Source organism: Octopus bimaculoides, chromosome 14, assembly GCF_046866305.1.
Source record: "Octopus bimaculoides isolate indiv1 chromosome 14, ASM4686630v1, whole genome shotgun sequence".
Classification (NCBI taxonomy): domain Eukaryota; kingdom Metazoa; phylum Mollusca; class Cephalopoda; order Octopoda; family Octopodidae; genus Octopus; species Octopus bimaculoides.
Genome location: NC_142941.1, coordinates 32331232 through 32391749, shown reverse-complemented (window position 1 = coordinate 32391749; position 60518 = coordinate 32331232). Strand labels below are relative to the sequence as shown.

At 36.1% G+C, this 60518-nt stretch overlaps 2 protein-coding genes across 4 annotated transcripts; both read left to right on the top strand.

The window, feature by feature from the left end:
- Positions 1 to 20606: 20606 nt before the first annotated feature.
- On the top strand, positions 20607 to 39988 carry LOC106874051 (uncharacterized). 3 transcript variants are annotated; one of them, XM_089362674.1, is made up of 3 exons: positions 20932 to 21072; positions 26410 to 26615; positions 38903 to 38940. In XM_089362674.1, the coding sequence occupies exons 2-3, from the start codon at positions 26453 to 26455 to the stop codon at positions 38929 to 38931; spliced, it is 192 nt and encodes a 63-aa protein (XP_089218800.1). In that variant the 5' UTR covers positions 20932 to 21072; positions 26410 to 26452; the 3' UTR covers positions 38932 to 38940. The 3 variants fall into 3 exon arrangements, 2 of the variants coding, with proteins under 2 accessions (XP_014777101.1, XP_089218800.1); XR_016244278.1 differs by lacking the exon at positions 26410 to 26615 and adding an exon at positions 38307 to 38412 and having other exon boundaries at positions 20937 to 21072; XM_014921615.3 differs by lacking the exon at positions 26410 to 26615 and having other exon boundaries at positions 20607 to 21072; positions 38903 to 39988.
- Positions 39989 to 49492: 9504 nt separating this feature from the next.
- On the top strand, positions 49493 to 58117 carry LOC106874059 (uncharacterized). Its single transcript, XM_014921636.3, has 2 exons — positions 49493 to 49627; positions 56334 to 58117. The coding sequence occupies exon 2, from the start codon at positions 56697 to 56699 to the stop codon at positions 57639 to 57641; it is 945 nt and encodes a 314-aa protein (XP_014777122.1). The 5' UTR covers positions 49493 to 49627; positions 56334 to 56696; the 3' UTR covers positions 57642 to 58117.
- The last annotated feature ends 2401 nt before the right edge of the window (positions 58118 to 60518 follow it).

Here is a 60518-nt window from a genome sequence, read left to right as displayed (position 1 = left end):
TATATATATATATATATATATATATATATATATATATATATATATATATATATATATATATATATATATATATATATATATATATATATATATATATATATATATATATATATATATATATATATATATATATATATATATAATATATATATATATATATATATATATATATATATATATATATATATATATATATATATATATATATATATATATATATATATATATATATATATATATATATATATATATATATATATATATATATATATATATATATATATATATATATATATATAATATATATATATATATATATATATATATATGCGAGTAAAAATAAATACAAAAAAGGTGGATTTTTTTGTATGATTGTGTATAGAGGAATATATTATTTTGCTTAAAAGAGTTCTAACACTGTCTGTTTTTTATGTTTTATTTATATTCCTGCAGAACTAATGTGGGGTATAGAATATGGAATATACAATATATAATATGATATACAATATACAATATAAAATAAAATAAAATAAAAATGGATGGCACCATGAAAGAAAGTATTGAATGTAGATGAAATATTGAGCGTTCAATATAAAGGATCAAATATATAAATATATAAATATAAATATATATATATAAAGGCGACTCGAGTTTCAGGGCTATTTCCCTTCGTCATGGCCGGTATGACAGACTTATATATATATATATATATAAACACACACATAGATAGATAGATAATATATATATATATATATATATATATTTTATCTATCTATCTATCTATATATATACAATATATATATATATATATACATATATATATATATGTAAAAGATATATATATATATATATATATATATATGTAAAAGATATATATATACACATATATAAAAGGTATATATATATATACATATATAAAAGATGTATATATACATACATATATAAAAGATATTTATATATATACATATATGAAAGATATATATATATATATATATATATATATATATATTTTTTTTTTTTTTATAGTTCCAGCTTAGAGCTGTGGCCATGCTGATGCACCACATATATAAAAGATATTTATATTAGGGCATTACTACAGAATAATGCCACACACTAGACTTCCCAAATAAACACATTTTAGTACCGAATGCGAGGAAAACAACCAACAGAAGAAACCAACTTTCTTTTGAATAACTCAACTATATATCGACCGATTTCACGATTACTAGAATGAAATCTAGTTTCCGTTCATCAGCATAGTATAGTACAAAAAATATATATAAATAAACAAAATCCTCACCTCACCAAAACGAACACTCTACGTATCTGACAAAGCAAAGGAAATGAAGTTTATCTGTATATATCTTCATAAAGAAGCGGGAAACTTTCTGGGTTGTTCTAGGTACACGTGTGCAAATCGGAATAAAAGTCAGCATTGAATATATTCCGTGTATATATTTGATTAATAAATTCAAAAAAGGATAAAGATCTTTTACAAGAATTTTATCAGGAAGCCAGTGTATAAAAAAATTCATAAGGGAAATTTCTATTCCCGAGAATATAATTATTCGTTTATATTTATATAAGGGCATTACTACAGAATAATGCCACACACTCACATTCGGTACTATATAAAAGATATATATATATATATATAAAAGATATATATATACAAATATAAAAGATATATATATATATATATATATATATATATATATATATATATACATATATAAAAGATATATATACATATATATATATATGTGTGTGTGTGTATATATATATATATATATATATATATATAAAGCTTGCCTCTTCGAACATATTGGTGTGGTATTCAAAACAGCAAAAGCAAAAAGCAACACAAAACATGCTACTGTGTTCTCTTTTTTAAATGTAGTTTCATTAATAGGGCCTAAACATGTTATTATTGAAACTCTGAAGATGCTCCAGTATGTTCCATGAATTACTCAGAACTTTAGACATCATCCATCACTAATAACCTTGTTTGTTATTTGTTTTTTTTTCTGCTCTCATTGTTTTTGTTTAAATATTTTATTTTAAAATTCACATTTGTTATTTGTAAGCCAAAATGACGCACACTTATAAGTCCAAAACTTCATGCCTATGTTAAGAGTCATGAATTTATTGTTAATAGTTATCCAGAAAAAGGTCTTGGAGATAACAGTGCCAAAGATTTGTTATTTTTAAATTTACTTTTAGTCTTTTAAGAAAGAGTTGTTCTATGTTTTGACCACTACTGGACAATGTCCCTTGAAAATTTGTTTGCCTTTGTACAACACAACCTGCATCTGCCTCCCTACATCTTAAAATATTGTTTTCTCCATTCATTATCTTAATAGCTTTTAATTTCTATTATTTATCCATCGTGTATTTTCACCCAAAGTATGCTCTGTAATTGACTACACAACAGTGCTCACTTTAAAATAATGCACCAATCATGTACACATTCTGCATAGCATCCACACAAAAAATAGAACCACTATTCACTTGATTGGCAAACTGTTTTTGTTTCTCCATTACCCACTCACCACCCCATGTCTCTTCTACAGCAATCACTATTTGAAGTTATTGGGCCTATAACAATTCTACATAAACCTACTTGTGTCCTCAATATCTTTTCCTTTTTGTAGTCTAACTCAATACCTAGACATCATACTAAACATTTTTCCCAGCCTTCTTCCAAATGAAGTCCATCAAAAACATACTTTTTGCTGATGTTTTCCCCAATTGTAAATATTGGTATTTTCGTCCTGGCTTTCCAACACAGCCAATTTTACACATTCAAATGGAGGTAATTTATGTAACTATGTAATCACACACACACACACACACACACACGCACATGGGAAATCTAGCTTGTTAGGTTAAGGCTTCTAGTTTAGATTGGTGAAGTTATGAGGTTGCTTTGGAGCAGGGATTAGCATGGTTATACAATTTACAGCTGACACACAGTGCAAATCCCATAGACTTTCTTACAGTTTTTTCCATCTACTTCCATATATATATATATATATATATATATATATATATATATATACATATATATATATATACATATATATATATATATATATATATATATATATATATATATATATATATATATATATATATATATATATATATATATATATATATATATATATATATATATATATACATATATATATATATATATGTATGTATATCATACTACATTCTCTGGATACGGTTGAACTTCTAATTGATGCAGTGCTGTGATGGAAGTTATATTACTTCATATTGTTGATAGTATACAGTTTCCCCTCTGGTCTTTCAGATAATGTGTTGAGCTTGTCTCACCCTTTTCTTTGCAAATGTATTTAATTTGTTTTAATCTTCACATCAAAAGCTATGCTGATGCACCCCCTTCAGGGAAGCTATTAGGATTTCTTTGACATGGTATCTTCTATTGTATTGAAATGACTCTTCTGTAATATGTATACATTACATATTAGTTCTATATGTTGTGTATTTATATACAGAATTAGCCAACCTGCTACAGTGATAGTAGTGAAAATGTATTTTAATTTAGACTAATGTTCTATAAGTTTCCAATCTGACAAGACTGCAAGCTTCTCTGCAACACATCTCACAGCTTCATGGTTGCTCTTCTAACATTGAACTATGACTGTTTTTTTTCTGTTATGTCAAAATTCAGGTTAGATATTTATTGGTATTATTTTTAATTATTCCCAAGACACTTAATATTATTTTAGGAATTGTTTAATTTTAGTCTCCATGTTCTGGTTATCTCTGTTTCAAGATCTTTGATGAAAAATCACTTTCAATCTAGACTATTTATGGCACCAATATCTGGCTAATTAGCCTTGATTTCTGTGTCCACACACACACACATATATATAAAGCTTGCCTCTTCGAGCATATTGGTGTGGTATTCAAAACAGCAAAAGCAAAAAGCAACACAAAACATGCTACTGTGTTCTCTTTTTTTAATGCAGTTTCATTAATAGGGCCTAAACATTTTATTATTGAAACTCTGAAGATGCTCCAGTATGTTCCACGAATTACTGGTACATCTCAGAGTAAAGTTGCTTTGTTGTTATCTGAGACCTTTTCTGATGTGTTTTATTATTATTGTTGTTGTTGTTATTTATCATCCTCATCATGTGATAATAATTAATATTAAAAGCTATCAGGAAAGCAGTACATGTGATACTTAGGTACACTTTACTATGTTTTGAATTAAAATCTTGCCAAGGTCAACTTTGCCATTCATTCCTCCCACAAGGTTAATAAAATAAGTACCTGTCTTATATGGGAGTTGATAAAATTAATTTCATCCTTCTTTTAGAGCTGACTGAAGTGGAAAAGAAAAAGACTTTATAAATGTCAGAAATAGAAATCAAGTTTGTTAAGAAAAAAAGTTTTTGTTATTGCTATTAATATTGTTGTTCAACCCCAGGTCAAGCCCTGATTATGGAAACCTATGATCTAAAGCATTTTGGCTATGATCATCTCACCTCCTATTTTTCTGTCATGGTCCATTTAAGATTACATTATGAAATAATCCTTTGTTTTCTCAGACGATAGAATAGAATGTGATATGAAGGAGATTTGTTCACTATTTCTGGCAGGTTGTGCAAAAGTTTAGAGGGCCCCTTGGTTATTGTTGCTGTTGTAATGATTAATGGCTAATTTACTTTTGTATTCTCGATAAATTAATTCCCAGTTGAAGCTGTTTCACTTTATTTGAATATCTTTAACTCTCTAGCATTTAAACCAGCCATATTCAGCCTAAATATTCCACTGTTTTATGTTCAAGCTAGCCAGATCTGGCCTCTCACTTCTACCCTACAATGTCATATCTGTGGATATTAAAATCTTAGAGCTACAAGATAATGCATGATTAATTTTTAAAATGTGAATAAATAAGCATTACTGTAGATACAGTGAAAAAAACTGGCACTCTGTTGGCTACGGCGATGAGAGTTCCAGTTTATCTGATCAATGGAACAGCCTGCTTGTGTAATTAACGTGCAAGTGGTTGAGTACTCCACAGATATGTGTACCCTTAATGTAGTTCTTAGTGAGATTCAGCATGACACAGAATGTGACAAGACTGGCCCTTTGAATTACAGGTGCTGTTCATTTTTGCCAGCTGAGTGGATTGGAGCAATATGAAATAAAGTGTCTTTCTCAAGGACACAATGCACTGCCAGTTTTCAGACTCATTGACCTTACGATTGTGAGCTTTTTATCCTAACCACTAAACCACACACCTTCACAGAGTAATCTGAATGTTAAAGGATTAATAGCTTTGCAATGTAAAGAATCCACTTCTTCACCCACTCAGCAGTGTCTGTAAGTTGTTCTGCGTTGTGTGTAAGTCAGTTTGCGAGTATAAATACACAAACATCCAGATACAAGGTGATATCAAAAAGCTCCTGAACTTGTTATGTTTAATAAAAAAAAACAACAACAATTTATTTACCTAAGTTTAAACATTATCTCCTTTGAAATACTCACCTTACACAGCAATACATTGGTCTCAGCATTTCTGCAACTTTTGAAAATCGGTCTGGAAGTCATTTTCCATAAGCGGACCTTCTGCAATTTGTTCTTGATCTCAAGAACGGTGCTAAACAGTGACCTTTGAGCTGCATTTTCATCTTGGAGAAGATATGAAAGTCACCAGGTGCTAAATCTGGTGAATAGGGCAGGTGCGTTAGTACTACCATGTCATTCTTAGCAAGAAACTCACAAATGAGTAGAACTCAGTTACAGCGTGCATTGTCATCATGTAGAATCATAGTCTGGCCCTGGGGAGGAATTCTCAATGCACAATAGTGTGGATTTTAAAATAAATGATAAGTATGCTCTTCATTGACCTGCAGCTCTGTCATGCCTTTTGCGGTTGTGGAAATGAAGGGCTCTTCTGTTGTGACAACTGCTGCTTTGTCTCAGGGTCGTACCTGTAGACCCAACTCTAATCATTGGTGATGTTAACTTTGCGTTAAACTTGGGAGGTTTGATGCAAAATTTCATGCTGACCCTTTGTTCCAACTTCCTGCCCATGACGAAATCTCAGACTACAGCATACACGTGATCACAAAAACACAAACTTCACAACTTGCGAAGTAAACACAGCAATGTCACTCAGCACACAGCTTCATGAAGGTCACTGCTAGCTTTCATTGCACATGTAACCGTGTGCTGCCATCTGTTGGCACACTACAGAACTAGTCCAGGACCTTTTTGATACCACCTTGTAAAATCACAAATAAACACCTGTGAAGTATGAATTTTCTTTTCATAGTAATACTTATAGAATGTTCTATAATTGAATATCAATAAGAACAACTGTTTCTATGCAGTTGTAGCTGTTTGGTTAAAGGTTTCTCTGCCAGGCAGTAAAAATAGCCGAAATGTTCACAGAGTTCCTGTCCTAGCTTGGTGGTGTTATAGGTAGTGACACTAATGGTGTTGTTGTGTAACCCCAAGTTAACCATCACTAAACAGAGCTATGATTTGTTTAGTGACTGCTGCAATTTTCTATTCCTTTAAATGTCCCTGGCTGCAATTGTGATTGTTATCATGCAAGGATTAAGTGGCTAATCTATTGGAGTCTTAACTCCTGGGCAATGAGTTCACTTGTCAGAATTTGACTTTTGTTTGTCTTGCAAAACTGGGGAAAAACGAAATTAAAAAAAGGCCTAATGATTAAGTAAAAAATTATTATTGTTACAAATAAGATGGGTGAGTTAGAAAAAATAATAAAGCATGACATTATAGCTAGTTTGGTATATTGCTGTGCTGTTTTCAACTTTATCTTCCAGCCCCAAATGCTTCATCCCAAAACTTCTTTAGTCTGTCTACTAGCTGCAGCAGCAGGGAACTCTTCAATCCCCAACTCACCACACTTTATTATTCTGTATGATTCACCCATTCATATATATATATATATATATATATATATAATTTACACAATGGAAAAGGTATATATGTGTATGCATATATATATATATATATATATATATATATATATATATATATATATATATATATATATGTGTGTGTGTGTGTGTGTGTGTGCCATTGTAGTAATCGCTTTCAAACACTTTGATATCTATTTTCACCATGGCATATTTGGGTGGCAGAATTAAACCATAACCTGGCTTAACACCACCCTAGGCACTTTAGTTGCCGTTAATGGAGTCCACTTTGTTGCAAGCATTCAGTTCAAATGTCTGGTTTAAGAATAACTTCCTCTTTCTATCCCCCTCCCTCCCTCCCACCAATCTTGGAGACCCTGTCATGCCCACCACCTTCTTACCTGACTAAAGTATAAAAATTGAAATTCCCAATCACTGTCTTCCATTCTATTTACAATATCTTTTCACTCCACTCACACTCTCTTTCACTCCACTTAATACTGTCTTTCATTCTACTCAACAATATCTTTTCACTCCACTCACAGTGTCTTTCACTCTACTTAATGCCATCTTTCATTCCACTCAGCGATGTCTTGTCACTCCACTTGCACTGTCTTTCATTTCAATCAGTTTGTTCTTCACTTCACTCAACACTGTCTTTCTCTCCGCTTACACAGTCTTTCACTTTACTCACAGTCTTTCACTCCATTCAGACTGGCTGACTTCACTCAATTTGTCTTTCACCTCTCACTCTTTTATTTTGCTCCACTTATACTGATTTTCACATTATTACTGAACATCCAATGTGCCATACTTAATTTGTTCCTGTCCAGTTGCTGCAGACCATCTCCATTTAATACATACATTTCACAACCATACAGCATCACATTTCTGATATACACAGAGTTTAAGCACATGGTTTGTGTTTCATGCATTGAGAGAAATTCCTATATGTCAATAGTGGTCACAAGTGGTGTCCCCTAGTGGACAGTTAATACTAGGGAGATAATCATTTCATCATAATATATGGCGGGGATTAAAAATTTAAATTTGAAATTAATAAAGAAGGGGAAAATGCATAGGGTACACAAATCTAATTTTTTAATAATTAATACTGGTAGCAATTTCCACAACATTTTTAGTCACATCTGAAATTTTAGCCACTTTGCTACCACTTCAGCAATCCTTGTCTCCTCAGTTAACAAGATTTAATTGCTATTTCTAGCAAGCAATCTGAATAGTCAATTGTCTGTCATGTGTTATGCTGTTAACAGACCCCAATGCAAACATTAAGTTCCTGCCTACTCTCTTCCTGCATTTTCAATATGACCATTTATCCTGATACAAATATCTTAGTAGTTGCTACAATTAAATAGCCTTGGCTATCTTTACTTCAACTTAAACCCCTCTCTCATGTTTTAAACTTCTTTTGACAGTTTCCTTATAGATTCTGCAGTAAGAACCAAGTCATTGGTATCATATATACTACATAATAGTTATTTGTTTCTTAACGATGTCCAATTGACTTCAGTTTTATTTCAGTATTCTTTCATATCTGCTTATGTCATATGGATACTTCCTTTGTAGAAACATCCTTTAGCTCAGAAACCTTACATACACACACACACACACACACACACACATATAATTCTGCTTAGACATAGCAGTACTAGTAACCAGTTGTTAGAACTCAATATACTTGTGCTTTTGAGTAAAGCATTATGTGAATACGATAGCATAATATTAATTAATGAAGGACAAGAGAACAGGAGACATGTAATCACCTTCATTAATAACAACCCTTTCTGTTATAAGAAACAGTGCACTCAAAGCTGAGTACTTGTGCAGCAATCTATTAGTTTCCTCAGAACCACACTTTGCACTCAGTGCACTGCTTCTTATAGCAGAACAACTGTGAGCTAATGCAAGTGATTACATGACTCCTATTCTTTGTCATTCATTCATTAATTGATACTATATATATATATACACACACACACACACACATATATATATATATATATATATATATATATATATATACACACACACATACAGTGTTGAGTCAAAAGTTTTGCAGTATTTTGGTAACATATTTGCTGTATTCATCCACTTATAACAAAAGCAGTCTAACATTCAAAGTAGAGGCCATTGTGTTGTGCCATTGTGTTCTGCCATTTCTTTGATCCCATGACAATACCAATCCTTGTCCTTATGGGCAAAGAACTCCTTCCACCTCCTCTTGCTTGATGAAACATCATGAGTGCAGGAAGTGAACCCTGGATTAGAACACATAATAATGCGAGGGAGCTTGCTTCAGACTATATACTGTGTGTGGAACAGTTTAATTTCCTGAAGTTTATTCTGGATTGTTCAAGCAGAATGAGGTTTTGTATTGCCTTGCTGTAGAAGTGCTTACTTTCTGTTAACAATGTCAGGTATTTTTTGCTACACAAGGACATACATCCACTGCAGTTGTTTAGAGTACAAGTTGACATCGATGGTTCAACCATTTGAAACAAACTCTTAGTAAATTATTCTTTCATAATTCCACCAGACAAACAGTATCACCTTGTGTTTGAAATGTCCATGTTTGACAGCAGGTTCTGAAAGCTGACCCTTGCTTAGCCACTGCTTATGCATGTTAGGATTGTGAAAAATAGCTACCTTGGACTATTACTTGTTCTGATCCATGACTCATTTCCTGCACCTGCAATGTTTCATGAACCAAGAGGAGGTGGAAGCTTCAGTGAAGGAGTTCTTCAGCTTGAAGGACAAAATCTGGTATCAGCATGGAATCAAAGAACCAGCAGAAAGGTGGTTTCAAAAGGTGCAACACGATGGTCTCGACTTTGAATGCTGGGCTGCTTTTGTTGTAACTTGACAAATAAAGCAAATAACTTACCAAATTATTGCAAAATTTTTGACTCAATATACATATACATATATATGAAATTAAATTTGTTAGTTAAATTAGGTTTTGATGGCATGCACATATATGACGTTTACATTCAAACAAAGCAAAATGTGTTGATAGAGTGCAAGAATATATGAGGGCAATGTTATAATCATCTTCTGTTATATGTATTCTTTATATCAACATATTTTTCTTTGTTTAAACATAAAACACACACACATATATACATACATGCATACACACATGCATATTAGACAACTAATGGTAGTACTAATAGCCTGCTTTCTTAGTTTCAAATAATCCAAGATAGTTTAAAGACATTCTGACAGCTTTGACATGGAAATACCCAGTGCTTCAATGGCTTTTATAGCAAGAGGTCCATTTGATCAAGATCTACATACAGGTGTTATATGAAAAAGTCTAATGTGGGTGCTCAGTATCCTATATGTTTCAGATATTTGGTGGGGGTCTTGAGTGATATTGGTTCCATGGATCTAAAGTAATGAAATGGGTCTCTTACTGTTGGTATCACATATTTTAACAGTAAACAGTCCTATGTGTCTCCTCACTAATCTCCCCAATAAATTTATATGCTACATGTTAACTCCCACACATATGTATTCCCATACTGCAAGTTAGGTTTTTGAGCGCAACATGTTGCAGATCTTCCCCGTTTTTTTATTATCCCAACACAAGTCAAATATGCATGGGTTTCTATATGGTCTACTGATGGGTATGGGACATTTTGGCACAGCTGTTTTGGCACCACTTATTTGGCATTGTTGATTGGATGCTGACTTATTTAACATCAGACATTTTTCTTGTTCTCTTCCTCCCAACCTCTCTTTCTGTTTATGTGTGTGAACATATTGCTCTCTCTGTGTGTGAGGAGAGGGAAAGTGTTTATGTCAACCATGTTCAATTAATAAATTATAACATCAGTCTCTTTCTCTCCTTCTCATTACCTGTATGCGTATATTTCTGAACATATATATGTGTGTGTGTGTGTGTGTGTGTGTGTGTGTATGTGTGTGTTTGACTCCAGCACCAAAAAGTTGTATCGCCAAATACAGATTGAATGACCAGTCAGCTTGGCCAAATTGTCTAAGTCCATCTATTGACAATATGAATGAAGAAAATAAGCTACAAAATTTATAGGTCCCCATTCCTATGTATCAACTGTAACATATGAGATATACATGACATACACTTCACAGAATATCTCTAACACTCATAGTTAGTTATCAAATATTTCAGTACCAATACATATTGATTATATACTCATCCCATATAAATCAACAAATGCAACAATAATGTTGTATCAACACACAAGGTCAAACACTACATATTTTAACTTATGCACAGCAAATCTTAACTCTTAAGCTCCCCCACACAAACACACACACTCTCTCTCCCTCTCTCTCATATATATATATATATATATATATATATATATAAACTTGTACTAGGAAAAGATTGACTGTTAACCCTTCCCTTATAAAAGTTAATAAATATGTGTATATCCTCCAGGAAAAACTATTGAGTATTCCTTCCAGTTTAATATTGTTGTCATATATAACTTGACATATAAATAAGCTTTAACTTTATATATATATATATATATATATATATATATATATATATATATATAAACTTGTACTAGGAAAAGATTGACTGTTAACCCTTCCCTTATAAAAGTTAATAAATATGTGTATATCCTCCAGGAAAAACTATTGAGTATTCCTTCCAGTTTAATATTGTTGTCATATATAACTTGACATATAAATAAGCTTTAACTTATATATATATATATATATATATATATATATATATAGAGAGAGAGAGAGAGAGAGAGAGAGAGAGATATACATACATACATACATACAAGCATTACACATTTTATATATATATATATATATATATATATATATATATTGATGAAGATAAACAAATAAAACTGCTTGTGTTTTATCTTATCCAAGCAGCTTTATTTGTTTATTTGCATCCATTATTTCCATATGTGCTCACCTGAATTCCTATTGTAGCCACTCTTTACCCTGTGGACATGGTCCTCAGTAAAGATTTCAGAGTGTAAGTTGAAATCATTTAAGTGCTATGAAGTGTTTTCTGTATTGAGCATCATTGGATCTCATCTGTTGATGATATATATTTATATATATATATATATATATATATATATATATATACACACACATGCACACATACACACACTGCATATATATATATATATATTTGTACATGAACAATATTAAAACAGTCTATATTGTCCCCACATGTTTAATGGGAGCCAAAACACCAGAGGATGATATGGAGGTTCTAAGATGTTTCACCACCAATGTCTATGGGCCCAATATTGGAGCTCTACATGTCTTTGACTTGAAAGCAACACTACGATGTTGCATCTAAGTATTACATGTCTCACCAAAATCATCCAAATACCCCCACATATTGGTTACAATTATTTTCTTATCAACATCTCAAAAAATACTTTTAAACAACAGCAAATACCAAAGAAGCACATGTGGTTTTATAGCCATTCTCTAGTGCCAAATGTCTGAAGAAGCACAAAAACGGATAAAAACAATTTCCATTAAGAACCTTCAAACCTGCCTTGTTTTATTCCCAATAGATTCTGTCTTATACGAAATGAAAATCTTTTAAAAAAATATAACTGTCTTATTGTTATTTCATTATTGTGTGTTCTTAGTTTTCTTATTGTTGTTATATTTATTCTTGCAAAAACAAAATAAAACAAAACTCTTTTTTAGTCTGTTACACCCCACAGCTACATTTGGTGCTTCATAAAGGCTACTATATGTAATTATTCTAATTGTAACTGTTTGTCTAATTTATATTAACCCTTTCAAACTCCACAGCAACTGGTTGTCATGATTAATGGTTACAACAGGTAATAAACTGTCCTAAAACTGTAAATCTAGCTGTCGGAGACATACTGGGTTAACCCTTTCACAGTTCACATTTGTCAGCAGTTTTATTTAGTGCTTACTGCAAATAGCAAGTTTACAGTAAAAGCTGTTATATGTTTTCCTAAATGTAAATCACATTAGTAAACCCAACTCATTTGTAATTTTCAGCTACATAAACTTGATTCAGTGCCCGATTCACTACCACCACCTGGATCTTTGGCTGCCTTCAACAGACTTTGCTTTACTGCAAGAGTTCAAACTAGGGCTCGGGTTTCTTTCTCCCCACACTTCTTTCAGAAGTCAGGTGGATGGGTGGGGTGAGGCTCACTAACTAACCCACACAGTACTATTATATCTAGAAATAGCAGCCAAACTTCCCTCAAATCACATTGTACAATTTTAAGCCCTTGATACCAACCCACCTGAGATCACTCATGTTATACTGTACAAACTTCCTGTTTCAAAGTGATCTAAATTAAAATTTCATGTTGATTAATGTTCTAAACACCAGCTTAAAAATAATGACAAAGTTAATTTACTAATTTCTTCATTGTTTTCAAATCAATAGAAACAAATGTGTATTTCAACAGAACTACAATCATTAAAAGATTTAACAAAGTAGAATACATTGGATAAGGTAGTTTTCAATACACTATGCCTTGAAAATGAAACAGGATGGTCACTAATGGAACTCCTTTGATTATAGGCCAGCTTGGTTAGGACAACTCTAACCACAAACATGATTGCATCTTATGAAGTTGGTTTATAATATTTATATCCCACTGCACAGCATCATCATAAATCTCAGATCTTGGCTTCCTTGTAAGGGATATTTGGTTGGTAGAAACTGTATGGAAGTCAGTCTGACAACTCTGTATCTATAATTTAGAGACACTACAGATTTGTCACTCCACACTGTTTTCAGTTTTGGAAAGATACAAAGTGCCTGAGAAATACTCAACTATTAACACTGTAATACAATGAGGAGGTATTTCAGCCAACTGAATAACAGGAATACTTATTATTAAAACCGGATCTAGTTCAAAACGGGGGCACCAGTTTTCATTTATGTTTTATGTAGTGTTTTTGGTACCGAAAGACTTTCAAACTTCGTATACTTATCTATTTTGTGTTATAGAACAGAAAAAAATTTTTGTATTCGAAGTTATTTCATGTAAAAAATTGTCTTATTTCGATAATTTCAACCAATCACTGACAAGTATTCAGCTGTTTACAGTTACTCCTTTGGCTGTTTAAGTGGTGTAAAGCGTATTTAATCTCCATTACTTCTGACATTTTGCAGAGAGGCAACACACGTGTGTTCGTTTTCCTTCGTTTTATTTTTAATATAATTTCGTTAACATCTGCCTGAACTGTATGTGTACAACATTTGCCCTAACCCTAACCCTTCCCTCAAAAACCAGGCCTTGTGCCTATAATAGAAAGGTTTATTAGCTACTGCCAATATGCTTCAACCATTTTTTGACAAGGAAATAATAATTTTATCACCACCAGAATCGTTTGTTTACGTAGTCAGCACTTACTGTATTCGGCTGAATGGACGTCAGTCATTGGTTGAAATTACAGAAATACGACAACTTTAACATGAAATAAGTTGCAATATAATAATTTTTCATAAGAAGACTAAGAGAAAAAGATGTTTTATATGACACATTCTACCAGTGTCCCAAGTTTCAAAGTGTTTCGTTAAGAAAATACTGGCGCCCCCGTTTTGAACTAGATCCTTAAAACCTAGTGGCTGTGTGGTAAGAAGTTCACTTCCCAAACACATGGTTCTAGGTTTAGTCTCCCACTGCATGGCACCTTGGGCAAGGCTAACCAAAGCCTTTGAGCGGTCTTGGTAGATGGAAACTGAATAAAGTCATTGATTATATGTGTGTGTGTTGTGTTTGTCCCTTACAACCACTTGACAACCAATATGGTTTGTGTATGTTTGCATAACTTTGTGTTCAGCAATAAGTATCAGATTTAAAAATAAGTACTGGAGTTGATGTGTTCAACAAAATCCTTCAAGGTGGTGCCCCAGCATGGCCACAGTCTAATGACTGAAACAAGTAAGAGATAAAAGATAATGATCCATCAATGTGTTAGTCCCTTTAGGATTCATAGTTGCTCGTAACACCTATAAGTCATGTTTTGTGTAAGATAACCCTATAATGCCCACTTTAATCTTTTCAATCATTGGACTGCAGCCATGTTGGGGTAGCACCTGGAAGGGTTTAGTCAAGCAAATCAACATTAGTACTTATTTTATTGGTCTCTTTTTCTGAACCACTATGTCACAATAATGTAAACAAATGAGCACCAGTTGTCAAGTAGTGGAGGGGGGATACAAGAATGAATAGAAACACACACACACACAGGATGGACCTCCACACAATTTCCATTGAACCAAATTCACTTACAAGGCATTGGTTGACCCAGGGCTATACTAGAAGATACTGGCCCATGGTGTTGCACTTTGGGACTGAACTTGAAATCACCTGATTGCAAAGTAAGCTTCTTAACCATATAGTTATGCCTGCACCTATAATGTGGAATTACTCTTGATATTTCAGATATTATATTCTTATAAGAAGAAAATTAGAAAATTGAAGGCTTGCATCATGATCTCTGCAGATTCTTTATTTCAACATTGCTATATGCAAGTAAATATAATATTTGGAAATTTTTGCAAAATTATAGAGAGAGAGAGAGAGAGAGAGAGAGAAATATTTGTATCTAATGAACAAACAGATAAGCAAGAGGGTGACAAGTCAAAGAAATTATGTCCAGCAACTTAAAATAAAGAACTCAAAAATAAGCCTGAATAAATATTTAATCCATAATAATTAGTTAATAACCATTCAAGAGTTCCCAAAATGTCATAGGCAAAACAAAATATATGTTGTTGGACTAGCAATTATTGATTAAATGTTTATACACACACACACACACACATATAATCATCATCATCATCTTTAATGTCTATGTTCCAATGAGTCCAAGGATTGTATTGTACTCCAGTGCCTGTTTTGGCATTGTTTCTATGGCTGGATGTCCTTCCTAATGCCAACCACTTTACAGCATGTACTAAGTGCTTTTTTTCATTTCACTGGCACTATGAGGTTAATAAGCCAGTTACTTCAGTATTTGTCCTGGAATAACATCTCTTATAGACTTACTGTGCTAAAAACAATAAATATAAGAGGTTAGATGACAATTCATCCTAACAGTGCCTAGTAAGAACACCAAATACCTTTGAGCCTTTTTCAATGGTACATACTTGCAGCCAGTCATGTACTTGGATGAGAATTCATGATTTTTGATATAAGAAACGGTGAATAAAACATTTACTGATGTTGCAAACAGCCACCCAGCTGATTAAAAATCCAATATATGCAACTGAAGCAGTATTTAATTAAAATAGCCATCTATGTATCATACTTAGTCTCTACACACTGTTGATAAGTCACTTACTTCATTATTTTCCTGAGATAACATCTTTTATGTACATAGTGTGTTTAAAATACAATAAATATCAGAGGGAGATGAAAATTCATCACAGAAGCATCTAGTGAGGATGCCAGATACATTTTGGCCTTCTTGGGCTTTTTCAATGGCATGTACAAAGGATTTTTATATATTTTATATATATACAGGGTGCGGTGAATAAATTGTCATCTAATTTACGCAAAAATGAAAATAACACTGACATCTCATTTTAACAGATATATTTACTAAAATTACATAAAAATTTCTTGAAATAACAGAGTAGATTTATTCAATAAAATTTCCATTGGCTTCAACTACAGCTTCAGATGACTTTGGAATCTCCTGCAACATTTCTGGACGGTCTTGTTGTTTAAGTTGGTGAATGCTGCCATAATCCTTGTCTTCAGTTCTCTCACTCAACTGCGCCCCACACATAATAATCAAGGGAGTTGCAGTCTGGGGAGTTAGGTGGCCAGATGTTAGGGGTAATGTGGTCACAGAAATTGTCTGACAGCCATCACTGGGTTCTCCTGCTTGTGCGGCATGGTGCAGAGTCCTGTTGCCAGATATAGGGTCTTCCAGCAGCCACCTTCTTGATCCAGCATAGCACTACTTCCTCCGGGCATTGATGTAAGCCTCCATGTTGAGTCTGAGGCCATGTGGGAAGATGAATGGAGGAATAATGTTGTCACCACTAGTGATCACTCCAAACACCATGATGTTGACTGGATGTTTGATTTTTATCACTCTTGGCACATGACAAACCACGTAAGCCAACAGTTGTTCTATGTGTTCACCATCTGATCCTGGCAGAAATTTTTCTCGCCTGAGAAAAACCACATGTTCAGTTGGAGGAGATGCTTGAGTTTGTTCAAAAACTTTGTAGTGCGGTCTTTCCTCTTGTACTTCATGACTTGAGATAAAAATTGGCCGTTTCTCATCTTGTATGAGGAATACCAAATGTCTTCATGCACTACCTGCCTGATAAGAAACTCAGACACTCCCCATGTCCCTGGCGATGGACCTGATTGACTTGGAGGGATCGTTGTCAATCATGGCCTGGCTCTCACTAACAAATTCAGGAGTTCTTTTCTTATCAGAATGATCAGAGTGAGTTCTGCGAGCTGTCATACCTTTGTAATCGCCATTAGACTCATCCAATTCTTTCTGAATCCTCTGCACCATCCTCAGGTTGACACCCAAACACTCAGAAATATTTGTGTTGGAGCTTCCATTGTGAATGCCAAGCAGTACAGCATGTTGTTTCCAAATTTCTGGCAGAGTAAATTGCATCACGGTGCTGTTTTTATCACAAATGGTGCCTAACTGACCATACTATACTGTGTAGTTGACATAATCAAAAACAAACAATGCACATGTGCAAAATTAAAAATATAAAATAACGACGATTTACCCATTGCACCCTGTGTGTGTGTATATATATATATATATATATATATATATATATATATATATATATATATATATATACACACACACAAGCAGGAGATATATAAAATCCTGTGTACATAAATTTGAAACCAATATTAATGGACATGTTGAACAATACTATGTAACAATCATATTAAGGGTACATATGTCTATGGAAGGTAATTCATTTAAAGTTGACCAATTTGGTTGATGCAATCAAAAAAAAAAAACAAAAACAGATCTTAAAAAATTTATGGACGTGATGAATATTGTGGCATATGATATCTACATTTGGATCTGAGTCTTTAAGGCTGGCTAGATAAGCCAAGCCAATTGACAGAATTCTTAAAGCATTGGATAGATTGTTTAGCAGTAATCATTCCAGCTCTCTTTGCTTTGAGTTCAAATCTTATGATGTCAACTTTGCCTTTCATTCTTTTGGGGATGATAAATAAAATACCAGTCCAGTCCTGTCTGTTCCAGTTCCATGGGGTCCATTCTTCTGTTTGTCTAATTTCTGTCTGTTTATCTTTCTCTCTTCTGGAAGAAATTGGCAGTGGTCAAGCCTGAAGAGAGATTGGCTTCACTAGGTCTGTAAATACTCAAAATGCACTGCATGTTACACAGCATTCCTGTAACACCACCAAGGAGTTAAGAGCATAAGGTAAGGAAAGATTAACTGTCATAAAACAAAGGTAAAAGCAAAAATTTGAATTTGGTTTGTCACCAGTTTGATCTGATCATGTAACTTTGCAGATCTAAAGATGGTTTGATGTTTCACCATAGATATAAGAATTTGGGAATTGATTGGATGGCTGGACCCACATGTGACATTATCAAGTGAATCCATTATCGTAATCATCAGTCATCATCATCATACTTATCATCCACATCACCGTTATGTATATTAGAGCAGGGGTTTTCAAACTTTTTGACTTGCGGACCCCATTATATTTCAGGTTTTACCTTAGGGACCCCTTTATAAACGCTTATGAAATTTATACTAAATATTTACTTAAAATAACATATTTTTACATTTATTTATCTAACAGTATTTAACAAATAGGTTTATTGTCAATTAAAAAATTTCGATTAAAAAACATATATAAAATCAAATTGCCCATAAAAAGTATTTGCTGTCCACGGACCCCCTGTCTTGTCCTTGCGGACCCCCTGTGGTCCAGGGACCACAGTTTGAAAACCCCTGTATTAGAGGATCAAACAAGTCACAAATGTCAAAGTGCTGAGTGCTTGATATAATGACTTTAGAGCGGATATATCTTTTATGATTAAAAAAAACATTATCAATCCATTGTTACTGCAAGTTTCAAAATGCTCAAATAGGTTGAATATCTATGTTCAGACATAGGTTGAAATCTTAAAGCATGTACAGCTTCAACTAAACGATGTCTTACACCACACCATTTAGTTACACATAAATCTTTCCTGACATAGATGTTGGGTTTGCTCGATCATTCTGAAACTTATAGTTATAATAGACTGACAAGGTTTTACAACTAATGCACAACATTCATACAAATATCTATATACAAATGCATATACACTCTCACAAAATTTACACAAATGCCAGTACTATAATAAAAATCCTAGTGCAATTTTAATTTGAATAGCTTAAAATTTCATAAAGACATAATAGCTATACATACATAGATACATACATTCGTACATAAAGGCACGTTTGGGAGAACAAAGAGAAACAGTAAGAACTACGTGTTATAAAATGCTATGTATAAAACTCCTGTTGAGTAACTTTCTACTGACTAAAAAATTTTTTTAAAAGCATATATATATATATATATATTTCCATTCTTCCCGAGTGTCAAATTAATACACCTGCTTGTTGTTCCCTCACTGGTCTTCGTTTTTTGTTTTCTGTAAATTTGATATATATATATATATATATATATATATATATATATATATATATATATATATATATATATATGTATATATATATATATATATATATATATATATATATATATGTATATATATATATATATATATATATATATATATATGTATATATATATATATATATGTATATATATATACATATATATATATATATGTATATGTATATATATATGTATATATATATACATATATATATATATATGTATATGTATATATATATGTATATATATATGTATATATATATGTATATATATATACATATATATATATATATATATATATATATACATATATATATATATATATATATATATATATATATATATATATATATATATACATATATATACATATATATATATATATATATATACATATATATATATATATATATATATATATATATATATATATATATATATATATATATACATATATATATATATATATATATATACATATATATATATATATATATATATATATATATATATATATATATATATATATACATCGGAATAAGCACATAAATGTGAAACAAGGTGGAAAAAAGAGTACTCAAAAACCAGAGGTTTTATTAAACGTAGCAGAAATATCACAAAAACTGTTATTCAGAGTTTCACGTTCCCATTCGTCGGACAGTTTTGCTATTTTGGGAGACTTCCGGCCCATCCCCACCCCCCTCCATTTTTTTTTTTTTTTTTTGCAAAAACCCCCGTTTTCGGATACGGAGATTCAGGAAATTGTCAAAATCAGCATTTTGAAATTTCCTTCCCCACTCCCACCAATTTCTTCCTTTTTGACTTTTTTCAGAATTTTTAATTTTTTAAATATGCAGAAAAATACGGAGATCATGATTAAGATTACAATCTCCGTATTTTTCCGTATATTTTGAAAAAAAAAATTTCTGAAAAAAGTAGCCATAGACTGCGAGGGGAGGGGGAGAGGTAATTCTTTTTTTAATTGAAATTTCACAAAAACTTTTGGCAATTTTTTTCAGAATCATAATCTCCGTATTCTTCCGCAATTTTTTTTTTTATAATTTCTGAAAAGAAGTTTTAAAAATGAAGAAACTGGGGGAGGGGGGATTTCAAAATGCCGTAGAAAAAAAAATATATATATAATCATTTTTATTATACGCACACACATCCAAACCTACAAATTCCAAATTGAAAAAAATGTGCCAACAAAAAAATGGAGTTAAAACGCCCGATTTAATTTAATATGATTTCATTTGAAACCCAAACTTCGTTAAAAGCCCCGTCAACTATTTGTTACACTTCTGGTGTTCCATTGTCCTTAACTGTAAAGTTTTCAACCAGCGACGCCGTTGCTTTTTCTTCTTCTTCGGAGTTTGTAAGACTATTTAGCGTTGAATTTGGAAGCTGATCAGTTCTCCTCTCAGGTAAGTTTTGTAGAAATCGTCATTTCATCAATTTATTTCGCCCTAGTAGGCTTATTACATCTTTACGTCCAGACTCTTGTAATTTAGTCTTCAGTGCTTAGAATAACAAAAAAAAAAGGGTCCTAATCCTTAAAGTGATGTAGGGTAATAGCGATGGTTCAATTGAAAACAATGATTGAACTTACCACTTTCCGACAGATGTGTATTTGTGTGTGAATAAATTGTAGATATTGGTTAAATTTGGGCAAAACCGTTTTGCTAAAATCAATTTGGCTCTCAATTGGAAATACATCACATTAAGTTGTAAATTAAGGCATCACAAAATCGATGCAATAAGAATTGTTATATATCGAACTCTCACTTCTTGTGGCCAATGGGGAAGTTAACCTGAGTGTCTTGCATAAAACTGTCGCATATCGTTTACGCTAGGCTTTGGTCTCATAACGTATTATGATACATTTATCAAGGTCAGAAGTTGGATCAATTGTTTTTAACACCACTAATCTTCGTCGGTCAATGCCAGCCATAAATGCATGAGATACAATAAGGGTTTGAAGTTTCGGTTGAGGCCACTGAATTCAGTTGAGTGACATTTTTAATGTGACAATATCCCATTTGCTTCCAATGAAATATAGCATTTATCAAGTACACTAGAGACGAAAAACCCGAGTGGATGTGATAGGGCACCACTGTCTCCGAGTGTGTGGATTCGTATCTGTTGCAAGTGTTTCGTTGTTTCTGGAATGGACGTTTTAACATTACAACCTTCCCAAGGCGGCGAGCTGGTAGAATCGTTAGCACACAGGACAAAATGCTTAGTGGCTTTCTTGCAGCTTTACATTCAAATTCTGCTTTTCATCTCTACAGGAATAATAAAATAAACATCAACTGAGAAATGGGGTTGATGGAATTGACCGGACCGAAAAAGAATTATTAGAAACTTGCTGTCAAGAATATGTAATAGACTCAGGTATAAGTTACCCGGTTCAAATTTGAATTTAATAGATCCAGGGAGGTTTGTAAAATCACTGTATAGATGGCAGAATAAACACAGAAAATCCAGACATTTAGCTGGTCTCGTTTGCTGCGTTCTGAATTCAAATTCTATCGTAATTTTTTTTCTTTTTGTGAGGTTAAATTTTGCCAAGTCATTCATTCTTCTGAGATCTGTACAGTAATAAACCTATTTAGGCGATCTTGTAGTTTATACATCACTTCACTTTTTGGAGTGAAATAAAATAAATTCTCTATCAGGCCGTAAACTTTCATTGTTTCATTTTTCTTCATACGGACTGTTGTCACCCAATAAATTAAGGTTCGTGTGTATTGGTAACGTCTTTTTTTCTTATCTGTTTTTTTTTATATAAGGAACTTGATCATTAAATAAAATAATCTTGCTGATATTAATTCTTCACATTTTGTGAGGTATTTGGTAGTTTATTATTAATTTATCCTCAATGTTATTTCCTCTTAATTATTTTTCTTTTCTGTATTGTAATTTGCTCTTGCCGTTGCTGTTCGTTTGTTACTGTTGTTTAAGGTTGAACAGAAAATTCGGCGATGAAACAACTTCAATATATTCCATGTAATCCAACGTTTAATTCAGATCTAATCTAAATTCAAAACAAGTTAAAGAGGTAAATTTTGATCCTTTCACCTGCACGATTTTCACTAAGAAAAAAAAAAAGAAAACTCAGGTTTTTTGCGTGGAATCAAAGTACCCCGACCTCTTAATACGCTGCAAACTTCTTATTTTTGTTCGGGGAAAAAATAGGTGTGGGGAGGACTCCCCCCCCCCCCACATCACGGAATCATTGAAAGTTTTTTTTTTCGTTGAATGAATTCTGGTGACCTCCTAATATGCTACAAAACAATTTTTTAGGTCCTGAAAACGGGGTGGGGTGAGGTGGAAGCCTCGGAAATTTCAACCCCCATTGATCTTTTCACCCGTACGATTTTCCCTAAGAAAAAAAAAAAACTCGGATTTTTTTCATGGAATCAAATACCATGACCTAATATGCTGCAAACCCCATATTTTTGTTCCGAAAGTGTAGTGGGTGCTTTTCAAGTGTGACTGGCACTAGCATCGATCACGCTCAGATGGTACTTTTTACGTACTGCCGGTTGGCGTTAGGAAGGGCATCCAGCTGTAGAAACCCTGCCAGAACAAACTGCAGTCTCTTTGCAGCTTCCTGGCTTGCCAGTCCTCAGTCAAACCGTCCAACCCATGCCAGCATGAAAAGCAGACGTTAAACGATGATATTGTATAATAGCATATATAATTATGATAGGTTGTTACTCATTCACCCACTCACTCTCTCTTTCTTTCACTAACTCACTCACTCACACTCTCTCTCCCCACACAAAAATGAAACGCATTTCAGTGCCAAAAATTGCAAAAGGAAAATCTATTTGAGATTATTATATATATTATATCCAGTGATTTTAAGAGGTATGAAAAAGATATTTTTGTTTTAATATTATACTTTTACTTGTTTCATACACATACACAAACTAACGCGTTTTTTTTTTTAGATTAATTATTTATCATTCTTTATCTCTCCACTAAATTCAGTACCACTCTAACTTCTATAACCTCTGCATTTTCACTTATTCATTTCAAACTTCTTTGAATTTTCAATCTAATGTAATCCACACTCTGTCGAAAACGTATTTCTGCAAAATGTTGTCTAAAATTATGGGTAAAGAAAGAAATAGCAAAAAATATTTGAAAATGGAGGGGGGGGGGGTGAAATTTCCGAGGGTTCCACCCCACCCCACCCCTTTTTGGGCCCCAAAATAGGGTTTTGTAGCATATTAGGAGGTCACCGGACTACAGTCAATGACAAAAAAAATTCCCAATGATTCTGGGATGGGGCGGGGGGGGGGGTCCGGTTTCCCCCACTTTTTTTCTGAACAAAAATAAGGAGTTTGCAGCATATTAGGAGGTCAGGGGACTTGATTCCACACAAAAAATCCGAGTTTTTTTTTTTTTTTTTCTTAGTGAAAATCGTGCAGGTGAAAGGATCAAATAATACTGGTAAAGAATACGCACACCACCCGTTTTCAATTAAGGTTAGGTTAGGTTTAGGGTTACGGTTATGCCAAAAACAGGTAATGTGCACATTCTTTACCTCTGCCAACATTGTGATTCATCACCATTCTATATTGTAAATCCATGGTAGTGCTCTAGTTATACTGATTTTTACACAGGGTAATATACAAGACAAAGCATAAGTAATGGTCATTACATATTTTTCTTTATTGTAGTAAATGTGGGGATGAGATGAACCGGAAGGAAAGGGCTGTGACGTCAACGGTCAAGGGGCTTGACTGGAACAGGAAGGGCGAGAGGAAATGAGGGAAGGAAGATCAGGGTCATCCTCATGCCTTGGGTGCTCATGATGAACGAATGTGAGGTGAGTGAGCTGATAGGGACGGGTAATGGTAGCTGCTGTTGTTAGGTGCGCAGGCTGGGTGCAAGTTTTAGATTGACAACAGCTGGATGGCAGAACAATGAGGAGGTAGGCGAATTATTTCTTATTTCCCCACATTACAGTTCCTTCACACTATTTCGGCAGTTGTGTAAAAATATATTTCTCCATTGTTGTTATCCCCTTCCACGTGAATGCAGCGATGCCGTTAGACCTTTCTATGACAAAGATGTAGTGGCCTGGATCTGTAAGATCAAAGCAGTGACCAGGCTACAAGGCATCAGCAATGTAGCAGGTCTCATGCAGGTCCCTGTACCTGGAGAGAAGCATGCTGGTTCTGTACTTCAAGATGGGCGAAGAAGACCAACTAAGCACAACTAAGATTGAGCAGCGCTTAAAGGAAGCTTATATAGAAGGGATATGCCGTGTTTGCTAAGCTGGGAACAGTCAGGTGGACGGGAACAAGTTGATGAGTATGCTGTAGAGGTTGGAGCTTTACTGGAGAGGGTCTAGAGAAGGTGGTACAACTGGCCTTTGTAAATAGCTTTCCTGACAATATATCAGTGTGACTGCAATAACTGCCAGGTAACAAGAAAATGGTGATGAGCAAGCTCATCATTCAAGCCTGCATGTCGACACAAAACACCAGGTGAAAGGCAGTGGCAATGACAGCTGCAGAAGCCCATGGTGTGGTACAGCAACTGGTAAGGAATGGGGAGAAAGTTGCCGTGGAGCAACAGCGACCATTCATGGGCCAGTGCTTTAAGTGCTAGGGGCCACACATGGTGAAGAACTGCGCAGAGATGAAACCTGGACCTGTTTGTTACTGGTGCAGACAGACTGGGCATATCACTATCCAGGGAAAGGCCACAGGAAAGTTGCTGCCTCTCAAACTTCCTCCATGAGTGAGTAGTGGTGCTCATGCAGTTGCTGCCTGTAGTGGAAGTCTTGGTTGGGGGAGAGGCATCCAAAGCCCTCGCAGATACAGACTGTATGACGTCTCGTGACCCCCAAGGGTGACAACAGAAATGGAAGAGGGACAAGTAGTGTTCGGGTAGTTGATAGCAGCGAGATTGGATGTAAGGGTAGCAGTGACATGGAGATAGTGGTGTGAGGCATGACACTGAGGCTGTGGGCGATTGTGATTGACCATGGGGTAGACAGAATTAACATGGTGATGGGAATGGATGCAATCAACCGCCTTGGTGGTATTAGTGTTGGTGAAGATGTGGTTTTGTTTGGTGGTGCAGGGGTGTTATGTGCTGTGAGTCTGCAACATGAGAGGGAGCAGAGCTCTGCAAGGAACTACTGCTTTCACTGTTAAGGACAAAGATTTTTGGGTGGTGTTTGATGGTCAGCAGTGGATGGTAGAGCAGCACTGAAAAGGGGAGCTTCAGATGTTGAAGAATGGGCTGAGTGCTACCAGTATACCTTGAAGGGACATGCCAGGAGTAAGTTTGAAGGAGAAGTAGAGAGGTGGATTAAGAAGGGTGTCCTCCCGTGGAAGGAGGGGGGGTGAGTGGAGTGCTACCAAAAATGGCAATGGTGCAGCCAACAAAGGGCAAAGTCAGGCCGGTACTAGACTTTCGGGAGATGAATGGCCATATATCGTGCAAAACAGGTGGTGAGGCAACTGACATCTGCAGTTAGTTGCTGTGCAAGTGGAGACAGATGACAAGGGCAGCAACAATTATCAACTTGAAGAAGTCAGCATATTTGCAGCTCCATATGAGCAAGAAACAGTGGCAGTATCAACTGGTGTGATACAGGAGCCAGACATACTGTGTGTGTTTTTTTTTGTGTTTAATTAAATTTTGTTAACGTATGTAGTATTTAATTCCATTTGTTTATCTATGTATTGTATTATACTTTGTTCATATTATTATTGGTTTATGGGTAACAGTCGTAGCAACAACAGCCGTAGCAACAAAAACAACTGCAACCCCATGAACACCAACAGCAAAAACAACAACAGCAAAAACGAACACATGAGGACAAGCAATAGAAACAAAAACAATAACAGAGAAAAAATCGAATACAACAACAACAATAACAGGGAGAACGGACACACAGACACAGATAACCATAGGCACAAGAACACAGACAAAGGTAAGGCCATGGGGGTCAAGAGGGAGAATAAAGTTGAATGCAACAGAATTCTTGGACAGGGAGTCAGTAGACCTAAAACAGAAAACACTAGATGGGGTGGTAACAACAGCGATGGTGGTGGTGGTGGTGGTGGTGGTAGTGACAGTAACAATAGTAGTGGTAGGAATAATAGAATGAATGGGAGTAGCAATAACGGCAGTAATAGTAGTAGTAGTTACGAAGAAGACAACCCCAGAGGGGCCAACAACAGGAATACTAACCTCCTTGACACTCAATTCTTCAACATACATGACAAAACATATGATATGAGCCGGGTATACCCAACAACATTACCCTTTAACAAAAGAGTCTGCATCCCTAGACATACTCACGACCACATGGAAGCACAGTTCACTAATAGCTAGGACAAAACTTAGACAGATTTTAGAAGTATACACTAAGAGACAGAGACAGAATAAGACAGAGGCCCAACAACTTGGGAATATACCCGCAAGTGGCCTACACAAGCTCATGCAGCGCACGAAAAATGGAGAAGTGGTATGCCTTCCCACAGATAAGTCCGGCAGAATGTCAATAGACAGCCTGCCGAACTATATCCAGGCAATGCAACCTCACATCGCCAATACGAAGGTAACAACCTTACAGGCGCATGAGGAAAGGGAAAAGGTCCTCAATGCCCACATGATGATGTGGACAATTGTTCTTAGACCCCAGAAGCGCACAGCCAACAACTTCCAAGCCTGGAACAATGATATCCCGACGCTGTATGGGCTCCGTAAGGACCACAAAGTAACAACTAGTACTGTAGTGGGACCACCAACAAGACCAGTCTGTGGAGCGAATGTCGCTAGTAACTACAGGATTTCCTACTTCCTCTCAATGATCATACGCCCCATAATCCAGATGTCACCTGATGTCTGTGACAGCACGGAAGATCTCCTCAGCAGGATCAACGACTGCAACAACACTTGCAACCTGACAGGGTGTATAGTGGGTAGCATGGATGTGGTATCACTATACCCATCTATCGACGTGGATTTTGCAGTGGAAAAGTGCGTGGAGATGATCAACGAGAGCGAAGTAGAGTTCCAAAAAGTCAACACAGAAGACCTGGGCCTCCTACTTAGATTGACATATGACGATATATATCTAGATAGATACGACCTTAGAGATTTCTGCCCTAGTAGACGTCTAAGAGGTAGACCACCCACAATTACCTCTATGGCTAGGAAGACCCCTATAGAGAGATGGAGTGGATGGACCAGAGCCATACGGACCCCCACTAACATCCACCAGGTAAAGAAAATGATCGCACATGCACTAGGAGCTAGTATAAAGGTCACCCTAAAAGGCCACACCTTTAAATTTAACAACAAATTATACGCCCAGGACGAGGGGGCAGCCATCGGTGTTAGTATCGCCGGTGATGTGGCCAATCTCTTCATGGTATGGTGGGACAGAAGGCTTAAGGAACGCCTGACACAGAACTCCATACTCGTGAATGTGTACTCTCAATATGTCGATGATATCAACTTAGTGGTAAAGACACCCCCACAAGAGAGTACCCCTGAAATAGAAATAGAAACTAAGACTATGGAGAGCATCCAGCAAATAGCTAACTCCATCCACCAGAGTAGTAAAGTTACGATAGACTACCCTACTAAACACCCTAACCATAGATTACCTGTATTAGATACTGAACTCTGGCTAGAAACTAAGAACAATAAAACCAGAATCCTCCATTCACACTATACAAAACCTATGGCCTCCAAATACCTGATCCACCGGAACTCGGCTATTGCGGACAATGCCAAATTCAACATATTGATGGCAGACCTCGTCAGAGTAATGCGAAATGTCTCCTGCATGTGCGACCCTACAGAATTAAAGAGACATATACAACATTTCGTCCACCGCATGCAGTTCTCAGGTTACAGCCATAAAGAAAGGATCAGGGTATACAAAGGAGCTATGAAGAAGTTTGAAACAATCAAACGCAACGATAGGAATGGGATTTGCCCACTCTATAGGAGCAAATCATGGAACACCATAGAAAGGACTAAGAAGAAAATAGGGAAGGCAAGCTCATGGTACGATAGCCACAAGTACCAGAGCGTCATGTTCGTCGACACCACCCCTAGAGGCGAACTGGCGTACCGCTTTAGAAGGGCCCTAGACAAACTTAAGCTAAGAATTAAGGTTGTTGAAAGGCCAGGCAACCCTATTAAATCCCTTATCAGTAGAACCCCCTGCATTGATAGGAACTGTATCGTATGTAGATTTAGCCCACAAACGAACTGCAAAACCAGAAATGTGGTCTATAGTATAAGATGTACAGAGGGACGATGCAGAAATAAGACAATGACATATGTAGGCGAAACAGCAAGGAGCATAGGGGAGCGGGCAAACGAACATTGGAGGGAACTTAAGGAAGGGAAGAACTCATCAGTTCTGTACCAGCACGCTGAGCAAGTACATAGAGGCTCAATCAACAACATAGAAATTAAAATCTTATCTACACATAGCAGTGATGCAGCACTTAGACAAATTACTGAAGCTACACACATAATAGAAGAGAAACCTAGCCTGAATAGGAAACTAGAATGAAACACTAACACACACCACTAACAAACCACAAACCACAGCATGTGACAACATGTTACCCATAAACCAATAATAATATGAACAAAGTATAATACAATACATAGATAAACAAATGGAATTAAATACTACATATGTTAACAAAATTTAATTAAACAAAAACACACACACACACACACACACACACACACACACACATGAACAAATAAACAAATAAAAACAAATACAAACGAACACGTATTAACAGAGTATATAGGTGATACAGACACTCCCCATACACACATGCACTTACAAAAGACACAGACACATTGAAAGACACGCATGCGTAGACACATACAATAGGAATACAAAATACAAAATGGCTGATATTTAGCAAGGTGAGACACACATAAGAAGGAAGGAAACAAAGGACCACTGATGAGGTCACAGAAGTGTGACGAAAGAACTCTGGCCGAAATAAGATTAAGATTAATGTAATATAAAGCTGAAGCAAATTAACACCAAATATACAGTGCGTGTGTTTTTATTGGCTAAACTGGCAATATGACCATCCCCAAGTACAACAACATATATATATATATATATATATATATATATCAGTGGCGAAGGGTGACTAGGAAATTAAGGTATGCTGTCCACCCCACCTCGCCCACTGAGGTTGGTGGAGGGATTTCTGTGTATTTCGCCATCCCCCATTTTCCATGAAAAATGTAGTGTTATACATGCTTTGAGATATGGGCAATCTGAAAATGAAAATAGTCCCCCCCCCCTACGATGCACCGTTTTGAAGTAGTTAGTATGACACAAGAAACTTACATATAACTTTGGAAATCACCTTCCAACGCTTTCATCCAGTAGGGGCTATTCAAACAGTCGACTTTGAGAAAAAAGTCAATTCTTTTTTAAGTTTGGAAGAAAATTTGACATTCATGAACTCTTGACACTGATTAAGAGAGTACCAAATTAAGTGAATGTGTATAACAATGTACAACTTCTGTCAGTGCTGCAGCTTTTCTCTCTTTACTGACGTCGACTGATCCCCTAAACCTTTCTTGAAGCCTTTCCTTCTCATCAGAAAATTGCAAAACATGTGACAGTTCAAGATTTCATTCAAAGTCTGTAGTCTCACCAAATATAACAGCAATAAATGCTGGGTTTTTTTTTTCCGATCAGTGGCTTAATTACACCTTCACTTGTAACAGCTATACAATTAAATGATTTCATTTTGAATATTACTCAAAAGTGATATTTGTTTTCAATATCACTTCTTATACTGACAAACTAACAAACATGAGAAACAGAAAAATTTGTTCAGAATGGGTCATCTCGTCATTCACTCAGACTATTCATAATACTTTCAATCAAAATAACAATGACATTCCTTGCTACCCACTTCAATTTTCAATTTCAGCTTAAGCTTTGGTTTCTCTTTTCCAAGATTGATAATATTCTTCTTATCTATTTCAAAGTTGTGGAAAGTTAGAGAGAAAACTGAACTAATTGACCCTTTTGTTATCCTGGGGGTGATTGAAAGCATGAGAAATTCTATTGGGTTATAATCTTTTTAAATGAATCAATGCTTTATGCTAATAGATAATTTAGGTGTTAGTTTGCATTTTTATGTAACCTTTCTTAAATAATTTTATATATTCAAAAATTAAACAGTTCTATATTTAAGAAATGAGGAATTATGTACATTATTTATATTTGATGGATATTTGTCCTCATCTTGTTTGTTGTTAACACAACGATTCTGCTGATACACCCTCCAGCCTTCATCAGGTGTCTTGGGGAAATTTCGAACCTGAGTTCTCATTTCTAAGGTATTTTTCGATGTTTTTATTATTATTATTATTATTATTATTATTATTATTATTATTATTATTCAGGTCACTGCCTGGAATCGAACTCGGAATCATGGGGTTAGTAGCCTGTGTTCTTAACATTACACCATATGCCCTGGGCATAGGGCGTAGTGGTTAAGAGCGCGGGCTACTAACCCCAAGATTCCGAGTTCGATTCCAGGCAGTGACCTGAATAATAATAATAATAATAATAATAATATTGAAAAATACCTTAGGAATGAGAACCCATGTTTGAAATTTCCCCAAGACACCTGATGAAGGCTGGAGGGTATTTCAGCCGAAACGTTGTGTTAACAACAAACAAGATGAGGACAAATATCTGTCAAATGTAAATAATGTCAAAAATTAAATTTTAAAACTTTGACATGAATGAATGGATGAAAACTTAACTTTTTAATCACACACACGCACACAAATCCCCTCTTTTTGATGCTTCCTTCTCGGAAATAATAGAATACAAAGAAAATAACATCACTGCTCTAACTATGACTGAGAGTAAGCCAGTAAAGAATTTGCTTCCCTTTCCTTTTCTTTCTGTTGACAACTTAACACAGCTGAAACGCAAGCAGGTGGTTTTGCTGCTTACTTTTCAGCCATGTTTAAGTTGTCAACAGAAAAGGAAAGGGAAACAAATTTTTACCTGCTTGCTTTATCTGCTTTCTCTTTCTTGTTCACTCACTCATTTCTTCTTTTGTCCCTCTTTTTGACTACAATGAATCTAAAGAAAATTATCAACAATCAATTATATATTGCACAAAAATTATTTATGGTGGGGGAAATAGTAAGGCATGCAGAGCATGTGTTACATACATACACCCTTTGCCCCTGATATATATATGTGTGTATGTGTAATGTTGAAAGAAACAGGCTAAACAATGCAAAATGAACTGTAAGATGAGGTAACAAAAATTAAAAGTAAGTTACCTAGTAACCTTTGTATTGTTTTTTTTTATTGTTGCTGTTGTTCATTTATCTTTTAGAAGGATAGGTTGTATTCCATCTAATGTGACTCTATGCAGAAGGCTGTAATCTCAATTGACAGGAAACTCCGGTATAAAGAATATATAAAACAAGGCTGTAACTTTAAATACCTTTAATATGGCCACATGTATATATACAAGTGGAATGATAAATGGAAATGGTTTGACGCATGGAGGCCTTAGTCTTCTCCTGTGCATTAGCTCCTGTTTGCTATCTGGCATGTGTTGTTAGAGAACCAGTTAGGTTATGTCTTCACAGTCTTGTGTCTCGATGCAGAAAGTGGTAGTGGTAAGAGCTCATGCCAGAATCTCACACTCTAACGTCATCTAGTGCCAGTTTGTTTAAACCCACTGTCAAGGGGGGTAATTGCGCCTACAGAGCCCCCACCCCACCCCTTCGACCAGAAGCGGTCAGTTAAGAGTAGTTTAGGCAGAGTAAGTGTGCACCAAGAGGGCACAGAAGAATGAACCATGGCAAAACAGTTGTATGAACAATTGAAATTAAAAAAAAAAATACAATGCAAGTATGTACAAGGAAAACATTCAGCAAAGAAGGTGTCCAATCAAATAAAACAATGCATATATGTACAATGATACAGAAAGAGAGAAAATATGAATGCGGTGTCTATAACAACATAAGTTTATTTTCTGGAACAGTCACTGGCGAGGCAAAGTTAAGAAATGCAAATAGTCTGAGACAATTTCTTCAGCCAATGTACCGATCTGCCAGAACATGTCCTGTAAGGTGAAGAATACGTTTGTATAGTTGGTGTTTTGGTGAGTGGAGGTGGTGCTTGTGGGGGTGGGGTGGCAGTGTTTGTGGAATGATGGGTGTGTCAGCAAGTGGCATGAATGTTTACAGAAAAGGCTTTTATCTATTCTGTCAATAAAGGCAGTCTCTTTTGATGTGCTTCTAAGAGCATGATATGGTCCAGTGTAGGAAGGTGTGAGCGGTCCCTTGACAGCATCTTTTACAAACATGTGAGTCCAGGTAGAAATATCCAGAGGTACTGTAGAAGAAATAGACTGGTCATGAGGGAGCATCAGTGGCAGGTTAGCATTTGTCCAGGAAGTGCTAAGGTGGTGCCATACAGGAGCTCAGTGGAGGAGTAGCCTAAATCCTCCTTGACAGCTGAGTGGCACCCTAGCAGAACAATGGGGAACAACTTGGACCAACGATGAGGAGCCATGCAAATAGCGGCTTTGAGCTGTCAGTGGAATCTTTCCACCATATCGTTCATGGTGGGATGTAAACTGGTGGTGTGGATGTGCTGAACTCCAAGCAATCTTGAAAGCTCACCGAACAGACAAGCTTCAATTTGGTGTCCACAGTCAGTAGTATTTCTAGAGTGTACTCCAAAACAAGATATCCACCCAGAGATGAGTGCTCTGGCGACTGTCTCCACAGAAATGTCTACGAGAGGGATGGCATCTGGCCATCTGGAGAAACGGTCGATGCAGGTCAAGTAAATTCACAACGGACTGGCCAAGGACCAACCAGATCGATGTATATGTGATGGAACCTGATGTCTGGTGGCTGGAAGTATCCAAGAGGTGCTCTCACGTGACGATGCAACTTGGAACGCTGACATGGTAGACAGACACACGGCCAAGCAGTAATAGACTGATGCATATTCAGCCAGAAAAAGCGGGCCGAGATAAGCTTTACTGTGATTGCAATGCTAAGGTGTGACAGTGAATGCAGTGTTTCAAAAACAGCACAACAGTAATTTTCAGGAACGAAACATCACAGAGAATAGTTCCTTCAGAAAAAGGCAGAAGCAGGTGTTGAAATTTGCAGCAGGAAAACTGTGGTGAAGAGACATCTCGAAAGTCCAAGGAGGGTTGGTCAGTAGCTATAGCAACCAAATCAATCAAAGCAGGAAACGACAATGCACCAATGAGCAGGCAAGATAAGGCATCAGCGGGGATGTTGTCAGTGCCAGTGATATGGTGAATGTCACTAGTGAACTGTGATGTGTAGTCCAAATGCCTTGTTTCTCTGGGTGAGTACCGGTCCATTTTGGCAAACGTTAGCTGTTTGTGGTCGGTGAAAATTGCGAAATCTCTACCTTTGAGAAGATAAGAGAAATGCTTCACCGCCAGGTAAATTGCTAAGAGTTCTTTACCAAACACACTGTATCTTAATTCGGCATTTTTCAGCTGGCGAGAGAAGAAGGCTAATGGCTGGCATTGGCTGTTGACAGATTGCTCTAAAACTCTAGCAATAGCTGATGATGACGCGTCAACAGAAAGTGATAATTTTGCATCTGCAACAGGATGAGTAAGGAAGAATGCTTGAGCAAGATCAGATTTTGACAGATTCAAAAGCTTGGATGGATGTAGTAGACAGCGTTATCTGGGAGTCTTTTTTGCGCTGATCTTTCAAGAGCTCGGTCAAGGGAAGCAACTTCTCCGCATAGTTAGGAATGAAGTAATGATAATAATTAATTAAAGCAATAAAACTTCTGGGCTGTTTTAAGGAAACAGGAGACAAGCATTTGATGACTCCCACTTTAGAGGGAAGTGGACAAATACTGTCAGTGTCAATGAGATGCCCCAAGAATTCCAAACTAGTAGAACCGAATACACACTTAGCCAGGTTGATCTTCATGTCATAGGAACATAGGTGCTTGAACAGTTGGGTTAAGTGTTAGAGTACCACTGACAATTAAAAGGTCATCGACATACGTGAAGACAAAATCTAACCCACAAACGACCTCATTGATGAACCTTTGGAATGGGTGGGCCACATTACAAAGTCCAAACGGCATAGACAAGAACTCAAATGCTCCAAAAGCCATGGTGACAACTGTCGTCAGGGTTGACAGGGATTTGATGGTATATGCATACCCAGTCAATTTTTGAAAAAATCTTACAGCCGTGCAGGGCAGATGAAAAATCCAGCACATTTGGAAGGAGATAGCGATCTGCAACAGTGACTGTGTTAAGGTGTCTAAAATTTCCAACCGGTCAGAAATCAGCGTCATTCTTCTAGGTCATGTGTAAAGGTGCTGCCCACGTGCTTGTGGAGGGACGAATGAGGCCCAGCTGAAGCATGTGCTGGAATTCAGGCCGGGTGATCCAGAGTTTCTTTGGAGACAAACGGTGTGGTCAGGAAAACACTGGAGGTTCCTTGGTTGTGATGAAATGTCTCATGGAATGGTCTGGATTTGACGGATGAAATGACAAATCAGTCAACTCTGGAAACTAAGCGAGTAACTGTTGGTAGGAGTCACCCAAAGCAGCCACAAAGAAAGAAAGGCTCACAACAGGGACAGAAGAATCCTTTTCCAGAGATGGCGAGTGAAGTTGTATCATCAATGAGTCAGCGTCTTCTAAGAAATTTGCACCAAGAATGGGATAGGGCTGGTCCACGATGACAAAGATCCACTTGAAATCCCTAGAGTGATAAATCCATTGTAAGAGAGATTTGTCCATATGTTTTGATGGCAGAGTGATTCACAGCATAGAGAGAGATATCAGAAAGACCAGGATTGGTGGAGGTAAACCTTTGAGGCCAGATACTTAAGCTGGCACCTGTATCCACCATAAAGGACTTTGAAGAATTGGTATCTCTGATAAAAAAATGCACGTTAAGGTGAATTGATGGGGGAGATGACTGACGTGCCCAGCGTCTCCCTGGTGAGTTTCCCTGTGAAGAGTAAGAGCAGGACTGTGTACATTTCCCGGCCTGATCCTTGAATTTCCTGTGGTACCAGCAGATTGATGGAGCAGGAAGTGCACATGTGTGCGAGGAGTGGCGCCTGGTCCTCCCTGCAGAATAATCGCTTGAAGATGAATGGTTCCTGCACATGCATGATACCTGACGGGTCAGTTCTCCAATGGCCCTTGAGATTTCGGAGGATTATGTGTTGTCCGAAGCAGAAATAGTAGAATCTTGAGAGAAGGACAAAGAAGTGACAGTGTTATCGGCGAATGATCGTATGCCAGAAAATTCCATAATTCTGTCTGCAGAGGCGGTGAATTGTTCAAGGACTGTATGTTCCATCATAGGAGCTAAAATCGACTGGACATTAGAAGGTATCCTTGAGAAAAATAACTGTTTGACAAATGCCTGTCCCTCATATGAGCTATCGGACAACTCTCAGATTCATTGCAAAAACTGGGTAGGAGTTTGGTTTCCGAGATGCTCATCCTGCAAGAGTGTGCAAAATTTACTTTCAACCAAAAGAGAGTTATGCTGGAGAACCTCAGCTTTGAAAGTTTTTGCATGTCATATCCGATGGCATTTCTGTTATCATATCTTGAACTGAAAATGCAAGGGGAGAAGGAATGCCTGTCAGAGCAATGTGGAATTTGCTCTGGGCTGACTGAATATTAGAAGAAATGAAGAATGACTCCGGTTGTGAAAAGCACATCTTAGCATCTCTGTGATATTGAGGCAAAGGAAAATGTCTCATCTTGGACAATAATAGGAACGGAAAGCCACGAAGAACAAGCTAGTTGAAAGAAACACTCTAGTTGAAAGAAGACATGATGAGCAGTGAACTAGGAAATTTTTTTTAGTAGCAGAGGATGAAAATAAGAGAAGTCCTTGCTAACGGATAAAGAACAAAACATGGCCAACATGTGGATAATCCAGGTGGTTGAGAGAAAGAAACTCATACCTGGCATGTAGGAAAAGTTTGTTGTCCATGTGAATTCTGGAGAAAAATTCCGGATAATTTTTTTCTCTTTTTTTTTACAAGCAAGAAGAATATTCCCCTAGGTCGCTGTGTCTACAAAGGACCAAGTTGTAAATTCAGTTACAACTTGAGGGAAAATGATTTGTAGTTTCCTGCTTGAAAATGGTGCCAAAATTTTCTGGTGAAGAAGACAATATGGCGGCAAGAGGCATCAGTGGTGTGTTCCTATATGATGAATGGCAGTCTGGTTGCGTAAACAAAGTCGCAAAGGAGAAAGAGGAATACGTATTCACTGGTCAGAATTTGTCCAGGGTTCACCATTTTAGAAGGAATTCTGGTGTGTGCTGCATGGTGTCACTATTTTAGTTAGTTTAGTGGTCTGGAACATCGGGGGTCACCATTTTAGAGGATAGGTTGTATTTCATCTAATGTGATTCTACTCAGAAGGCCGTAATCTCATTTGATAAGAAACCCAGTATAAAGAATATATAAAACAAGGCTATGATTTTAAATACATATATATACAAGCGGGATGATAAATAAAAATGATCTGATGCGTGGAGGCTATAGTCTTTTCCTGTGCATTTGCTCCTGTCTGCTATCTGGCATGTGTTGTCAGAGAACCAGTTAGGTTATGTCTTCACAGTCTTGTATCTCGATGCAGAAAGTGGTAGTGGTAAGGGCTCATGCCAGAATCTCACACTCTAACACCATCTAGTGCCAGTTTGCTTAAACCCGCTGCGCCTACAATCTGTCCAATATTTTGGGACCTAGAAGTCCCTTCATCAGGGTTTAAGAAACTTTATTTGGATAATGTTCCAATTTCCTCTCTTTTGCTTTCAAGCATTTTTGATGGTTATTTCAGTTTCCACATGAATGACATAATATTTCGTGAAATTAATTTTCTTTTTTGTATGAGATGTTTAGTTTGTGTGCCTGTGGGTGTATCTTTTATGTCAAGTACCATGTGCTAAGTTCTGATCTATTATTTATTTGTGGGGTGAGTCTATGTATGAGCAAGGCTTCCTTAATTGCCCACATTTCTATCACTGGCTTTAATGGTAATGGTAATATGTTGGTTGATGTTTCTACATTTGTCAATGTGTTTTTTGAATGAGGATGTGCATGTGTTGAGATGTTCTTTAATGCAGGTGTAGAGTGTTCTAGTCATGCTGCCAATGTAGAACTCCTTACATTTGTTGCATTCAATCCGGTATGCCACATGTGTCTGCTGGCACATACCATTATCACAGATAGGGCAGTTAGTCAGCGAGCATTGATTGTTGTTGTTTCTGGATTGCTTTTTAGACAGGCATTCATGTACAGAAGGGCTGGAGTGTGCTAACTATATGTCCAGTTCTTTGCTGATTGCTGTGATTATGCTTTCACTGAAATGTGGTAATTTCATGAAGCAGGTGTTAGAGGAGGTCTTATGCTTCTGTTGCCTTCAGTTCTTAAGTCGATTCATTGTGGATGTTGGGTATCTGTTCATCTTCAGTACATCTATGAAGTGTGCAGTGTGAGTGATCTGGTCCTCTGTCTTGCTACATTTATTCTGGATACATGTAAGTTCATTTCTTATATAACCAATTTTAGCACCAAGGGGAAGGGCTGATCTATAATGCAGTCTCTACTGGCAGCTTTCTTGGACTGATAAAAGAACAACAGCAACAACAATAAAAAAAACAACAAAGATTACCAGGTAACTTACTTTTAATTTTTGTTACCTCATCTTACAGTCTATTTTGCATTGTTTAGCCTTCTATCTCTTTCAATGTTACACATATATATACAATGCTTCAATCAAACTAACATTTTATTATATATCTGTGTGTGTGTGTGTAATATATGAGGGTGCTGAAAAGTTCCTGGCTTCGGGTAAAAGAAAATACAATAGGATCAGTTAATTGTGATTTTATTCAATATATTCCCCCTCTCAGATTCACACACTTATTGCAGTGGTCCATCAGTTTTTCTAATCTTTGTAAAAGATCTTGGAAAGTTGGGTCTTCAGCTGGACCTTTCACGATAGCTCTTAAAGCCAAGAACATTTGAGCTCTCTCTCTCTCTCTCTCCCCCCTCTCTCTCTCTCCCCTCTCTCTCTCTATACATGCACATATATATCACACATACACCTGTGTGCATGTTATGTAATGTATGTATATTACACAGAGAATTTTTTTCTATTTCAGGATTTCAAAATAAGAAAAGACAGCAATAACAACACCAAATCTATGCAACAATTAATTAAAGCCATTTATCAATCACTTCTCTGGAAGTTTTTGAAGTAACCTTTTGAAAATACAGATGATCTTAAGTAAACCCTATTGACAAAAAAATATTGTCATCAATTGTTATTGAGGTCTGTTATACAGTTTATTTACATATTCTCTTTACGTGATACACTCACAGAATTAGAATAATCTTGGACATATTGACTACATTGAAGTCTGTTATTTCTACCAGTGAATACCTGTACACAATAGGATTTAGCTATGATCTCCACTGATAAACTGTTTCAGTGTGAGAAATGTCCGAAAACTTACTGTTATATTTCAGGGCTGAGAAACCATCTGAAATTACAACACAAAAAGAAACCCATAAAATGTGATGTTTGTCACAAATGTTCCTGTAAAAATCCCAGCCTGAGAGAACAATGCACCAAGACTCAAACGAAAAGAAAGCAATTTCGTTGCAATATATGTGGCAAATTTCTCAGGGAACATTCAAAACTGAGGCGTCACATGAAAAAGCGCACAAGGGGAAAACAGTTTCGTTGCGATGTATGCAAATTACCTATTAGCATCAGGACCAATCTGAAAACAAATCTCAGAACATATCCTGGGAAGAAATTATTCCAATGTGAAATATGTCAGAAGAAATTCTCAAAAAAATCCACACTCAATCAACATATCGCGATGCATGAAGAGAAATCATTTCAGTGTGAAATATGTCCAAAATCCTTCAGTGAAGCATCAGACCTGGCCACACATGTAAAGTTACATGCCGAAGAGAAACCGTATCAGTGCAAAGTCTGCAATAAACAGTTCGTAAAGAGAGCCTGCTTAAACTCTCACTCTCAAACTCACAGTGAAAATAAAAAATTTCAATGTACAAAATGTCCAAAATATTACATTTATCATTATTCACTGAAAAGACATCTTGTTAAGCATGAAAAGGAAGATGAAGGCCAGAAAGAAACACAAACAGAATAAAACAGAAAATAAAGATGTAACCAAAGAAAAACAATTAAATCAATAAAAATATATTTTCAGTTATTTATTTCATTCAAATTTTTATTATGGAAAATATTACTTTCTTCTTTACATTTAGTTATAAATGACCTTTACCAATGCACAAATTGACTACATCCTCACAAGACACAGGGATAGATATATATTTGTAAATGCAAAATCAACTCAACGTAAACTAGTCATTGGTGACTGTTCAAGCTTAGGACCAGAAAGATCCAGAGACACAAGCCAGTATAGAAAAGGAGGTTGTGGGAACTCAAGGATCCTTCAGACAGGTAGAAATTTAGAAATGTTCTCAATGAGGCCTATGATGAGAAGGAGAGAGAGATAGAGACATATGTTGTTGGCACTCTGTCGCTTACGACGTCAAGGGTTCCAGTTGATCCGATCAACGGAACAGCCTGCTCGTGAAATTAACGTGCAAGTGGCTGAGCACTCTACAGACACGTGTACCCTTAACGTAGTTCTCGGGGATATTCAGCGTGACACAGTGTGACAAGGCTGACCCTTTGAATTACAGGCACAACAGAAACAGGAAGTAAGAGTGAGAGAAAGTTGTGGTGAAAGAGTACAGCAGGGTTCACCACCATCCCCTGCAGGAGCCTCGTGGAGCTTTAGGTGTTTTCGCTCAATAAACATTCACAACGCTCGGTCTGAGAATCGAAACCGCGATCCTAAGACCACGAGTCTGCTGCCCTAACCACTGGGCCATTGTGCCTCCACCGAGACATATGATGTAGAGGACAACTGGAAGTTCCTACAGGACAATCTGCTAAGAGCAACAGACCAAATTCATTATTGGAGCAAAGTCTCTGCCAGACCAAGGGTCATAAAAGAGAAGAGATGGGTCTGGAATGAGTGTAAAAGAGGGGGTGGTAGCAAGGAATCCTATCAGAAAGCTAAAAGAGAGGCTAGATGTCAGGTCTATCTAGCTAGGGTAGAAGCAGAAAACAAGAGGTTTGCCAAAGTCCTATAGCATAAAGCTCAGAGATTTGAATTGTTCCAGATAGCTAGACAGCGTGTCAGTGAGAATTGAGATATTGTAGAAGAGAAGTGTGTGCAGATGGATAATGGTATGCTTGCACTTAGTCATGTGAACAAGAAAGAGACATGGAAAAGTTACTATGCAAGACTTGAATGTAGAGAACGAACAGGATGAAGAGAGTCTCTCTCATGTGAACTCAACAGAGGGCCCGGCTATCCTAGGGACAGCAGTATGGTTGATAAGGCAATTAAAAACGTGAAAACCAGGAAAACCCCTGGTCCATTGGGAATCACAGCTGAGATGCTCAAAATATATCTGGTAAGGTAAGATACGGGCTAGTCACCCACATGGTTAATCAGGTCGTTCAGGAAGGTGTAATATCCAGTGACTGGCATAGCAGCATCAAGGGTAAGAGTGATGCTTTAGATAGAAGCAATTATAGAGGCATAAAACTCTTGGAACAAGTGATGAAAATTATGAAGAGAGTTATAACCCGATTAATTAGGAGCAGAATTAGGCTAGATGAAATACAGTTTGGCTTTGTCCAGGGAAGAAGCACTACCGATGCTATTTTCATAGTCAGGCAACTGCAAGAGAAGTACTTAGCTAAGAATAAACCATTATTCTTGGCATTCATTGATCTAAAGAAAGCCTTTGATAGAGTGCCCCACTGTGTGATATGGTGGGCTCTGAGGAGGCTAGAAATAGACAAGACGAGTAGCAGGTGAAAGCTGCACAGGCCATGGACAAAGATGCTGTCAGTAAGTTGGGAGATAACCTTGACTAAGGCAAAAGAAGGGCATCCAGCCATAGAAACCATGCCAAATCAGACTGAAGTCTGGTGCAGCTCCCATCAAACCATCTGACCCATGCCAGCATGAAAAACTGACCTTAAATGATGATGATAGTAATAATAATAAATAACCTATATATGTATGTATTTATATATATATATATATATATATATATATATACATACCTATATATGTATGTACTTATATAAATGTAAAGACTGGAATGTATTATTTTTAATTCTGTAATTACACTTGTTTCATTTCATGGGAAATACATTTTGTGAACATAAATATTAATAATAATAATAATAATCCTTTCTGCTATAGGCATAAAGCCTGAAATTTGGAGGAGGGGGCTAGTCAATTACATTGACCTCCCTCCCCTCCCCAATACTCAACTGGTACTTATTTTATTGACCCTGAAAGGATGAAAGGCAAAGTCAACCTCAGTGGAATTTGAACTAGGAATGTAAATATGGATGAAATACCATTAAACATTTTGCTCAGTGTGCTAACAATTCAGCTAACTCACAGCCTTAATAGTAATAATAATAATAATGATCATGATAATAAGAGCACTCAGAGAGCGCAAACCTCTGCTAAGGCAACACCAACAATTAGCCAGAGATGATTTTTAAAATGCAAATATCTGAAATAAACTTGACTGCTCTCACAAATAAGAATACTAAAAATGAACCCAATCACTCTTAAAAATTAAGTAAAAAAAAAAACAGAAAAAAATCTAGAATCCTTGTCCAGCATCAGATTGATCCCAAAATTTAATCAGTTCATGCCAGTCACGAGGCCCAACATCCCTGAAAGTTTCATCCGAATCCATCCAGCTGTTCTTGAGATGTCTTGTCCATAGACAAACAAACAAACACAACTGAAAACAATACCTCCACCTTCGCTAAGGCGGAGGTAATAATGATTTCTTTTATTTGCCACCAGGGCGAAGGATGAGGAGGACAATACAAGGACAGGCATAAAGTATGGGCATTTAAATATAATGGAATGATAAAATGAAAAGTATACACGTTATACATTAGAAGAAGGGAAGTATATATATTATACAACACTAGAAAAAGAATGGGGAAAAATGTGATAGTGATGGACCTCTAGTATTTTTGCCAAATTTGGTGAAAAATTTGTGGCGGTATATTGAACAGATCTTCACCAAATTTGGCAAAAATACTCATAACCCGAACCCTAACCCTAACTCTAAAACCCAAACCCTAACCCTAAAACCCGAACCCTAACCCTAACTCTAAAACCCTAACCCTAACCCTAAAACCCTAAAGCTAAAACCAATACAAACGCACGAATGATGTCATAAATAACAGTATTGCCGATAGTTGTTGTTGACAAACAACAGCACTAATTTTATTCAAGGGAAAAGATCCCATTACACTGCACAACGTTTTGTTGACAATCCACAGCAGTAATTGTTTTCACCTCAATAGACGTCAGTGATTGGTTGAAATTACTGAAATACAACTTTTAACATGAAATAACTTCGAATATAAAAATTTTTCTCTGTTCTATAAGACAAAATATACAAGTACATGAAGTTTTAAAGTGTTTTGGTAGAAAACACACTAAATAAAACCTAAATAAAAAATGGTGCCCGCCAAATCAGAAAGATCCGTACCGGTCAAGTACTGCAGTTGATTTAACCCTTTATCATTAAGAATACTTCAATTGCAATCTTTATTTATTTACATTGTTTTGAATTAATCATGCATTATATTGTAACTTTGTGATCTCAATGATGTGATTGTATATTTTTAGAATGGCACTGTTGGGTAGGTGTGAAAGGCCAGATTTGGCCAGTTTGAACATAAAACAGGTTGGATATGGTCAAGGTGCAGGCATGGTTGTATGGTTAAGAAGTTTCCCAACCATCAAGCCTTGGGTTCAGTCCCACTGCGTGGCACTTTAGGCAAATGTCCTTTACTATAGGCCCAGGCCAACCAAAATCTTGTGAGTGGATTTGGTACACAGAAACTGAAAGAAGCCTGCCATATAAATATACATGCATGTGTGTGTGTTTGTATGCCCTTGTCTAGACGTCATGTGATGGTTGTAAATGAGCACCAACATCATACAAGCCTGGAAATATGTTTCTTGGAAACAGATAAGAGTTGGCAGTATGAAGGGCATCCAGCTGTAGAAAATCTGCCTCACAAATTCTGACTGATGCATGCCAGCATGGGAAAGTGGTATTAAAGCACACATCCTAAATGTGTGCTTACATTTTCAGTGCTCTTTTTGATTGCACAGTTATTTCTAGTACACATCAGCTCTTGTATAAACACTGGTGTACATCAGTATGTATCAGACCTTGTATACACACTGGTATATATCAGTATACATTATATCTTGTACATGCACTGGTATACATCATCATCATCATCATCATCATCATTTAAGGCCTGTTTTCCATGCTGGCATGGGTAGAACAGCTGGTAAGGTTGAGAGTTGCACCAGATTTCATTGTCTTTTCTGGCATGGTTTCTATAACTGGATGCCCTTCCTAATGCCACCCAGAGTGCCCTGGATATTTTTTCTGTGATACTAGCATCAGTACTTTTAACATGGCACCAACATGAGTGTTTTTCATGTGATACCAGAACCAGTATCAATCCTGTTGTGGTGGATGGTTCTTGAGTACAGCTAGGTGCCAGATATCTTGGCCTTTTGTCATATCCTTTGTAAGGCTCATTGTCTCGAGATTAGCTTTCAGTACTTTATCCCATGTCTTCCTGGGTCTCCCTCTTCAACAAGTTTCCACTTTAAGTGATCAGCACTTCTGTATGCAACTGTCTACATCCATAATGTGCAGACTTTGTATATACACTGGTATATAACAGTATATATCAGAACTTGTATACACACTAGATATACATCAGTACACATCACAATATGTCAGATCTTGTATACACACTGGTGTATATAAGTCCTTGTGTACATAGGTATCCATCAGGCTGAGAATTAAACAATTACCTTGCAAAAGCAGTTAAATATTTGTCAAAGCTTCCTTAAAAATGGAAAAACACAATGGACACTGTTGTCTTAGATAAACTATACCTAAGATAAAGTGTAGGATGGTCATCACTAGAATTTGACTTTGATCAGAGTCTTCTTGTTTAGGGTTGCCTGGCAACTAAATAACAAACTTTCGCTCCCGGTCTCAATATTTACCTTGAATAGAGTGGCAAGCTTGCAGAATCGTTAGCATACTGAGCAAAGTGCTTAGTGGCATTTTGTTTAGGCAGGGGCTAAACAATAACAACCACAATCTTTAATAATCTTTTGAGATATTTCTTTGCATCTACAGATTCTTACATCTAGAGTAAGTCTCTACTTAAAATTTGAACCTGGGACTCATTACTTCAGATTAGGAATGTTTTATCACAACTTGACCTGATGTCATCATGAAGAAATTGACCAATAACTTTTCAACAGACAGATGGAGTGATTGACATCAGCAAAAGAAATTGACCATTTAAAATCACAAAAGCACTTGATTACATCAAGCAGAAGATGAACCAACCATGTAGATGGCACCCTTCCTTCCTAATCTTCCTTCTTGACATAGAACTTCATTCTTACCTAGCCCCTAAGCTATATTTTCTTTTCCAACCACCTTTTATCATTTTGTTTTCCTTTTCCCTACCTTCTGTTCTCATTCTTTTATTTTTTTTCTGATGAAGGACTTGTGTCTGAAGCGCCAAGATTCTTTACCTTTTAAGTGTTAAACTAATTTCGTTTTTGGATTTGGTTTGCAAGATTCTTTATGTGAGTTCATGTGTTGAAGCATATTCTGTTGTGTCTAGGAAGAGTCATTCTCTTTTAGTACCTTATAATTTAACACACTCACTGGTAAAATTTCCACTCATTTACTTATTTATTTTTCTAAAATTTTCGTTGTCTTGCAACCTTTTCAATAGTTGTTGACTCTGTCCATTATTGAAGCTGCGTTCTTTTTGTTTGTTTGTGCACTTGTGTGTGTGTGTGTGCATACACATGTATGTATGTATGTATGCATGTATATATATGTGTACGTTTGTATGCATGTATTCTGCCTGCATATTCATGTGTTTGTGTGTTTTTATGTGTGTGTGTGTGTGTGTGTGTGTGTACCTCTGTCTCCTTGTGCATGCATGTCCGAGTGTGTGTGTGTGTGGGGGGTTCAACTATGTACTGTGTCTGTATGTATGGACGTGTATCTCCATATGTGTCCTTGTGTGAAGTGAAGTGTGTGTGTATATATGGTCATGTGTTTCAGTCTTCATTTGTGTATGTGTGCTTGTCTGTTCATATAACCTATATACTATCCATCTGTATGTCTATCTGTTTACATCCATATCCATATGCCTACAGACATGTGCATATACATATACACATATGCACTCACCCACACTCACACATATATACATCTATCTACATAACAGCCCACTAACTATTCTACTCTACCTGTGGATATGGGGGAATGACATCTACTACATTATTTAGTACTGGGGATATTTCATTTATGAGGACGTACTCCTGTATTTGTCTGAGTGTTGGGTCCTTTGGGTGCTTGGATAAAATGCGGATGTCAAGTTGACCCAGGTTGCCTCCATGTTGGTCCTTGGCATGTTTGGTAGAGTATGGAAGACTGTTTTTTGTCGTCATATTGTTTCAAATGTTCATTTAATCATTCCGCAATGCTCCTAGATGTCTCCCCTATGTATGTCATGTTCATGTCTTTTTAAGCATCTTCTATGCATCTTATGCTGTAAACTACATTTCTAGTTCTTCAGTTAATGCCAAGGCTAATCCTACATAGCATGGTGTTATCATTGGTGCATATGGTATTCTCAAAGGGGTACGTCCTACATAATTGTGATCTGACGGAGCTCCCTGGTTTTTCAACAATCTTAATGTTGAGTTTGGTCTCTTTCAGAGCTTTCCTAAATCTACGGGCTAGTTCTCCATGGGCTGTGGCCTCTACAAACATCACTCTTTGATATTTGTCAGTTTTATACCGCATGTTCACCCTATTTGCTTTGTCATAAGTTCTTTGTATCCTATTCCAGTCTTTGTTTCTATATCTAGGACAGGTACCACTGGTATCATTACATGTAATGTTATCTAACTTCTTTCTAGCACCTCTGTATACTTGAACCCTATCTTTCTGATCATTTCCAGAGAATCGCATGTGGTGCATAAAGTTCTGTACATGTTTCTTCATTTCATAGGGTTTGCATAGTGGGGACATGTAGTTCATTATCCTAAGTCTGCTATCAGTATGTTAATTTCCATGTTGTGTGACAAAGCTGAGGTCTTGTGAACAACATATTTCGAAGCTATGGGTTTCATGTAATAGGAGTGGAGGAGCTGCACTCTATTGTTCACAGTGTAGTGGAAAAGGTGTATCAGAATGTATTGAGGTAAACAGATGCAATAGGAATGTGGATGCCTTTGAAGTAAATAATGGAATGACATCGATTTATAGCTTAAATAATTTATTTATGGAATTTGCATTTGCTGGTGGTATATACAAGTTTTCACTACATTTATTTGTTGCCAACTGCTTCGAGCGGGCAAAGAATTCAACAGGATTCATCTGTGGATATGCTAGAGTAAAAGCTGATTATGTTTTGTGTTTGTGTGTGCTTTGTTCATCTGAGAAAATACTGGTCGGTTATCTCGTGCGCTCTATCTGCGTCCAGATCCTTTCTGTCTGTCCCTTTGCTGACCACAGTATTTATAACCCATTGTGGAAGCTAGAAGGACAGACATACTGCGGGAGAGATTGTGTCTAAATAGGTTAGCTCCTGTCCATTTGAACTTCGCCTGACATGACTGAGCTCGGAGGTCGAAGGGAGACGATCTATCGTTTTTTGACAGGACAAAGAAAATTTCTTTCATGCCTGTTTGGTCAGTGGTGGCTCAGACAAGCGAGAATCTTTAGATTTGGTTTCGAATCTGAACTTGGAGAAATGAAGTGTTAGCTTTTACAACAGTCTCTAACCAAAGTTCAGTATCAAGGATGGGGAGTCTATTGTTGGGGTACCTAGTGTGGTAATCTATTGTTACCTTGATACTTTGGTGGATGGAGTTCGCTACTTGCTGGATGCTCTCTATTACATTCCTCTCAGTTTCTACGTTACTGTTACTAGAGTTGGTCTTAACTATGATATTAATGTCATCTATATACCTACTGTAGAGTAGAAGAGTTGTGCACTGTTCTGTTAAGGATTGCTTAAGTTTTCTGTCCCACCAGGTCATGAAGAGGCCTGTCACATCTCCAGCTACACCGACACCAATAGCTGCACCCTGAATCTGCTGAGGTGATAGTGGTTGGTTTTCCCCCTCTGTGACCTGGTGGGGCAGAATCATGGTCGTTAAACAAATACATTTGTTAAAACTCGTGTTATGTTTTTTTATTTTTGTGTCTATGACCTAATCAAGTGGGTCCCAAACTATGAGTCACGACCCACTGATGGGTCTCGAACGGAATCTTAGTGGGTCGCAAAAAGTTATAAAATTACGCGTTAGCTTTGATTAACTGCTGTCTATCGAGATAGTTCAAGACTCATGTTTTCAATACCAGACTGGTTGTTTTATCAAGCATTAGGCTTTTTAAATTCTATTATTGAGCGTAATCTGAAATAAATTTGTTTCTTTCATTAATGTTTTTACCCAGTAGAGTTAAGTGGGTCGCCATAAACTGGTGTCATAAATAGTGGGTCGCGTCTCTAAAAAGTTTGGGAACCACTGACCTAACCTATATAAGGTCCCTCAAAAAATGACAAAAACAATGGGCAGCAGATGGAAAGAAGTAGGAACGTAGTCAAGCGGCACGTCAGCAGCTCTTCAGCAATCGGCTTGTTAGACTTGACGACACGATCTGGCAAATATGAAAAGATGGAGAATTGTAGCGAGAAATATCTGTGATAAACTCTATTATAAAAAACAACAACAACAACATAATCGATAATAATAAATAAATAAAATAAACAATAAAATTCTGTTCCTTCGCCTGTCAGATGTTTATCGTAAACCACAAACATTGCATGAACAATTGAAACCTCGACTTCATTTCCGTTCATCCACTTCACATTCATGTCAATGTTACACATGATTTCAATATATATGTATGCATGTAGCTTAAATGTTTATTATAGACTTGATCACTGGATATCCAGGGAATGGTTTAACTTACAAACACCGTAACCATCACAATCCCCCGCATCACTTTTTGATATAATTAACCCCACAACCATCATCACTATCAACATGATTACATTTACATGCATAACATGTCTAATATCGTCAACAAGATAATTTGGAACATTAGCCAAATTTCCTGTAAATGATTTTATGCCATATTTTAAAAGAAAAGCACAGTCGCATTGGATAATATTGTCTTAAATATACAAATACTCGAAAATGACAGAATTGTCACGGATAGAGCGTCTTTTATCGCAAGTCTGCTCAATGTGGACAGGCCTACAGTCAAACAATTTCATTCTCACTAATAAATGCTCATAATCGCCAAAACTCCCATGTCTCCATCACTATTATTATCTTCAACATCACTCTATAGCATACATCAGCACCATCATCAGCATCACAATTTCGTTTAACATCATAAAGACCATTACCACTAATATTATCATTATTATTCTCTAATATCAAGATTACCCTACAAAAATGAATAAAAGCAAAAATAAATAAAATCCACAACACGGAGCATTTTTGATGTTGGCAAGTTATAAAACATGTGGCACTTTTGGTCATCCGTATTATATAGGGGGAATACTACGGAAGTATTCTTTCAGTTGTGTAAGGAAAAAGAAAAAATCCATTATCAGATGATGTTTGCAGCGTGTAAGTTCATCTTCGACTATATTTCGTCTTTGCCGTTATTGCTTTCATTGTTATCAGGATAAAATGCATGAACATCATACAATCTCATTCCCTCACATCTTTAAATCCATGGCCTTGTGCCTATGTAAAACATTATATCATTATCATCATTGTTAACAACACTGGATGCAGTCAGTGTTTGTATATATATATATATATATATATATATATATATATATGTATGTGTGTGTATGTATATATGTAGTATTTTATACACATTCTCTCCCTCGCATGCATGCACACACACGCACACATATAGTTATAATTTCCTTTTTGTGTATGTTTCCTTTTCTCTACATTATCTGAGCGCGTGTAAGCGCGTGAGCGTACACACACACTCACACATACCCGTGTATATATGTATGTATGCATTCATATATGTATCTTTTTGTGTGTATGTACATACATACATACATATATGTATGTATATTTCTGTATTGTTTTTGTATGTGTTATAATGATGTAAGTGTATAAGACCAGTGCACGCTTGTTATGGCTCAAAATAGTTTATTTTTTATTTATTTATTTATATGTGATGTGTACGGTACCTTATATCAATACCAAATGTAAATGTTTTTCGATTTATACGTTTGATGACGAGAAAATCGTGACATATGGACAAAAATGGAAGAAACTATTGAAGCTAGGTTGTACCAGCACCAGTCCTCCCACCGGAAACTTAATTTATTGTGTAAAATCTCCACGGTTGTATGGTTCGTTTCAATCAATCGTTGCATTATCTGAATGCGTGCAAACTAAAATTGAAACTAAACATGGTTAAATCAACCGTTCTGAGAATCAAAAACTTTAATTCTTGCAATCATATCGCTTTAATTTTAAAAAAATAATAATAATTTCAAACAATAGATTGGCATTAATTTCTACGAGAAAATGGCATCTTCATAATTACATTACAACGTTAGTAACATAGTTGAAACGTCGAAGGAAAAGCAGATAACAGAGCAGTTCCATGTAGTTTCGATTCCTGGTGACAACCGCATTTCGTGTACGTTGCTAAAGTTTGTAATGCTGAAGTTTATAATGTCAAATCCCATTTGTCTCGTTGTCTCCAGAAATTCTTCTTAGAGAAATTAATCGAAATCTCAGCAAGCAGATGTCAGCAAATGATAAATTAGAGAACAAATTAGCAGCTTTCTACATGTTTTTCTCTTTTCCTCAATTTATTTTTAAAGACTAATTTCTCATATATATATATATATATATATATATATATATATATATATATTATGAGAATTTAGTTTTAAAAAAACTGAGGATAGGAGAAAAAATGTAGAAAGCTGCTAATTTGTGTGTGTGTTTGTATGTATATATGCGTGTGTGTGTATATATATGTATGTGTGTGTGTGTGTGTATGTATATATATATATATATATATATATATATACATACATACACGTTCATATATGTGTGTGTGTGTAAGATAAATATATACAGAGGTGGCCAAGTGGCAGTGTCATTAGAATATCAGATAGATTTCTTTGCAATAATCATTTCAGCCCTTCATGCTCAGAGTTCAACTCCTGCTGAGGTCTGCTTTGTTTTGCAAAACGTCTTGGGAGGCACCAAATGAAAAACCCTGATCATGTAGTAGGGTCAATCAGACCTTAAGAGGATGGGGTCTGCTAGGTCTAAAAAATGCTCTACATAAGCCATATGTCACGACAGCACCCATATGATTCCATCAATGTGTTGCAGGTGCAAGGTATCCATCCATCCATTTCTTTCTTTCTTTCTTTCTGTGTACGTGTGTGTATGTTGAGCCTAACTGTTTATCTGCATCACTACCTCCATATCAGCTCACCATAGATTTCTCTTATAGCCACACTTGACACCATGAATCCAGTTCTGGATGAAGAATTTAGAGTTTAAGTTCAAATTCATTTGAGCACTACTACATATTTTTTTTTAATACTGTATTTGTTGGGTATATTAGATACACCCCAAGTTTAGCAGCCCATATTCAGGAGAAAGTATGCATTGGGGACAAAATTAGCTTATAGGAGGCCCAACTATGCATATAAGACCAAGGGTAAATTTTGCGGGGAAGACATGTGACTTATGCATTATCAAATAGGGTGTGTGTGTGTATATCTTTTAATCTTTTACTTGTTTTAGTCACTGGACTGTAGTCGTGCTGAGGTACTGCCTTGACACCAGTTCTTATTTTTATTTTTAAAGCTTGGCACTTATTCTATTGGTGTCTTTTACTGAACTGCTCAGTTATGGGGATGTAAAGAAACCAACACTGATTGTCCAGCAGTGGTAGGGACAAACACAAAGACATACACACTCGCACATGCATATACATGCACACACATATATATATACAATTATATATATATATAACAGGCTTCTTTCACTTTCTGGCTTCCAAATCCACTAACAAGGCAATAGTAGAAGATACTTGCCCAATGTGCCACACAGTGGGACTGAACCTGGAAACATGTGGTTGGGAAGTAAACCTCTCACCACACAGCCCTACTTGTGCCTAGCCATACCTGCAACAGATTTTTTCTACGAAGCTGCATTTGCTTTGGTAGAGTACATTTGCTCTGGGTATTTCACATTAGGATTGAACCTAGCACTATATAGTAGTGAAGTGAACTTTTTAACTACATGGCTATGCCTGCATTTATATGTTAAAAATTGTTAACGTTGCTTTTTCTTTTAAATTTGAATTTTCTCTAAGATGGATTATACTAAGTTGATAATCTGATTATCAGCTTCAGTATGACTGTATCTTAGCAACATTTGGAAAATGTCAAATATGCTGGTTATAAAACATATTACTCCATCTGTCTGTATGAACAAGTAGACAGATGGATGAACATTGAGACAATGACCAAAGCACAAATATAACTTTGTGATTAAGAAGTTTGCTTTGTAACTTTGTTTCAGATTCAATCCTTCTGTGCAGCAGCAATTTGGGCAAGCGCTTTCAACTATAAACTTCAGTTCAACCAAATCCTGTGAATGAAATTTGGGATATAAGAGCTGTGCAGAAGTCCATCAGAGGAACTATTCTTGTTCTTAGTTCGTAGACTAAATCCTTTATTACTGACCCTTGCCTGCCTCTGCTTGTGCCAAGTCTCCAGTGTGGAATGGAATGAGATATTTTGGCACAGATGTTTGAATGCAGACAATTTGGTACAGCACTGATTGGACATTCAACCTGTTTTGGCAATAGTACTTTTTGAGGATAGAGGCAGACATACACATGCATGCACAGAAATATACACATGCAGACAGAAAGAGAGAGAGAGAGAGACATTACAATTAATTGAACATGTTTGACATAAACACTTTCCATTTCCTCATATGCATTAAAAGAAATATGCTTACACACATAGACAAAGAGAGACAGACAGCAGGGAGTGGAATGGAGAAGAAAAACATCAAAATGTCTGATGTCAAGTAAGTCAGCATTGAGTCAGTGATACCAAATAAACAGTGCCAAAATATCTCAGACCTATTTGGAGGATAACTTCCTTCTTCCTACCAGTCTTGTAAGCCCCATAAAGGGCCATAAATGTTATCTTTCCTCTTCAACTAAGCCATTAAAAAAAAGGTAAGCTGTGGCCACCTTGAGTAATTTATGGGTCAGGTTTAGTGTATCTATGACTATATTATTCAATGTATCTTTCCCTTAAGACAAGGGACTGAAAATTGAGCCCTGGTGGACAACTACTTGCACACTGAATTTATTACTGCATTCATTGCCTATTCTCATCTTGCCGATAGCATCACAGCATTTGGCTTAAACATCTCTCAAAAGCTTTTCATATATACCTACTTTTCTCAGAGCCACCAGACTACAGAGCATGGACCTCTTTCAAAAGTGCACATTTATCTATATCTGTCTGTCTCTCTCTCTCTACACACACACATTATATATATATACATATACATATATATATACATATACATTATATATATATATATATATATATATATATATATATAATGCGAGAGAGTTAGGGGTTGAGGATTCAACCCACTAAGGGATAGTATCTATCCAATATACTGCTGGGAGGGTACCCAATTATTGCTACACTAGTGTTATACCAAGTGCAATAAATGGGAGCGGGTAAAAGGGGGGGGGGGGTTACCCCAAATTTGTATATCAATACATATATATATATATATATTGGTTCCCGCAATGAGGAGGGAACCAAGCTGCTGGAGTTCTGCAATGCAAATGATCTTATGGTTTGCAATACTAAGTTCAGGAAACCACCTAGTCACCTACTGTTCTGGCAGACACACTAGCCAAATTGACTACATCCTCGCCAGAACAAGGGAAAGATGGCTGCTTATAAATGCCAGAACCTTCCCAGGCAAAGAATGTACCCTACAACATAGACTGGTAGTTAGTGATTTCAAGATCAGGGTTAAGTGGATGCCCAGAAGACAACCAGCATGGAGGAGAAGGGTCTGGAAGCTTTAAGATCTTTCGAATGGACAGAGATTTAGAGACATATTACTCGAAGCCTTTGACGAAATAGAAGGGGATATAGCTTCACACGATGTAGAAGACAACTGGAGGTTTCTACAGGACAACCTACTGAGGGCCACTGACCAGATCTATGGATGGTGCAAAGTCCCCTCTCGACCCAAAATAACGTGGTGGTGGAACAATGTTGTTAACAGGGCTATTAGAGAAAAGAAACAGGCTTGGAGAGACCAAAAGAACGGTGGTAGCAGAGAATTGTATCAGACTGCCAGAAGGGAAACTAGAAGACAGGTTTATTTAGCCAGAGGGGAAGCAGATAAAAAAAAAATTGCCAATGTTCTGCGCCGTGAGGACCAAAGACTTGAAGTATTTTGTGTTGAAAGATAGTGTGTGAGAGAGAATCGTGATGTCGTAGGAAAGAAATGTGTCCACATGGATGATGGTTCACTTGCACTAAACGAGGCTGCAAAGAGAGGTTTGGAGATGCCACTATGAAAGGTTTCTTAATAAAGAGAATGAATGGGAGAAAGAGAGTCTGCCGAATGTCGACCCAACAGAGGGACCAGTTATCAGAGTTGACAGTACCTTGGTAGATAAAGCAATTAAGAATATGAAGACAAGGAAAGCCCCCCGGCCCATCAGGAATCACTGTAGAGATGCTCAAAATATCTGGCAGTGTCACCTACAGCCTAGTCACCTGTATAATCAACCAGGTGATACACAAAGGATTCATACCCAATGACTGGTGTAGCAGCACCATAGTCAACTGCTACAAAGGTAAAGGTGACGCTTTAGATACAAATAATTACAGAGGTATCAAGTTGTTGGATCAAGCTTCTGTGTTGGGTCGGTGAAATAAGTATTTTCTTTTTTTTTTTGTAGTGCTTGTGATGAAAATGTTAACTCTTTTGGAAGAATGTTAAACCCAGTGAAGGGAAATACAAAAGTGACTTTGAGCTTAGAAGAACACAACCATAAGATATTTATTTCAGCACCCTACCATTTCTCCAAAGATTGGGGTGGGGGTTTAAAACATTCATATGTCAGTAATAAGATCCTGAGTTTGATCTTACTATGCTATTGTAGCTTGGGCATCTTCTGCTGTAGCTTTGGTTTGAGTCAGTGGAATGTGCAAGAAATGATTGTACCTGCAAACTCATTCTCTGTTTATGCTGAGTCTACACAGGGAATATGTCGAGGGTACAAATATCTGTGAGTTGCTCACTTGCATACATCCTAATGCAATGAGGGGTTAGTTTCATTGATTGAACAACTAGAATACTCTCTTTGAAATTGATGCAAGATCTTTTCAATGTGTGAGTGTGTGCTGATGCATAAATTGGCTGACAGAATTAAATAAACAAGAAAAAATGCAACTTGTACAAAAAATAAGTATGCATTTGGGAAAACAGGGGGTAAAGTACTTTACTACATCTTACTTCGTTTCTTGTTTTCCCTTTTTCTTAAAATTCTTTATAGTTTATTTCCTCCATCTCTCTCTTGTTATTATTTTTTTTCTCTTTCTTGCTCTACTGCTTCATCTTTTGAGATGTGTATATATATGCATTTTGTGTGTGTGTGTGTGTGTATCATCATCATCATAGTCTTTACTGTCCACTTTTCCATGCTTGCATGGATTGGATGCAGTTTATTGAAATTGATTTTCTATGGCCAGATGCTCTTCCTGTTATCAATCCTTACCTGTTTTCAAGCAGGGTAATATTTCTCCATGGCTACACATGTTTAGAATATTGGGAATGTATGACATTCATTTGCAGCAATTGTGTGATGCCAAGACAAGGACACACACACAATAGGCATATTTCAGTTTTCCTCAACCAATCTATTTATAAGGCTTTGGTTGGCCCAGGGTTATAGCAGAAGGCATGCACTGGGACTGAACTCGAAACCATGTGGTTGGGAAACACTTCTAAACCATACGACCATGTATATGTGTGTGTGTGTGTATGTATGTATATATATATATATATATATATATATATATATATATATATATATATATATAATCAAATGTGCAGAAACGATGTACTCTGAATGAATTAAAAGGTTGTGTAATCCAAGAGTAGAGTAAGAAATTCATGAATCAGGTACTCCACAATGGATGTTAAATGATGATGATGTATACACACTTATATTTTCTTTTGTAATCATGCTTTAATTTTTCTTTTCCAGTATTTGAAGACTGAGAAAAAAGTCATTGAAGTGACTCAAAGTGAATCAATCATCACAGATGCACATATGTATCCTGAGAAAGTCAGTCTATAAACTGAAGTAAAAGGGAAAGACTTTGTGAAAAAGCCAAATTGAATGGGAACATCATCCCTTATTTAATATGTTACAGTATTATCATTGTGCTGCTTACTGAAAATTCAGATGTATATATAAATGTGTGTGAATAGATATTTATGTAAATAGAAACTATATAATATATATTTTTATACAGGCAAGTGCTCACACTCGCATACATATATTTTCATATATATATTTGCATTTGTGCACTCATAACTAAACATCTAAACTATTGTGTACAGATATATGCACACGTGTACACTTTCAAATGCTCCTTTATTTCGGTCAAATATGATGTCAATGAAGATATTCCAGTGCCAGTTGTGTGGGAAGGATTTCTCTCAAAACTGTAACTTAAAACGACATTTGAGATTACACACGGGTGAGAAATCTTACCACTGTAAAGTATGTGGAAAGTCTTTTGCTCAGAACTTCAACTTTCAAAGGCATCTCAAGTTGCACAGCGGTGAGAAACCTTTTAACTGCCAGTTATGTGGGAAAGACTTCTCGCAGAACTGCAATTTACAGAGACATCTGCGATCTCACACTGGAGAGAAGCCATTCACTTGTGAGGTTTGTTGGAAGAAGTTCACTCAAAGTTCTGACTTGAAGAAACACTTACAGACACACACGGGAGAAAAACCTTTTCACTGTGAGATGTGCGGGAAAGATTTCTCTCAAAACTTCAACTTTCAAAGACACATGAAATCACATATTGGCAAGAAGATGTTTTGGTGTCATATTTGCGATAATAAATATTTACGGCATGAACATTTGCAGCAACATCTAAAGATTCATATTAATCAACGGTCCTTCTACTGTGAAATCTGTGGGAAAGCATTTACGTGCAGTAAATATCTTCAAAAGCATAGTCGCATTCATACTGGAATAAGACCTTATCACTGCGAGATCTGCGGGCGGGATTTCATTGAAAACTCTTCATTAAAAAAACACCTTCAAGTACACACTGGTGAAAAACCATTTGAGTGTAAGTTATGTGGTAGATCTTTTTCTCAGAACTTCAACTTTCAGAGACATCTGCGATCGCATGTTGGTTTGAAGCCATTCCAATGTGAGATATGTAAGAAGAACTTCTCACAGAATAGTAACTTAAAAAGGCACATGAGAATACATCTTGGTGAGGACTTATCTGGCCTGTGGAAACCTAACATTGAAAATGAGTTTGTGTAATCCATTACCTATACCACACACATGCATGTTTGCACACTTACACATATGTTTATTATTGTTGTTATAGTTCTTGTTGAGTATCCTTGTCTGCTCTCAGCTGTGAACATGCTGTCCTAACACTAGGTCTTTCAGCATGTGGTTGTTTCAAATACGGTAAGGAGATATTTGTGGAAAATTTTACTGCTACATTGTGTAGGTGGAGCAACATTGTAAATGATACTACATTTGTCCAGCACATAGATATGAAGGTGTGGAGATTTAGTCTTCAGTGTGAGGAGCAGAGCTGAGCCAGGACAAATTGAACACAAATCATATGACTACATTCCATTCATAATCAACTACAAAATCATGGGCAGCAGATTTAATTTGATACAATTTAAACCAGCACTTGAATTTTGGGTGCCTTTAGCAGAATTCACTCTTTTGCAAGCATTTACACTAAGACCCTCAGTCTAAATAAAAACCTATGTGTTAAAGTTTCTTCCTGCCACCTCTGTCTTTGAAGATCATGCAAAGAGTCAAATGTGTTGTCTTTCCACCTCTGGGCAAGCTGTAATACATATGACTGTGTGGTAAGAAGTTTGCTTCTCAACCACATGGTTCCAGGTTCAGTCCCACTGCGTGGTACCTTGGACAAGTGTCTTCTAATGTAGCCTTGGGCTGACCGAAGCCTTGTGAGTGGATTTGGTAAACGGAAACTGAAGGAAGCCCATCATATATATATTTGTGTGCGTGTTTGACAACCGATGTTGGTGTGTTTACATCCCTATAACTTGGCGGTTTGGCAAACAAGACTGACAGAATAAGTACCAGGCTAATAAAAGAATAAGTCCTGGGGTCAATTTGTTCGACTAAAGGTGGTGCTCCAGCATGGCCACAGTCAAATGATGGAAACAAGTAAAAGAATATATATATATGTATAATATGTATGTATATATATCCTCACTTTGTTGTTTTTTTGTTATTGTTTTTTTGAACTTATATATATATATATATGTATGTGTGTATATATATATATATATATATATATATATGTATGTGTGTATATATATATATATATGTATGTGTGTATATATATATATGTATGTGTGTATATATATATATATATATATGTATGTGTGTATATATATATATATATATGTATGTGTGTATATATATATATATATATATATGTATGTGTGTATATATATATATATATATATATATATATATATATATATATATATGTGTGTGTATATATATATATATATATATATATATATATATATGTGTGTGTATATATATATATATGTATATATGTATGTATATATATATGTGTGTGTATATATGTATATATGTATGTATATATATCTATATATATATATATGTATATATATACTATATATGTGTATATATATATAGATGTACATGCCCGCTTAACTTATCATTTTTAGTTGAAAGACACCTATTGTAATTCTCTTGTTTGTATAATTTAATGCTCTTAGCTTAGATTTTTGGGGCCTACCAATTTTGAACAATCTCAAGTGTAACAGGCTGAAACTGTAATGATAATTGGAAGCTTGATTGATGAACAGAAGACCATGAATGATCCGTCCTGGTTTTTCCTGTCCATCTTTGTATTGCTTGTCTGTCCATATATTTTTGTCATCGTCTGTTATGTTCTGATTCTGGTTTTTGGATTTATATGTAATATATATATATATAGTCATTTTTTCTCTTTTTTACTTGTTCAGTCTGCGGCCATATATATAATATATATATAACAGGCTTCTTTCAGTTTCTGTCTACCAAATCCACTCACATGGCTTTGGTTGGCCCAAGGCTATAGCAGAAGACACTTGCCTAAAGTGCCACACTGTGGGACTGAAACCAGTGCCATGTGGTTGGTAAGCAAGCTACTTACCACACAGTCACTCCTGTGCCTATATGTGTGTGTGTATGCGTATATTTCTGTATATATGTAATATATATATATACATATGTGCGTATATATATATATATATATGCATATATTTCTGTATATATGTATATGCATATATGTATATATATGTATATATATATATATATATATATATATATATATGTGTGTGTGTGTGTGTATACTCTGTTACTCTTTTACTTGTTTCAGTCATTTGACTGCGGCCATGCTGGAACATTACCTTTAGTCCAGCAAATCAACTCCAGGACTTATTCCTTGTAAGCCTAGTACATATTCTATCGGTCGCTTTTGCCGAATCACTAGGTTATGGAGGTGTAAATGTACCAGCATCGGTTGTCAAGTGATGTTGGTGGGACAAACACAGACACACATTCATGTATATATACAACGGGCTTCTTTCAATTTCCATCTACGAGATCCACTCACAAAGCTTTAGTCGGCCTGAGGCTATAGTAGAAGACACTTGCCCAAGGTGCAATGCAGTAGGACTGAACCCAGGACCATATGGTTAGTAAGCAAGGTACTTACTACACAGCCACTCTGGCGCCTATATATATATGTATTATATATATATACATATATATATATATATATATATATATATATATATATATATACATATATATAATGTATATATGTGTATACATATATGTATGTATATATATGTGTGTATATATATATATATATATATATATATATATATATATATATATATATATATCTTTTACTTTTTTCAGTCATTAGACTGCGGCCATGCTGGCACACTGCTTTGAATTTTTACTTGAATGGATTGACCCCCCAGGATTTATTTTTTAAGCCTCTTACTTATTCTATTGCACTCTTTTGCCAAACCGCTAAGTTATGGGGACATAAGCACACCAACACCGGTTGTCAAATGGTAATGGCGGGGACAAACACACACATATGTATATATGTGT

Coding starts and splice junctions, on each gene's coding strand:
- LOC106874059 (XM_014921636.3), top strand. CDS start 56,697: ATGCACACGTGTACACTTTCAAATGCTCCTTTATTTCGGTCAAATATG.
- LOC106874051 (XM_014921615.3), top strand. CDS start 39,206: ATGATCTCCACTGATAAACTGTTTCAGTGTGAGAAATGTCCGAAAACT.